The 72,089-nt window shown below is 36.5% G+C and overlaps 2 protein-coding genes across 6 annotated transcripts; one reads left to right on the top strand and one right to left on the bottom strand.

Annotated features, from left to right (window-relative positions):
* Positions 1-20,141: 20,141 nt before the first annotated feature.
* On the bottom strand, positions 20,142-59,115 carry LOC131045782 (uncharacterized). 5 transcript variants are annotated; one of them, XM_059221427.1, is made up of 10 exons: positions 58,810-59,115; positions 56,327-56,383; positions 56,078-56,167; positions 54,430-54,821; positions 54,213-54,340; positions 52,961-53,009; positions 34,147-34,759; positions 21,770-21,912; positions 20,780-21,128; positions 20,142-20,666 (listed from the first exon to the last, which is right to left on the bottom strand). In XM_059221427.1, the coding sequence occupies exons 7-10, from the start codon at positions 34,699-34,701 to the stop codon at positions 20,574-20,576; spliced, it is 1,140 nt and encodes a 379-aa protein (XP_059077410.1). In that variant the 5' UTR covers positions 34,702-34,759; positions 52,961-53,009; positions 54,213-54,340; positions 54,430-54,821; positions 56,078-56,167; positions 56,327-56,383; positions 58,810-59,115; the 3' UTR covers positions 20,142-20,573. The 5 variants fall into 5 exon arrangements, with proteins under 5 accessions (XP_059077410.1, XP_059077411.1, XP_057835362.1 ...); XM_059221428.1 differs by having other exon boundaries at positions 34,147-34,695; positions 54,213-54,821; XM_057979379.2 differs by lacking the exons at positions 54,213-54,340; positions 54,430-54,821.
* On the top strand, positions 43,589-58,500 carry LOC131875883 (secreted RxLR effector protein 161-like). The gene is made up of 2 exons (XM_059220591.1): positions 43,589-44,062; positions 58,381-58,500. Exons 1-2 carry the CDS (start codon positions 43,589-43,591, stop codon positions 58,498-58,500), a joined length of 594 nt encoding a protein of 197 aa, XP_059076574.1.
* Positions 59,116-72,089: the final 12,974 nt, after the last annotated feature.

Raw genomic sequence — 72,089 nt, 5'->3', positions numbered from 1 at the left:
GTATGGTTAATATCATTACTGAAGAATTTCTTTTTACTTTGCAATTGAATCAAGTGATCTATGATGAAACAAATGTGGTTGTGAAACTATTTGATGCATTTTCTTCTCCTGCAATTGGTTCTATTACATTACCTATTGAGGTCCATAACAAATCCCTTGATGTGGACTTTGCTATTATTCCATCATCCAAACAATTTCGTGTGAAGCTAGGCTATCCATGGCTATCTTCCATGAAAGCTATTGCTTCTCCTATTCACAAGTGTTTAAAATTTCCCCATAATGGTGAAGTTGTTACTGTCAATCATAGCCTCTTTAAACCTGCTGAAAGAACTTCTAGCGTTCCTATCGATTACTTTTGGCCTAAACAATTCCAATCTCTTCCTCCGCAAAGTGATCATCTTTTCAAATCTTATCAAAGGTGGAAAAAAGATATGACCCTATCTCTAAGTGAACCTAGAACACCCAAACTTGATATTCCTATCATTCTTGAGAAGGAAGTTCTTCCTTTGAAAGATAAAACTAATGTCTTTCCTCAAGAAGATTCCCAACCCATCCCTATGGATGTGACTATGCCTATATCTAACAAACTTCCTAGAAATAGACCTATACCTCCTCGTCATGATGGGCTTGGTCTCCTTCCTAAACTGAATATTCCTTCCTTATATGGAGCAGTTCCTCCTTCCTCTTATGGAGAGAAGAGACTTTCCTCTTCTCCTATTATTCAACCTAAGAGACCACAACCTAAACACCCAAGTGATAAGGATGAGAACATTCCTCCTCCTCAATCTTCGCAACTTCCTACTAAGACTAGACGAAATCTTTCTGCACGTGAACGCCGACGAAAGTGTCGTCTTAGAGCTCAGGCAGCTGCTTTTCAAACTTTGCAATCCCCAAGAACACCTTTAGCCAGTATTATTCCATTTTCTCCTTAGCCGATGATTGAGCCGAAATATCCTAAACATAAGATGCATGATGGTCTTGATCCTGTGCGAGTTAAAGATCCTATTTTTATAAATCTTGATGATGATGAAAATGTTATTCATGATGAAAATGTTATTCATGATGAAAATGTTACTCCTGTTCATTCTGATAGTGAATATGAATATGTTGATGTTGATAACCATTTATCTAACGAATTTTCTAAAGCACTTATCCTAGCTCCTAGACAAGAACAACGTGGCTCGGAACATGAACATAGCCCTTGTTTGGATCTTGTGATAGCTCCATCTGCTGTGTTGGATGTTCCTCCTCTAGCGTGTTTCCTGCCTTCCCGAAATATTGATCAGCAAGATCGGGGGGTAGATGACGTGCTAGACTAGTTCATTAGCATAGCAGACTCTCTCCTCCTCTCTTGATCTCTTTTGTTACTTCTTCTATGTGTTATTCTCATTCTTCTATTTTGTTGTCCTTAGTGTTGTCTACTTGTGGATGACGCAAAACATTGAGATCTCTTTTGGTCTCTCTCATGTTGACTCAAAAGACACATGTGTTCCCTTCTTCTAGGTGACCTTCCTTGATTGGGGAATGAAGAACAATTATGCATACATACATATGATATACATGAATTATCATACAGCATACTGACTCCGAGGAAAGCGAAGTCACCTTGTGCTTTGTGTTTTGTGTCTATTATCCTTGGGCTTATCTCACACTTGGGGGCTAAATCCTTGTGATAACGTGCTCCTTTCTCATTTCTTATATGTATCACTACCTTAAATCAATCACCCCCGGTGAGGTGTGTGCGATCGCTTTAACGTAGGGGGGCATACATCCCGTTCATATCTTTTCAAGATACTTGAAAATTTCTTGACAAATTTAGCTTTGCCTTGAAAATTTTTGATATCTTTCTTGCATGACTCATAGTGAGGGAACCTTACTACTAACAGTCATGGTTCTCCCTCGTGATCTTGCCTTTTACTTTGTCAATCGAAGTCGTAAGATCCTTAGTCCACTGGGGGCTTGGTGTATCTTGCCTCCTTGACGTGGTGAAAGTTTTTCAATGTTCTTTCCTTGTACTTTATCGGAAGTATGAGCGTACGCTTATACTCCCGCTAAAGTGGGGGCTAAATGTAGCATCCTAAAATTGCGACACTTGCAATTTCGACTACATTTGGGTCTTCACGATGGCAGCGCAACACTAAACCTGAATGGAGACCCCGAAACTTGCTTATGACACCAAAAACTACATTTTTCAGCACCCTGGCCTAATCCTCCTTGCACCCTGTTGTCCCGGGAGGTGTGACCATGGCGCCCAGCGCCCTGGTCCCTGGCCCTATTTTGGGCCTGGTCTCTTATGGGGCTTCGGGTCTTTAAGTTTGCAAATTGGAAAATAATGTTTCCTGGTCGGCCTAAGGTCAGGAAAATCAGTCTATCAGCCCTAATTGACAAGTATATAAACTACATTTCCTCTCCCATTTTGAGGAGGTCGAAAAAGAGGAAAGGGGCAAGAACAAGACACGAAAGCGATATTCAAACATTCAAACATTCAAGCATTCAAGCATTCCTTCAAGCAATTGAGCATTCTAAGTCTCCATTCAAGGCTAGGTGTTGCATTCAAGACAAGGATTCAACCATTGAAGAGGAGATCACATACAACATACAACATACTACATACATTACACCTTCGCATGTAAGAATACAAACATTCTTACAATAAGGTATCAGTACTTGTTTACATTACAAACATTTACACTTACAGCATTCTCATTTCTTGGTTAATTCCAAAACTAGGGTTTGACCTAAAGGCAAACCCCTAATCCCTAACCCCCCAATCGTCCTCTCTTTTCTGTGTGTAGGTTGCAGGTACGCGGCTGTAATTGAAGATCCGGAATCCTTGTGCAGAGACGAACAGATCCCCCTTCGTTTTGCGGATTTTTCGGAGGACCGTGTGCACGCCGGGCGCCATCATCCCGTCAACTTTCACTCAAATTTGCAGGACAGCACCGTCTCGACATTTTACTGCTAATTCCAGGTCCGCAGCTTCATCCCATATCTCTATCTCTGTTTATAAGCGAATCTTTCCTACTTTACATGCATTCCTAGTTCAATCTTTCTATCAACATTCTTTACAAAAGAGGGTATCCTTGCTATCACAACCCTTGAAACTCATTTAGAATCCAATCTTGCATTGTGTGGGATTGGATCTTGTGGGTTTCAACCCCTCTTTTGAATGTAAAGTCTCTCCTAAGTGAAAACCATCAACCCTAGTGACTCTCCCTTCTCTCTCCTTGGAGTTGGGGAGGGGAGAACAACTAGGGTTCGATTTTTCCGCTTTACAAGAAGGATTGGTGATTCAATTCTCTTTGAATGTAATCACAAATATTGAATGTAATGGTATGACAAGAAAATGAAATGAAAAAACCTAATCGAATACACATGCTTGCATGAATATTGATGCAACTTTGCTCCATAATGCTTGAAGGATAAAATACAGTCTTTGATGTTTGAAAATTCTTGATGATGAATGTTTCACGAATGCACAAATGATAGTGTATGTGATGGATATCAAAATGAGTTGATAGGATGTCTTTATATAGGGATCCCTAGGTAAATTACCTTATTAGGCTAACCTCCAACTGTCAAGTGTAGCCATGAGGATTGGAATCCATGAGGGAGATAAAGGGTTTACCCTATTTCAAATTGGGGCATGTTTAAGGGAGACCAGAGCATTTTAGGGCACCCTAGTCTAGGACCATGGTGCTCCATGTCCTTGTCCTCCAACAAACAGGACCTACCAATCAACAAATAAGGAAGGGACCTTCAAGATGGGGACCACTTAGTAGTGTTCATGACATCAAAGTTCGAGAAGGGGGTAAAAACAAACCTAGAGAGGGGATGGAGATAGGACACGCTAAAGTAGGAGCACAAACATGAGATGTGAATTGTACCAATTACAATTTACAATGCTACATGTCTGCAGTTCCCCAATTGTGTGATGTGAGATATGTTGAACTTATGTGGAGATATTTGTATACATGGCAATAAGGGCATTTGAACTAGAATCTAGGTCATCAATATTTCCTTGCTTGTTGAGATTAGGGGAACAAATCAATATAAAACTTTAGTTGGTGGATTGCCTATGCTAATAACTTTAAATAAACCTTTGGTTGTTCTTAGAATCAATGGTTGTGTGTATGAATACATATATCATTGTATAAATCATTGTAGTAGTATGAAAATTAATGTGGTGTTATTTGAATCAACCAATCTCTACCTAATATACCCAAATATATTCTTAGTTAAGGTTTTTAAAAGGGTTGTTAGCTTAGAGTGTGTTTGGTATATAAGATTCCTGATATGCATGCCTCATTATAAATAGTATATCAATGTACATTATTTCATAACTCTATTTATGAAATACTCTACCTTCCTTTGGTCACATTATCCAATCTCTAAGTTATTAAGAGATAATTTTATGGCAATAACCAATAACTTAATAAATAGATCTTATAAACGTTCAATGGCTTCTTTTGGTGAGGGTCCATATAACATTACAGGATCTTATAATATACTTTAAGGTATGTGGAAGATTAAGTTTATATACAAATTTTGTATAAGGGTTAGGTATTCGAGTTGAAGCACTCCTCACTTCACTAAGCTCCTTATGGGAAATCAAGCTCAACCAAAAATTACGATAGTATTTTGAGGATATTTTGAAACCCCTAGCATTTTCTATTCAATATTAAGATATATGGACAACTCATCAATATAAAATATAAAATACTACACTATTATATAGAGAGAATACACAAAGAACACATTATTTAAATAGAAAAAAAAATTGGTAAAACCTCATAATGTGTCATCCATTAATGAGGAAATTTACAATATGTCTACAAAATATAGATACGACAAGTACTTTCTTGTTATTCATTTCTTCCCTTCTTTCCATAATGGAATCACATGCATATACAATACATGGGGTAAGTGCACAAAGATGGTGGTCAAAAAGGGGGTATAACTGGACACTTTTTTTCTGAAATCAGGTGAACCTGAACTTGAGGCAAAATTTGAAAGTCATCCACTCAAGATATGAAGATAATAAAAGAACAAATATTGTATTAATATGAATCTAGTTTCTAAAATACTAAACTTTTTTAAAATTGGATAAGATTAAGGGGGTCAAATCCTTCGCGCACGAAAAACAGACCCTGATTTTTTCATAAAAACATAACATAGTGTCTGACGTGCGCATCAAAAAAATCATATTTAGATTTAGTATTTTGACAAATCCTTTGGCAGAAAGATAGTTAAGAGTGAGCACTATAAGATGTGTATTTTTTGTTGAGTATTTTTATTTTTATGATTTTTTCGATCGAGCACATCCTGAAAATTAGGTACATGTTTGTGCGTGAAGCATAAGTTGCACTAAAAAAATCGAAAATGCAATTTTATTTTTTTAAAATTGTAAAGAATCAAGTTCACTACAATAATATATAATTTTTTTAAAATTTGGATAATTATATCAAAAGTTATTAAAAAAATGGTGCACATATGTCTGTGAGAACTATGGAGACACTGGTAAAAGAAATTCAATAATAATATGTTATTGTTGTTCAAATTTAAAAAAAATTATATGGTTAGAAATCTCAGAAGATGGGTGAAAATATGGTGGAAATTTTAGAAATATCCACTTGATGATGTGTAAACCTGATGATGACAAAGTCGAGAAACCAAATTGATAAAATAAAACACGCCAAAAAGGAGGGAAATGGAGGGAAATCAAACTTCCAAACCATAGCTTTGTCATCCAGGCCTATTTCCAAGCCTAAATAGACAAAAGTGTGTACGGGGTACCTATGGTATAAAAAGCACGTACGAGGTACTTATGGTGTAATAAGCGCGTGTGTTCTATCTTAAAAGCGCGTACGCGCTATTTTTACTATAAAAAGAGTGTATGCACTATTTGTACTATAAATAGCGCATACGAGCTAAGTTTGTTTAAATTTTGGGAGTGTGTATAATATGCTATTGTATATATATAGTATTAAAAATAAAAAAAATATAATATATTAAATATATATAACATTTGTGTGTATGTATGTGTATTGTCTCCCTCTCTCCCCCTCTCAAGCGCGTACAAGGTCCCTCTCTCTCTCTCTCTCTCTCTCTCTCTCTCTCTCTCTCTCTCTCTCTCTCTCTCTCTCTCTCTCTCTCTCTCTCTCTCTCTCTCTTCCTCTCCCTCTCTCCCTCCCTCCATCCCATCTCTCTTCCTCTCCCTCCAATATATATTCTTTTTGTTTGCATATATATAAGGTGATAAGAAGATTGACAAGGTGGTCGGTTTTTGTTTTTTTTTTTAAAGAAGATAGGATATAAAGTAGAACATTTGAAGAAAATGAACGTATTGGTTTCTTTGGATCATGTGGATGTATTGGTTGGATAATATTTATGGGTCGTATGGTGTACTAAGGGGTCATATGGTGAATTATGACCCCTTAGGTGTCCTAACGGGTCATATGGTGTTTTATGATCCCTTAGGACACCATATGATCCCTTAGGACTCCATATGGTGTCATTATGGGTTGTATGGGGTCCTAAAGGGTCATATGGTATTCTATGACCTCCTAGGACACCATATGATCCCTTAGGTGTCATTAGAGGTCATATTGTTTTCTAAGAGGTCATATGGTGTCCTATGACCCCTTAGGACACCATATGACCCCTTAAGATACCATAGGACCCATAACGACATCATATGGTGTCCTAAGGGGTCATAGGATGCCATATGACACCTCGGGATACCATACGACTCATAACACCACCATATGGTGCCCAAAAGGGTCATATGGTGTTCTATGACCCCTTAGGACACTATTTGGCATCATTATAGGTCTTATGGTATTCTAAGGGATCATATATTGTCCTATGACTCCTTAGATGTTGTTAGGGGTCGTATTGTGTTCTAAGGGTCATATGGTGTCCAATGACCCATTGGACACCATATGGTATCGTTATGTGTCTTATGGTGTCGTATGACCCCTAGGACACCCTATGACCACTTAGGACACCATATGGTGTCATTAGGGGTCATATGGTGTCCTAAGGGGTCATATGGTCTCCTACAACCCCTTAGGACACTATTTGACCCCTTAGGACTCCATATGGTGTCGTTATCGGTCGTATGGTGTCCTAAGAGGTCATATAGTGTTTTATGACCCCTTAGAATACCATTTGGTGTCATTATGGGTTGTATGGTGTGCTAAGGGATCATATGGTGTCTTATGGCCCCTTAGGACTCCATATGACCTCTTATGTGTCGTTAGGGGTCATATGGTGTCCTATGACCACTTATGACACATGCATGGATCCCTAGGATACCATATGACCCCTAAGAATACCTTTTGACCCTAGAGAGGGAGAGAGGGCGAGAAGAGGGAGGCAATGGGAGAGAGATACACCTAAGAGAGGAGGAGAGTGAGAGGGAGAGATAAGAGATAAATGAGAGAGAGAGAGAGAGAGATCTAAGAGGTGGATAGAGGGATTGGGAGAGAAAGAGAGACCTAAGAGGTGAAGGGAGGAAAGGTGAGAGAGAGAGAAAGAGAGGGTGAGAGATAGAGAGAGTCTAAGTAAGAGGGAGGAAGGGGTGGAAGGATATTACAAGAGACTAGAGAGAGAGAGATGCGAAGAGAGGGAGAGAGGGAGAGAGTGAGAAAGAGAGGTAATGAGAAAGGGAGAGAGGGAGGGAGAGGGGAGAGGGAGAGAATGAGAGAGAGACACCTGAGAGAAGGAGAGAGTGAGATAGAGAGAAAGAGGATGAGAGGGAGAGACTTCAGAGAGAGAGAGAGAGAGAGAGAGGTGGGGAGGTAGGGAGAGAATGGGAAAGAGATAGAGGCACAGAGAGAGAGAGAGAGGGGGGGGGGTTGATAGCCATAGATGTGATAGAGAGAAGGAGAGAGACTTGAGAGAAAGAGAAATGGAGCAAGAGGGGGAGAGAGAAAGAGAGTTAGAGGGAAAGAAATACTTGACAAAGGAAGAGAAAGGGAGGGGGAGGGAGAGGGAGAGAGAGAGAGAGAGAGAGAGAGAGAGAGAGAGAGAGAGAGAGAGAGAGAGAGAGAGAGAGAGAGAGAGGGGGGGGGGGGGGAGAGAGTGAGAGATAGAGATATTTGAGAGAGGGAGAGAAAGAGAGGGATATATGAAAGAGAGAAAGAGGGTGAGGGAGATGAGAAAGAGACGGAGAGATACCCGAGAGAGGGAAGAAAGTAGAGAGGGAGATGCCTAAGAGACAAAAAGGTAGGGGTTAAGGAAGAGAGAGGGGGAATGTAGGAAAGAGATGACAGACATAATGTTGATATGAGCATGCTGATTACTGAAATTTGGCTGTCTGAAATTTATAAGAATACTCAAAAAACTAGAATCTGCATTATAACTCTTAGAGATCTAGAACCACTATCAAACATCCTGACAATATATACATAAAATAAAACTTAAAGTATAAGTGACATTTCTCTTCACTTATACTTAAATGTTATATTTTATGTATATATCCTACTGAAAAACCTAATGGAATGTAAGTGAATTGCATTTTATTGACAGACAGAACCGCGTACGCGGTTTTAGTTTTTAAACCGTGTACGCGGTTAGTATTCTTTAAACTGTGTACACAGTTAGTATGTTTCAAACCGCACATGCGGTTTAGCTTTGGTTAGGCTTGGCAAAACGAGCCTAAACGCATACGGGGTTCTTTAAATTTGAAATACCCCGTGCGCGTTTTGGTGTTTTTCATGTTTTTTTTGGTGTGTCCACTTTTCTGACCACCATCTTTGTGCACTTACCCCATGATTATATCTCTCATGTAGTCTTGCCTCTCACACATAGTAATGCATGTTTAAGTCATTTGTTAAATACTGTATGTTTCTCATATTTAAGGAAAACCTCAAATATATTGGTTGATATATTTCTCAACCATTCATGTAGGAGTTGGTGAATTTTCACTAAATACCCAATTAAGGTTAATTAAGATGATTAATAAAGTAATTTAAAATATTTCAAAAAGTGATGCTTTATAAATTACCACTAACTTTTTATTATGAGGTTAAACCTCATAAGTTAGAGCCCTATAAATTCTATTCAAGATCACCACCATTAAGTGTGATCTCATAATAAACGTTATGTTTTAACAAATCCCCATAATATTTATAGAGGGTATATGTTGTCAATTTCTTTAAAAAGATAAGACAAAGTTCCTCAATAACATGGTATGTTTGTGGCAGGCATAGCACAAAGATAAAACAAATGCCAAGATGATCATATATTTTAGACTACATGATAAGACTATTGTCATAATTTAAATTCTAGTTTTGTAAAACTGATGCAAAAAGAGGTTTTATAAATTCTTTTATGGGAACCCAAACCTCCTCAAAATGACCCCCAAAGTTATTGGACAATATATAATGCCCATAGGTCTTATATATAATTATTTTTAAAATGGAAGGAGATAAAAGGAATATATGCATAATACTCATAATCTTGCATCTAATTTATTCAAAATGTTTATAGGTCTTACAAACAATACGTATAGATATCAAATGTGTCTTTATGTCTTATCCAATGCATGTAGATATTTTAAATGGTCTTAGTTCTTACATATAAAGTATGCCACTAGAATGTGTCATTTTCATGAACACTCCTCAATCATAACTCCTTGGTGTTAAGCATTGTGATAGAGACACTACGTAGAGGTTTTATTTGGTGACTACTTGGATTGAGCCTAGGTCTTTATGATCACAATATATCTACCACCTAATCACTAGTCTAATGAAATTAGAGATTAATTTCATCATTGAGAACTTTTTCATGAATGGTTCATCAAATTAAATGTTCTTATTTCTTAGAAGTTGAATAGGATTATTTGACAAGAGCAATGTAGTTTTGGCTATCATATTAATAGTGATATTTACAATAGTACCTGTGTGAAGATTATCTAATAATGTCATAATTTTCACTAATTCCTTTATTGATTCTATTGAACTTCTATATCAACCTTTATATATGAACGATCCACTATAGGTTTGTTTTTAAGTACTACTCCATCCATGTGATAACACCATATTTTGAAGACACGCATTGAGGAGTTTATTATATCAATAAGATAACTAATATAGCCAGTACCATAATAACTAAATACATTTTTAGTCTTGGTGCAAGAATAATAAAAAACATAATTAGTTATATCTTTAATATACTTCTAATGCTCTTCTTTCCTATTATGGTCTATAAAAATATCCTACATAGATCTAAATGTAATACTTATTTAATAGATGATAATAAACATATAAATAGTAAGGGAAATCAAAACTTACTAGTTATTTATATAAATTATAATTTGTATTTTCTCAAGACAGCTTAGGATCCAATTTGATTCCTACTTCAGTAAATTAATTAATAGATTAACAATTGAATTTTAAGAAGAAAAAAAATTATATATCACTTGAGATACCATAGAGTAGTGAGAATCATAGAATATAGACATTTCCAAAAATGATGAAGGCCTTAGTACAATCCTTTAAAATATTTATAATAATTAATGCATGATATTTCTGATTATCAATAAAGTTTTTACCCTTTTATTCAAAAAAAAGTAATGCATGATATTTTTTCATAAACATATATAATTAAAGAGTCATTTTGAAAAAAAATCTTAGTAATGAGTGAATTATCATTTTCATGATAGTTCTTAAGGTAAAACCCACTCAATAAAAATAGGTGAACTATACCAAGAAGTTTAGAGGGTTTAATTGACAAATAAAGCTCATAAATATGTCCAATGCATGCTAAAGCAACTATTTTGGTGGGTATAAAATATTTCATAAGTTTTTTGTTTTTTTTTGTTTATGGCAATCATAAAATTCCTTCCCTCTAGGCTTATAATTAGAATTGTGATGGCTTGAGTGTTGTGGTTGTAAAGTAGACATGCATACAATAAATTAAGCAAATAACCAAAAACAATGAGAAGAGGGAACTAATAAGTGGAATTTACCTTTCACGGTCTAATGTAGTAATGCAGTGGAAGAGAGTGAATGTGACTCAAATGTTTCGATATGTATTTTATGTTGGATGATTTATTCTAAGCTTATCAAATAATTTAAGTTATTTGGCTTCTTAAGCGTTGCAATTTTATAGTTATTTATTCCTTACCATGACATATTGAATGTCTAAATATTATTTTATATTTCATGTCCTTTTATAAATTCTTTTAGACACAAAGTACTCATGAAATATATGCATGTGATTTACAAAAACTTCAAAATGTGATGCACAATTTAGAAAATTGAGAATTCACTAACAATGAGAATTCACTAACAATTTACCAAGATATATAATGTATGCTATTATTGAACCTTAAATAAATAAGGTGTCTAAAGATCCAAAAACTATATTTGATAAAATTTGTGTATTGTGTACCTCTATTCATAGAAGTATACCAAATGCATTGGCAACACAATTGAAAAGTAGATTGCAAAAAATCATCTATTTGAGCAATCAAATATCCTGAGAAGATTGGGAGCTCAAGTCCCACAAACACTATATATAAATTCTAGTCTCATATACTTTGTTCAAGAAATAGTCACTTGTAAATTACTTGTCTATATCAAAAGAAATAATATCTCTAATTTCTAAAGCATTCCTTAATGTGTCCATAAATGTGCTTGGTTCCAAAACAACCTACACATACAAATATAATATTATCTCATCCTTAGACAAATAAAAGATTTAGCACTCCTTTAAGTTTTGGAACCATGTGATCTCTATGTAAAAATTCTTTGTAGCTATCACATATCAAAATATCCTATGCCCTCTATAGAGAGACAGAGGGAGAGACCTATTTTGATTTTCCTATAGGTTAATATTCCACACGATACCACATTTAATATCCTCATAGAAAGAGACAAATAGTGGCTAATGAAAGTGTAGATGGGCTACTATCATTTAACTCTATCTTGACCATATAGGCCTTATCTTCCAAAGTATTTATCAATTTCCTTTTAGGATGACATATAAACTCCTAGAAAGTTAGATTGTACTCCAATAGCAACCTTTTTTCATTTTTCAATCATAACAACATACATTTTTATCAATATATTACCATTTTAAAACAAGATATTACTTGCACCTCAAACTAGTGATATGCAACTAATTTCCAATCTAACTACTCATAAAATCTCAATGGTGAAGAAACATCAATATAAATTTAAACATCAATTAACTCATCTATATTTCATATTGATTGATTATTGAAAAGTTTAATTCTCTTCAATAATAATAATAAACTATCATGTTTCTTAGGTTTATGGACTTAGTTAAATATCTAAAATTATAAGAATTGAAAAATTTCATTCTTTACCCCTATACTTTAAGTAAGACAAATAACTTTGGATTAAGAGCTTAGAAACAAACTTAATTTTGGATTTACCCCCATGATTTCCATTGTAATGGTGATCTAGATGATTGTATTGTATGGATTATTGTTTGTCGTCAAAGGAAACATTGTTCTTCCTTCTCTTCCCAAACTCTTCCTCATGTCGTCAATGAAAACTTTACTCAATCTTGATGTGGATTTCTTAATGTATAGCCAATATGTTGTAGTGGTTTGTTATGACAGGTGTTTTGATGTTAGTAGTTTGTTCATGAACTGCTATAAAGTGATCTTTTTTTAGCCTATGTTTCTTTGCCCTTAGAGATTTTGGTTGTTTGGGGTCAACACCCTTTTTTTTATCTGCTATATTTTGTTGTTCTCTTGTATTAGGTTCAGGGCCCTTCCCTACTTAATTAATCAAAAACAAACTAAACATTGTCAATACAGCAACAACCTCATAAATATTTTAACTTACCTGATAAAATTCATGTTAAGATTGAAAACTTTTTCCATGAACATGAACAAAAGAAAGGAGTACTTTGAGATGTGTTTCTATGACTTTTGAATACCACCTTATAACCTTTTGGAATAGGTCCAATGAGATTTTAACATATATGTAGTTTGTAAGCATTACTCAAGTTGTTGTACTCGTCCACTTTTAAAATAAAATGTTTCTTTCAGTGTCTCAATAAAAGTCACTTATGCAAGTTAGTCATTTAAAGCTTTTATTGAATCAACTCATCAACCTAATGCACAAGTCAAGATGTATGTTATTTGAAGTATTTGACAATTGCAAATAACTTCACACATATTTAATCCACAGTTTTTTTTTTGTTTTTTGTTTTTTTTATTAAGGAAAAAGTAGGTTTTGAAGGGGCCCTGAAACCCTTTACAAGTAGAACTTAAATAGCAAAGCTACAAGAAACAGAAAAGAACAGAAACCACAAAAAACCAGCGAAAAACCGAAGAAAACCCAAAAAAGCCCCAAAAAGCCAACAGGCCTTCGAGCATTCAGATTTTTTCCAAGGCTTTAGCCAGGGTGTTGCTGATATCATACAACTCTTTGATGTTGTCTTTGAAGTTAGGGGGATCCTTTGCTGAAGTAGCCACAGCTTTCTTGATACTAGCCCTGGTTCTCTTCGCAGTACCGCCCACCAAATTAGCATCACCACTTCCAGTCTAGATGGTCTCTTCCTCCAGGTCAAAATCCACGACCGGTTTAGGAGTGCAGGTATGATCAACGACCTTGGCGATGTCCTCCAGGTTTTTAATGACAGCAAAGAGGATACTTGGGATAACTCCCATCAGATTTTTCATCGCTTCTTTTCCCTCTTCTAGCGATTTTACCTTATTCTCCATTTCCTGCTTCCAATTAATTTGTTCTCTGTTTTCATCCTCCCTCTTTTCATCTGTTTTAATCCCTTTCTTATCCAAGTTTTTCAAGGTCTCGTAGGTCCATCTATCGAAATCCATTCTAGCCTCAAAGAGCTTCTTGAGGTTATCCAGGATAATCCCTTTACTAGCACTTTCCTTGTCCTCGCTATCCCTATCCTTAGTCAGGTCCTTCTCAGAGTCTTTGTTCATTTCCTTCTCAGAATTCACTCTGGTTTCCTCGTTATCCTTAGGATTCGCTTCTTCCATCTGATGGTTGTTGTCCTTACCAGGGTATTCGCTGAGGGTAGGGCTTTCTTGACCAAGATCATTGTTGTCGCTTTCTTCCTTGTTACCCAGCTCCTCGTCTTTCCAGCTATCTTCACCGTTGGAGTCGTCCGTCTCCATTCCGCTGCTTTCCTTAACAATGTCCTATGTTTCCAACCCAGGGACGCTTTTCCTTTTTTTGCTGGAGGACGCCTTCTCCTTGCTGGATGTTTAATCCACAGTTATTGTGTCTGACAATAGCCACTTTCTTGAGTATTCATTTGAAGAATTAAAAATTATTGGATTACAATGGATCGCTAGAGGGAGGCATTATACATTTTGCTAACTACCAAAAAATGAAAGCATTTAAAAAAGTAAGCAAACCCACACTCGCTTCAATGATGGTAAATTCAACTTGTCTACAAACAAGCTTTTTTTAAAATCATTTATAACAATTTACAAGGTGCAAAAGCCTAGTAGATGCTTGCATGGCTTTTGTCCTCATGACTAAACCAAAATTGTTCTTGTGTAATATGAGAACTACTATACAAGGCATAGACTTCATCAAGTGGTATTGTGATGTCATTTAGTAAAATTAGCAAACAACTTGCCTAACTCAATCAATTCATATTTATCATTTTTCTTATATAAAGTCGGATGTGAGGATTAATGAAGTCAAGAAAATATCAACATTTTTTAATATCATGTTAAAAATTAAGATCTTTAGAAAACTAATCATAAAAAATATGAATAAAAATAATCTAGAAGTATATAGATAGAATACACAAAGAACACATTAATTACATGGGTTAAACATTAAAAAACAATCCATGAACCATCATTCGTTAATGATGGAACTAAAAATAGGTTTGTACAAATACAAACATAACAAGAACTTGTTTGAATTAGTATCTTTTTCCCTTTTTCCATAATGATCTTAGATACATATAAAATGCATAAATATACTTCACATACGGTCTCACCTACACACATACTAATGAAAGTGCAAATTAGTTATTGAAAACAATGTTTTCCTATCTTATTGAAGAAACACACCAAATAGGTCGGTTAATACATATCTCAAACATTCACATGGGAGTTGATGATTTTATGTTCAAGGGGTTGAGTTAAATTTGTTAAAAATTGGTTTCTCTCTATAAAGACCCAAGTTCAAACCCTCAAAAGGACGTCTAATGTGAAATTCTAAGTTGAGACTTTTGGTCTTCTATTGTTAGCTTTAAGTATGCCTATATAATTTAGTATCTAATGCTAGTGCTTGAAAGGAGCTAAATATTGCTCTAATTAGTGCTCAAAAGGAGCTTACTATCAATAAGATTAAGCTCACATTGAGCTAAGTATTAGTATCATTTCTAAGTAGTTGCTTGTATGTGATATATTTGTAAACATCTTCAGTATGAAAGAAGAAAAGAAAAAGAAAAGAAAAAACAAAACAAAACAAACAAACACTAAAAATTGTCCCTAACTTTAAAATATAAGACTAAATCTTATAAGTTAAAACTAAATGCTACTTAGGACTACCAGAATTAAATGTGATCTGATGATAAACATTAAAATCTAACAATTTCTAAGCGGCGATAAAAATTTGTTTTATGTGCAAGAAGTCCTAAACTTTTGATACTAATATAGAACATGGCCCTAGGAAGAACTCGCATACCACACGCTATAATTCTCTTACAGTATATTATCACAATATCAAAAATATAGAGAATGAATATGCATTGCAAATAAAATAAAGTGAATAAAATTGTATTAAAACCACAATCACGTTAAAAATTGTCATGGACTTGTTCAAGGGGCAGCCACCCTTGAACAATGCTCAATGCAAAATATTCAATGGATAGCTTATAATCTTGTGTAAGCCCTTTATTTAAACTAATTATATTCGAGAGAACTACCACTTCCCATTCATTTCCCATTCATGTGGGATTATTACAATCAGTTAATGGAATGGCCTGTAAAGCATGTGTACAAACTTTTATTAATAATATATAGTATAGAAGTAAAGAGTTCAAAGGAGGGTGGTTCTAGCAATCATGTTATTTGATTTCCTTAAGGTTGCTTGTGAATTCTCATAGTAGTTTTTACTTAAGATTGTAGTTCTGTTTATTTCAAGGTTCTAAGATTGTAACAAGTTCTGCAATTGTTAGATTTTGGTACTCAAAGGATTTTGTAATTACTTTAGAGTAATTGATTAACTTTTAGCACTTAAGCTAATTTCAGTTTGTTTAGTTTGTGAATGCTTTTGTTTCATGATATTGAGACAAATGTCACAATCTCAACCTCTTATGCCCTTAGAAATATTGGCATATGACTTAAGTTTACAAGTTCTTGTACTTCGGGTAACCCACAATAACCATCGAGTGGCATAGCTTGAGTTACCCATGAATACTATATTAATATAGTGACCCTCAAAATTCTGGATAAATAAGCAAAAAATAATCAAGGTTTTACCTTATTGTCAAGAAAAGCTAATTATTAGCTTAGGCATAACATAACCCATGGTTGCTCAGGATAACTTACACCATTGGACTGACTCCTCAACAAATTTATAGCTTATGATAATATGGATATGGTTCTAAAAGCCCATGCACCTAGGATTCTAGAAAGTGGCATCATTAGAAGGCCTTAGCTTATTATAAGTATAATTGGGTGGGCTTAAGACTTCAAAGCTCCAAGAATTTGAATTGTACTGTGAGAACTAATGTTATACTAATACTTAAAAGCCTTGGACTTGGATGATGTCTTGGGTCTTTAGTAGCTTAGCAAAATTACTTATGATAACCATGGTTAATCACACCCTCAAGCTTTTCAACATTATAGACTTAGGGTTTTGCATCCGTAAATCCCCAAGCAACAAATGTTTGAACTTAGGTTATTCTAACTAATAGTGAAACCTTTGAGTTAGATTTAGAAACATGCGTCAAGCTATCATCATTTAAGAATTGACTAAGATGTTTTCAAGAAAGGATGAAGAGTTAGTTCCCAAAATTGGACAATTGTTACAATCACTACAATCAAGCTCCTGCAACTTTTCTTCACAAAGACTTCAAAATCAATTTCCCCAATATCTCAAGTAGGCTATTGCTTAACTCATATGTTTACCCCAAGGTTTATCTAGGTCATCTTGGTAACTCTAATTTATTGCCCTGTGAGCATTCAAGCTTTAGGAGGGGAAAGTGATTTGAAGCTTAAGTTTCCTATCCAAAAGGGCAACAAAAGACTAGTTAGAATTGTGAAAAGTGTCACAATCGTAGAAATTAAGCTCTCTAAATACTTAGCCTCTTAAGTTTGAGATTTCACTTTCTCATTTTTTTCAAGCCTAGACAAACTTAACCCAAGGATTACCCAAGTTATTCTACAAATTTGTCATATTTTATGAACCTTAAATTTCTTGAGGTTAAGCATTTAAAAGTAAATTGCTTAAATTGTCAAGCCCCACACTTTCAACACATAGCAAATTTGCTTTTCATAATCACAATAGGAGTGAAATATCATTTTCCTCGAGTAAGGATTTTACCCAAATTATTCTACAAATTTATCATATTTAATCAACCTAAAATTTCTTGAGGTTAACAATTTAAAAGTAAAATGCCCCACAACTTCAACACATAGCAGATTGGCTTTTCAAGATCGCAAATGGGGATCAACTCAAATTATTAGCCCAAAGAAATTGGACTTCTTCGAAAGTGGTTGAACAACATTGGAGTTCCAAAACCCAAGGAGCAATGGTGTGATAAAATTAAACTTAATGACCATACGACCAAATATGCATCTTAAATCCAAAAGTTAGATTTGCACTCAACAAGAAAACTATGTTGATGAACGATGGAATGTTGTGCCCGTAGTTACAAACTCTAAAAGGAATTAGAGTAACATAATCTTGCAATAACTTTGATAATCTTGTAACACCACTCTCTATATAGTTTGCAAGTTTTCATTTCTTGCATTTCTCACTGTAATCATATTTCATATTGCATCTATGAATATCACTATTAATGTATCAAATGAATTAATATTATGGATCAGTATCATCATTGGTCCCTGTTCTTTCAATTTGTTTATGTTATGTTATGTTTTAAAATTTTGACATTATTGGTTACTTAGAAAATTTAAATAATAATTTGTATGTATCATTTTTCAATAATCTAGAAATACTTCATGGAGCAGAGCTTACCCTAGAGGGACCTCTGTGATTTATTGCCCAGACTGCCCCAAAATACAACCAATAGTTAAAAAAGAGAATCCTAGACCAATGACACAATAATATCAATTGGTGAGTTAATTTTTATTTAAATAATTTGCCAATGGAATGTAATTTGTTTTTCAATTCGATATGTCTGTTGTCATGTGAGTACCATTTTTTATTAGGAAGGACGGATCAATAAAAGGAATTGTTCACTTCAATTTTGCCCTGACTTGAAAACAAGAGTATAAAATAGATTCAAACATTAATTTACGTAGGGCCTAACTATGCAACTCCTTTTATCAGCATTTCTACAGGCTAAGCTCAAAAATTTAAACCTTGCTCAACCAAATTTAGAAATCAATCTCAAATTCATTCCACTACAATAAGTTTTTTAAATTTTAGCAAATTCAACCTACCGGTATGTTTCAATGCCAGAATCGCTTATTTGAAGTATAATCAAAACTAATTAAAGACATCAAAACTGAAATTCATATACACAATCACATGTAATATTGAACTGCATATATATATGGCTGCCCCTCGTTCCCTTTCTCTAGATTGACACTGATTAATTAAACCGCATGAATTTTAGTCAAACAAGTTGTCCATAACAATAAAATCTCATGCCTGATGTTAGTTCATTATTTGTGTTTCCTTCAATATTTTCAAATACAACATTCAATAGAAAAGTCAAACAAGTTGTCCATTCCATTTAAAAAAAATTCATGCCTGATATTAATTAGTTCATCATTTGTGTTTTTCCTTAGATAGGCCTTCTCACCCCTCCTCTTAACGATTCAGATTTAGATTAACTCTTTTTGGACTGTTGTACAAAAGAGAAGAAAAGTCTTCCCAAGTCGGATTCTCTTTTGCATACCTAGACTTTGGTTGCTTAAGTTGCATTGGGTTGGATCACGCACTGGTTTGGCTTGATTTTCTGCTGTTCAAACTTTTGTAGCAGGGTTTGAACCCTGTCAAAAACCCATCTTATCTTAATCAAAAACATTCAATTGAAAATTTTGTGGCTCAAACTTTTGACTCCCGTTGTATATCTCTAAGTCGTAACCTAACTTTACTTAGTTATTACACATAAAACCAACATATACAAATGATGTTTGTTAAGCAACTTCACATTTCATCCACCATCTAATGATGGTGAGAAATATTTGCATATTGGATGTTTGGACCTTCTCAACTGCGTACAACTTTCCTATTAGAAACACCAAAGCATATTACTTAAAATCAATTTTAAAGGACGCAGGGGCATGGGGACATGGGGACCAAAGGCCTAAATTTGGGGATCACAGGGGTACGGCGGCGGAGCAGCAGTGGGGAGGCTACAATGATATACAAATTGAGATGAATTGAAATCTTCAAGGCAAAATCTGCAATATAACATCTCTGTGAGGTCCCATGAAAGGCAAACTAGATTTCACAAAGTTAAAGGTTGCAATTAGTGTGTAATGGCATGTGCCATATAGCAATCGATCTAGCAGCATCCCCAGCAGAGGTGGCAGAGGTGGTGGTACTGTGGGGGGTACACTCCCCCCAAGTCCACAAGTCCCCAAGTCTTGGAAATGTCCCCCTATCCGGGACACGGGTTTTTTAGGGGTGATGCATCACTGCGGAACACTGGAAAAATCCCATATTTACATACAGATGCAACATGACACAACAAATCAGTCTTCCCATTCTCAAAATAAACAGGCCACAAAACAAAGACAATTTCCAGTACCTGATTCTGTGAAAAAGTATATTTACGGGTCCACAAACAAAGACATTGTAAGTAATAGAGATGCAAAATAGCACGTAATGAACAAAACTATTCACAAAAATACCAAAATTCAAGTGTAAAAGCTTATACATGAAAATTGTTTGTAATAAAAAAATATAAACAAGACACAAACACAACAAAAACAAGATCAAGACCTCAGCCCTCTATGCTAGAACTAATCCAGGTTAGTTAGTTCATGTAAAACTTTTTTCTACACAAGTAACAGCTTACAAAAAGGCTTCCCTTTGAAATCAGAAGCCAGAAGTGATTATGTGACACTAGCCTAAAGTTAACGTTGCCTTTCAAATGAGCAACCAATGCCAATGCCAGTAATTCTCCATGTGTATGGGCAAACATGTTCTCAGCATAGGACCGAGGCAATTGACAACAAAAAAGAATTACACTGTTTCGACTAAATATTCTCATAATCACAGGTAAAATATAACATGAAATGCTCAACCATGAATTTACAGAGCATTGAATTCAAGTTGTATTTTCAAAAATATTCATGAAACTGCCAAAAACAGGGGCCAGTTTCTTGTAGTAATGCAACTTGCCCAGCAGCAATAGAAGCAATAAACTGTAACTACACCATTCTGTTATTTTGAAAGAAAACCCCCTTCAGCAGAAACTAGTCTAGGCTGGAGCTCCTCCCATGTCAATTCCTCAAAATCACCATCCTCGTATCTAATCTGAACCAAATAATGAAATTACCAAAAAATATTATAACCTAGCCTGGTGATGAGAAATCCCGACAGATTCCAATATTGAGCACACGATATCAATAACAGTATTATATACCTACCTTGTATAACAACTCATACCCAACAATTTCTCCATGGTAGATCCTTCCGTCAAAATTTTTCTTGATCTTGCTACCAACCACAACAGTACCCCTACCTGGGATAGAATCTGCAATTCTCATGCCTCCATTTACTCGTTTGGACTCAACTGTTGACAGTTCACCTTTTAGATCAAGACCTGTTTTACGCTTTCTGTGTGTTCTTCCATTCTCAGGAGTAAGAGAAGCTTCCTGCCACATCATCGGTTTCCTTCCCTGAGAAGAACCATACATGCCTCTGTTGATAACTGCCTCAAAGTTATTCCTGCTTGGAGTACTGTCTGAACCAAGTTTCCCAAAGTTCTCTTCAGATCTGTAAACAAATAAGTAACAACAATTTACATATCATCCAGACAATATTAAATTTAAAGATATTACAGAATAAATCCAACTAATGGTCTATGACCATTAAAAATCTGAAAGATTGGACAATGGAACTTTATTCAAGTTTTTATCCTTTTTATAAGTCATCCTCATTCTGCACTACTTTACAAAGCATCCTCACTCAATACTCCTTTATATATATGATATATATAATACATATAATATTTTACCTTTTACAATTAAAAAAGTTCAAGTATGCATGTATCACAAGCCAATGTGGGATTATTATGCATCAATCCTGCAAAATTATATAGCCAATCACAAACCAGTGGGCCAATTGTTCCCAAAGAGTCTCCTCAAACTAGAAATGATTGTTCCTTTTTGGGGGAGTTGGAGCTAGACAAATTGTACTTTTATCATTCACTTCCTCGTAAACATGCAAACATCTGTCTATGAAAGAAGAAATATTGTGATAATAAACTGCATTTATGAAAAAAGAAATAAACTCATCCAAAGAAAAATTTACCCAGAAAATGATTATGTTAAACATAACTTTCTTTTACTTGTTAAACACCTTGTACCATTATTTAGGGTAAAATAAAAATCATTCTTGATAAAAAACTGGTGCACCTTTCAGGTTCCTCGGACATATCATCATACATTGAAAAAGTCCTCCTACATGAGATGGAAGCTTCTGCATTGTTAAGAAGCCAAGGACTATCTGGTTCTACTTTCAGAAGATACTCTTCATCCTCATCTTCATCCTCCAAAACCTGAGGAATAAAAGAAAATGGCAAATTTAGGAATGCAAGCACAAATGATTGAGTGACACACCACATGTGAATAGAAATTTTGCGATAGAATCAACTTTCAGGGAATATAAAATCTTAAAAACACGGGAACAAATCAAGGCATGGAGTGCTTTCCAAAGAGAGTGGCAACATGAAGTTAAAGAATATTTCAGATTGCACAAGAGTTTTTTGTAACACCCAAGCTATATTTGAGATATAATGTTGCTTCAATTCCAGATGATTCTTTGATTTGCATGCTCAACCTTGTGAAATATTCCAAAACCCAAATTGGTAGTAGCATTAAAAAAATTCAAAGTAAAAAGAAAAATAACTTTGCCTGAGTTGATAATATGCATACATCCTAAAGTTGACACAAAAGATAAACATAAAAAATCACCTGCTAAAACAACGTGCCCTATTAAAAACAAGAACAAAACTCCCAAAGAGCAAGGTCCCTGTTAAAAACTTTATAATATTCAAGGAACATTGCATATAATTGTACAGAATATGAACTACAAGTTACAACCAAAAAATTTATATGCAGCTTTAGTTCTCAATTATTAAAGCATGTCACAGCAAAAACAATCAAAACTTGTCCACCATTAAAGGAGTAATCAACAAAACATTGAAGCACAATGCTGCTGCTTGGAAACCTAAAAGAGCAGATATTTTCAAATAAAAATAGCGCAGCTAAAGGTAATCACAGCCCTGTTAATGAAAGGATCGTGGTACAATCTCCATCAAGTTTGTTTATTAGAGGTGGGCCTTTCTTCCTGGGAATGAAGAAGAATAATGAAGCTGAAGCCTTGGCATTATTCAATCCTAAATTGGTTGGTACCTAGAGGTGCAAATTCTTGGAAGTAGGACTCACAGGGAATTATCCAGAGGTGTATCAACAACTTTGAAGGATTGGAATTTGAGAAGTAATATGGAGGAAGTCAAAATAGCAATAAATTTAAGGCTATATCATTTACTCACTGTTACAAAGAATGTAATCATGTAGCTTCAAGGCTTCCCCTTTGGTTAAACCTTTCCCTCCAAACTATTGTTCACTGCTATTTTAATAGAATGGGAACGTCTTGCCTTAATAATGCAGGGCATTATTCAAGGCCACCATTATCTTGTTCAAAAGACACCTTTCGCATGCTGCATTCATGTTGGCATCCTGATGCCCAAGCTAAATTCATACATATCAGCATTTTAACAGCACCTTCACTCTCATTTTCTTTGTTTTTGTTTGCTTTATCTTTGATCTAGTACAGCTGGTCCATAGAAATTTGCAGGATCAGGGGCAAAGATAAAACATGGCTTCTCTCCTCATGACTCACCCTACAGTGGCACACCACTTACTTTGCATTTTGGATTTTGCCACCCTAAATATTGTCAAAGAGATTTTGGGTGCAGATAGCCTCTTCAATTCTGGCATACAGAGGACTAAAGCCTCAATTTCTGAGGATTTTCTCAACAAATTGGAGATTTTCAGTTCTGTCATAAAGGAGTGGATTTCAGTCAAATAATCCCTTTCAATGATGTCTTTCTAGTTGCAGAAAGCTCTGAGGAATGTCTGCAAGACTCACAGGATACAGCAGCTAATCTCATGCAAGGAGAGGAAATGGTGCATCTCAAACACTCCTCTCACACTCTGTCCAAAAGACATGCACACCTGGCACTAATCTGAAGATTTAGCCTTGTAAATTGACAATCTCCAGGTTATTCTCCATGACAGCTATTTGGAAATTTCCAGCCTCTTCATTCTTCCATCTATGTCTAAGCATGGCATCACAAAAGCCACCCAATGGTCTTTTCTTGAACCTGGGATACTGTTTGCTGTCAAGAAAGAGGGGAGTTCTGATCCAGGACCATCAAAGAATTAATTTTGGAAGGGTGATAGTTGTTTTGTATAATTTCGTATGTACCTCTTGTGGGCATGTGTAGTAGTTGGTTTTTCTGCATCGATGATATTATGCTAGAATCATTAAGACTAATTTCAGCTTTCTGGTTTTACTGTATTAAAGTTTGTCATTTTATGGGAGTGGACTGCTGTATAATGCACAATTACCCTATCAGACAAAAGAATACTCGTTAAAACATTCAAATGGTCTCCTATTTTGTGTATAATTCAATTACTACAATATTCATAGGCAATATAAACAATTTTTTCAATGCATCTCAACCTTTAGCACTAAACATTCTCAAATCAAATCAATTGTCAACATTTGGACAAAAATATTAAAGCAGATAATCACAAGAAACCATAATATGTCCAGTGGAAAGTTCAATCCTCACCCTTTCCCATGACATCCTGCACCAAGCCCACATGGTCAAACTCCACCAAACTAATACCAACCAGACCTACTTCTGTAGCTATAGCATCTTCATCAATCTGTGCTCACTCCTCTAGCTCTACATCCCACCATGCTTCAAGACTCTCTTTGTACAAAAGTATCTTGCAATCAATGAGACAAAGCACTATGTACAACCACAAGCTTCTCTACTCTCCTAAGTTTGTTCCTCTTAAGAGAATGGATGAAGCTATAAGTAGACCAATTCCTCTCAATAGTAGATGAACTAGAACTAGAAACCTAAGATAGCAATTGAAGGGCTCGAGTGGTAGTCAAAGAAATTGGTACATGGCAATTCCCCCACAAAATTGGGTCCTCTTGTCCCATAGTTGCCATATCCATCTTGGTTGCCTCAAAATAACCTCTAAGAATGGCAAATTTTGTCCACTCATTACAAATGATGTCAGCCCCTAGAAGATCATACATATTCTGGATGGCCCTAAAGAACCATGCCTTCACCTCAACATCCTATATATGTGTAACTCTAGTAGGTCTTTGCTTGTACCACGTGGGGTTCAATGCATAGGCAACCATGTGCAAGGTACTAATGAACTTCTCCCATATCCGTTGAATGATTGGTTGAATGTGCTCATTGTAGAATGTTAAAGTGGGGTCCTCTCGCACAACAGCCTTCATTTGGTCAAGCATAGTATCAATGCACTTATACACCTCTCCAAGGCTAGGTGCATTGGCATCCCCATATCTAATTACTTAGAAACTGGAGTAATGATGGAGACTATATTTTGCATCACCCCAAAAAACATCTCTTCACTACATCTTTCACCCTCATCCGTTGTTCTATCTTGGGCTGGGACCACCAATTCCATTATGCTGTCATTACCATTAGTTGCAAAGCCTCTTGCAACTCAAGCATTCCCTCCAAAAGAATGAAATAGGATGCATATCTATTTTCAATAGGTTTCAGGAATTCCTTCTTAGAGAAGGTCTTGAAGAGTGCATGTTAGGTGTGTTGGTTGCAAACAAACATCTACACATCTCTAGCATCATTGACCACCGCTTTGATCCAATCAATTTTTCCCATGTCCTTGAGTGCATTATTCATGGCATGTTGTCTATGTAATACAACTAGGGTTTATGATTTGTTTAACCAGCTTAAAAATTATATCAAATTCACAACACAAACAACCTAGTACAACATCAATTAATTTTCAAAACAAAGAATAATCACAAAAATTCAACATGTGATTTTCTCCTTATGAAAAATACCAAATATGAATCTATTACAATTTTTACCAAAGGAATCCTTGAACATCATATCAACATGATTTATTGGTAACACATTACCTATAGCAAAGGCGATTTGATGTATTTTTGTGACATGGAATATTGATCTAAATGATGAATCACCTACAGATGCTCATGATTTGTTGATAACACATTACCTATAGCAAAGGCAATTTGATGTATTTTTGTGACATGGAATATTGATCTGAATGATGAGTCACCTACGGATGCTCAATGTACCCTTAGCAAATGGCAGACCAGAATTTAGACATGCGGCTAGAGAATTAAACCTGGCCACTTTAGCTTGCAATTTGTATGGATATGGATTGAGCCTAGTGTTCTTGAGGCTCCGAACTAAAGTAGATCTGTCTCCTTGACACCTAGACCAAAAGGTAGACATCTTGTTGGCCAATTAGGTGGCCTTCAGCCAATAGCCTTGGGTATGTTGTGTTCTCAAACCCTAGTGCCTGGAAAGTGACAATGCAATGCAAAGGGTTGGCACTCTTCCTTCAGTGAACCTAAGGATGTGTGGAAGCCCCTAAAATATGACATAGATATCGCCTAGGCTAGGGTTTGAGGCGTGTTAACCCTCAAACATTAGCAACTGATGGTATTGTGCCCTTCTAGGTAGACATAGATTCTTGGATTGATAGAGGTATTCTCACCAAAATAATCTCCACCAGTCCTTACTTGAATCGCTATAGGTGACTGTGATAGCTAGTTAGTTGATGGTTCTATTTGCTCAATCTACAACTGACTGCTCGGACTCAGTTATGCCTAGATCTGTAGGTGTGACCAAACCTATGTTAAAAAAACTGAGCATTAAATTAATTTTGTAGACTCTAATTTGGAATAGTGACTGTGAGAGGAGGGGTTTCATCCTCACCTCATAGCGCTCAACCACAAAGGGTTTGTCCCTATGTTACCCCGAGTTTCCAGGACGGGGATGGCGAGACGAGTTTCTGGGACGGCAAAAATTTTTGCCAATTTTGGGGACGGCGGGGGGACGGCAAAGGGGACGGCTATATAAAATATAGGGAAAATTTAAAATATATAGCGAAATTTTAAATGTTCATATGAAAAATAGATAAAGCATGTATATATACATTATATTCATATAAAAACATGGATAAAGCAAGTATATGTACATTATAGAACCTTAACATACCACATTTGTGTTCAGAATTCATTGTCAATATTCAATATGCATTCATAATTGAAAATGCATTGTCAATATGCCAACACTTGTTTGCATGTAGTTCATTGTTTATTTCTGGTTGAAGGATATTTTGATAGTCTTCCATTTCTATTATGACCTACAACCGCTTCTTTATTCACTACAAAGTTTTGGATGTTTGTGAAATTCTATACCAAGCTGTTATTCCTATTTCTGAGTGCTTTTGGCTATGATTCAGACCTGTTTACCTTTCATCATTGTGAAAAGTCCAATATTGCAGACCTACAACCATTTTTTTACGCACTACCGCGTTCTAAGTGTTTGTGAAATTTATTACCAGGCTGCTGCTCAGTATTTCTAAGTGCTTTTGGAAGTGATTCAGACATGTTTACCCATCATATTAATGAAAATCCAATTTTATAGACCTATAATAGAATAAAAAATGTTTTTTTGAGCATTTGAGTCTTTTTTTGTTTTTTAAATGTGCTGGGATAAGGGGGACGACTGGCCGTCCCCAGGACGGTTAGGGAACGGGGGGACATCCCCAAACCATATTGGGGACGTCCCCTTTGAGAGTCACTGCCGTCCCCAAGTTTCCGGGACGTTTCCCACAAATTTTGCAATTTTGGGGACGGCGGGGGGACGTCCCCTAGCCGTCCCCAAGTCCCTGAAATGTCCCTGGTACAGGGACGGGGGATTTTAACCCGGGGACACGTCCCCGGGTTATGTAGGTTTGTCCCTATTTTGATCAGAATTTGCAACAGCAAGTGAACACTTTTCCTAGAGCCTTTCATAATAACCTTGACGTACTTAAATACAAGAATGGACGCCAGGGTGAGACCTATATTTCGTCTAGTTTAAAATTTAAAGTAAGCACCAAAAAAAAGACTTTAATTTACCTTATATAGTTTATTATTATTATATATTATATTATTTTAATATGTACATTGAGGTGGTGCTTAAAAACACTGTTATATAAATTGCTTGAAGCCAACCCAGCTTGGCAGGGACATGCAGTCTATAAGTTGTTTCAACTAATTTCCCTGCAACTTTGCACACATGGGCCGCATGATGCATCTATCACTACTTGGACCATATTTTGTGGCCTAACCTCCTCAATAACATGCTTGAGGATCTAAAACTAAAAATCAGCATCTTTTTTTATGCCTTGAACAATCAACTACCTTAAGAAAACCATGATATTGATGACTGGACGATGCCTAGTGTCTGTCCACCCATCCATGACTATACTACAACCACTTGCCACCCAACATTTCTTCATTATATCCATTAACAAGTTTATCTTGGAATAATTCTTATCCAAGATTGTGGTACTCAATTTTCCCTCCCCTAGTGACACACGTGATGGTCCTATCCTTGCTACCATCACCATCGCCTCCTTATAATACAATATCAAGCCACATAAAATGGAATGCCATTGGCAAATAAGAATTCGCCAATAGAATCATCTGCATCATCTTTCATCTACACATTGAATAACTTAGATATTGGGTTAGGAATATCACTTGTCAACTTGCATTTCCCCCTAGGCTCTACTGCATGGACCTCTAAAGTAGAACCTAGCATACATGCAACTTGCCTTTGCAAAGTATAAGTAGAACCGTGCGGTTAGCTCTAACGACCCATCAGCCTATGAGACAAAGCATATGCAAGTGCAACTACATTGTCATCACCACTGACACCCATAGATTACATATCTCAACTCTCAATTTCAAGTTTGTCAATCTCCCAAAAAACTGAGTTATCGGGTTCTCCTTTGGACCCCCTAGTTTGGGTTCGGGTTCAAACTGGTTCGTGGTTATGGGCCTAGTTCGACTGGGTTCGACCAGGGTTCTTAAAACCCAGAGGTAGTTCATCCTGGGACAAACCTGGGCGAACCCAGGTCAAACCAAAGAGAACCAATTAGAACCCAAAGCGAACCCGAGCGTCTAGGCGGCCCAAAAAGCGATTTTTTATGCCAAATTTACTTTTTTTTTCAATTCCGCCTAGGTGGTTCGTCCTCTTTTTGCAGTGTGTACAAAATTTTCCATTAGTCATGTGTATCTACGCATGGCACACATCCGATAATTCCTCAACTTTCACCAATGGCAGCACCTATTCCATAAACTTAAACCTAGTTATGAACAATCTGTATCTTAAGTAGAAGCAAATAAAACCCTTCACAACCTTTGCCCCAACGACATAGGTGGGAAAATATGGTTGGATACTGTTTCATGCACTATCACAATTCTAATTTCATTTCAAGACTAGATACTAAAAGAATTCTCTTGGTGAACATGATGGATATTACTAAAAGTAGAGATGCTTTTGAGAACACAACCAGCAGCCTTCTGTCAAATCTGTCTGAGAAAGCTTACATCCCTGCAAATAAGCAATTCACTGCTGGAACAGCCAAATATAATGCTAGTGGAACATTATATGGTTTAGTTCAGTGTTGGAGAGATATATCAGTACAAGATTGCAGAACATGTTTGGCTAGAGCAAGAGCAAATATGAACAATTGTTGTTCTACAAAACAAGGAGCCCAGTTTTTGAGTGCGAGCTGCAGGGCAAGATATGAGATATACCCAATTGAAACCTACTATTGAGATAGGGATACTTGAATAATTTGTCATTTTGATATTAAACTTGATGTATATGATGCTATTATGGTATGATCATATGCAATGATTACAAGCTTATGTTTGTTTTGTTGTTTATATGATGCCATGTGACATGGTAATCGTAATTCATGCTTATAGGCTGCACAAATATTAATATATATATATATATATATATATATATATATATATATATATATTACATGTTTCTGTACTAACGAACCCAAACCCCTTTTCAAAATTTTGCCGTACCGGCATACTGGTTCTTCGAACCTGAACCGGTGCCCAAACCCGAACCAGCAAGCTAGCCAAAAAACTTACATGCTTCCACACCTTTTCCTCAGATTTAAAGGAGGTGGGGATTAACTTTTGTAATGCTGCCCTAAAATTCAAGGCCACAAAATGGCACTTCCACAACCTTGTGCCCTTAGATTTCCCAAGCTTGCTCTGTAATTTTGTTGCAAATAGTTTCGAAGGAGACTTACAATCGAAAGGACCCTTAGCAAAATCTACAACTAATGTGGAGGAACAATTCATGGAATTGATAGTTTGGATTTTCACTGCACAAAGGAATTTCGCTTGGCTTGAAAAAACTAACTTAACCATTTTGTAATATGCTGACTCTCTTACAAAAAGAAAAGTTTTATTTCAAGTGATAAGATTCATTGGAAATTGTGTGGCATGTAACAAAATGTAGATATAATCATTGATCATTCTAATGCCTGAAATAAATTAATACATATGATTCAACCAATCTATATTGTCATATGCACCCAGTTGGCCTCTTGTTTGTGAAAACATACAGATTGGTGATTTACATGAAAAACAAGTTATATAATACTCAGTTCCACATCTCAGAAATATATTAACAGAAATGAGGTTCAAGGCATGCATTACCAAGAGGATAATTCTACATTTAGTAAGCAGTAGGATAGGAAAGACAAACCATCTTGCACTTCCAGCTTGAAATTGCATATAGAATTCTCATACTACAACCTCATAAAAAAGAGCTTAAGACATTGTAATTTCCCGAAATGAACTTTGCAATTTTTTACAAGCTTTAAGAATGAATTATTATTAATTTATATTTATAAATTCATAATTCTGTGATACCGGTTCGGGTTCAGGTTCGGGTTAGAGAAACCAGTTCGCCGGTTAGGCTAAATTTTTTTGGGGGGTTTGGATTTGTTTGGGTTAGTCCACACAAAAACATGTAAAAGTTAGAATTATATACATATTTTTAATACATAATATAATATAATAACAAAATAATAGAGAAAGTTAATATTAATGTAAAATAAATATTAAAATATATTATTTATTATTAAAATAAATTAATATCTATAAATTTAATATATTATTTATTATTAAAACTAAATTAATATCCATACCTATAATTTAAATTTTTAATTAATAGTAATACTAATAACTTGCTAAAAATAGCTACATAATTTATTATAAATTTAATTTAAATATTGTAAATATTAAATATGTTCAATTTAACATATTGAATATATTAATAAATAATAATTAATAATCTAAATTAAATATTTTAAAACATTAATTTTAATATACTACAAATTGAAAAAAATAGTGTTATATTTTTAAAAAACACAAACTTTTATCATTGATATATAAATAAGTATATCAATGAATTATAAATTTATAAAATAACTTAAAAGTTTAAAATTAATAAATGGACTGCTCACTTTAATTTATTATTAATAAACTTTAAAATATATGCTATTGTTTCCCACGCCTGTGCGAAACTCCCCCTTTGACCTGTGGGGAACTCCTGTGTGATCTGGAACCCACAAGCCTTGACTGGCACATGATTGCAAATGCCTTGACTGCCACCGTGTTGTTGACTGCTCACTTGAACCTGCAGCAAACCCAGACGTGGACACAGCTTGAACCCAGACCCACATCCAAGCTGCGGGTGCAGAACCTGGTAACTTAGCTTCCAAATGCTACATAAGTAATAATATAGTTACAAAAAGTGTAGTGCAGAATCAAAGTTCAGTAAAATGATTACATTAATCACTGAATGTACAAATGGCTTGTCTCACAAAGTATTTCTAAGAAAAAAAGTAGTAAAACATCTACTTACTATAAAACTCAATCTTACCCAATAAAGACCATTGATAAGAACAGTTAAAATCTACATTACAATGCATTTGTTAAATCTACATTAGGTTCGCATTTGTCCAAGGATTAGGTTCGCATATACTGGCATATAAAATACTCACATTAATACATATGGCTTAGCATTAGTGGTCTATAATTTTTTTACAATTAAACTGGCATACTAAACATCATTAAAAGAGCTCTAAACACCGCCATTTGCCAACATGAACTTTTTTCTTCCAAACCTTCCAAATGCTACATAGAGGTCATAATATAGTTACAAAAAGTGTGGTGCAGAATCCTAATTTAGTAAAATGATTCTATTATTTATTGAGTTTAAGATAGGCTAAACTCCAAAAAAAGTATTTGAAACGAAAAAGTTTTACTGTCTGCATAATATTGCACTGGACCTTCCACAACAAAGGCAATTGATAAAAACAATCAAATCCTACATTTTTAATGCATTTGGCTTCACACAAGAAGAATATAAAATCAGTTCACCTATTCAGTATTCACTGTTAGACTCTCTGACTCCCTCAATCCAAATGGAAGAAGCAAAATGTATGCATAGCTTATACTTACTAAGGGTCAAAAAATATAACATTCTTACATGCTGACATTATATTCTGAGGATCATAAATCATGAAATTTGATATATTCCACAGATCATTGCAAATTTCAATTTTGTCAAATCAACACAAAATCTTACGCATAACCCTTTTGTTTCTCTCCATCACAAAGTACACCAATTTTACTAATAAAAAAATTTAAACTTGGACCATTTTAAAGTCAGCAGGGCCCCATCCATAAAGGAAAATGAATTAAAATATTGGTTGTTATATCCAGGGTATACTTTAAAAATGACTGCTTGAAATTTTAATAAAAACCCTGGCAAATCCACTACAAAGAAGCATAATATCCTAGGCAATTTTTTTCAAATTGGAAATCAAATTTTAGAGTGGATGGTAACATACTTGTACCATTGTTTTGCAATTTAGTAACTAAAATTTTCTATTATTATTTAACTTTTAATGGTAATTCAATGTCTAAATTTCCTATCAATAGAGAATTGTTAAACAAAGATGCTGGAATCGGGCATGTATTTAAAAAAAAAGCTCCTAATAAACTAGAGAAATTAATGCCAAAATTTCTATACACAATACAGTGTGATATATGTCCATTTTATAGAATTAAAGTTTGTAACTTGAGGCAATTTTGTTTCACGATTAGGGAAAATTTATCAATTATGGACAAATTAGACACTTCTAAATAGCCTAAAAATAACCCAATTTGGGAGGTAGAAATGAAAAAAATGGCCAAATGCAACTTATAGCCACTAAAAAATTCCTTGGTTTATCCTCAATCCAATAATATTATAAAAATACAACAATAAATATAACACAATACCTACTCACTGAAATCAATCTATCACTCATGATTTTTGTGCTAGCATTTATTTTGCAGTAAGCTTTAATTCTTGTTAGCCACAAGATTTGCAATGCTTTGCTGTTCACATAAATGTAGTGAAAAAAAAACAAAAAGAAGGGCACAACTTTTAGTTTCAACTTGTTTCATGATCTAGCAAATCAAATTTCTAGGCAGCAGAAAGACTAATTAGAGCAATGAGATTTTGATATAACTTCAAAAGCATTAGAATTAGAGCTATATAAAAATTTAGATGATGTTAAATTACATACCAGCCCAAACTTCAGACTAGTTCAGAGAAGAATAAAAGTTCCCATTTTAATAAAAATCAAAGAGTGAAAACACAATAAATAAGCAACAAGAAGATAAGAAAACAAGAATTATGCATTTAGAGAAGGAAGGGAGAAGAGAGAGCAGAAAACAGAAAAGAAGAATAAACTTCAAAATGCATAGTAAATGCAAAAACATTTAAAAGCAGTATTCAATAAAAGAGATGTTCGACTTAGAGGTCATTTCCCTTGTGACCATTTTTCTCTCTACCACATGTTTGAAAAAGCATGATATCCATAAAAACAGCAGAATTTAGAACATAGCCTTAAAGCTTCTAGGATGACCCAGAACAAAAAATCTGAAGGCAAAGACCATAGTTACCAAATCCGGCCAGATTTGATTTAAATCCACTTCAATTAGGTTTTGTGGGACTGGCTAGAATTGTCATATTCAATCAAGGCAGCTAGATCCAGAATCAACTGAATTTAAGAAAAAATCAAAATCAAAATTCTGGATTTCTGAAGCTTTTAAAGCTTCCAAGCCAATTGAATTTTTCAGACCTGGTAACAATGGCTAAAAGAAGTTTTTATTTTATAAAAACTTACCTGGAAAACACTAAAATTTTAATGCAGTATCCATATAAAAAGGGAAAAGACGAGATATCTCATTGTAACTCTTTTTCTCTCTATCATGTTATACAAAAAGCATAACATAGCCTTGAAGCTCGTAAGATAACCCAGAACAATAAAGATGAAGCCAAACGAGGGTTTTATTTTATGAAAATTTACCATTCCCTGTCATTTTCATATTTCCATTTACCATAGCCACAAAAAATTGAACATTCCTTAGTCTATTCTTATTCAGGTGATTGAATATAGAAACCATGAAATTGGAGGTTTTAAATTTTATAAAACCTATAACTCAGTTACAAATTAACTATGATATTAGGCAAGAAATTTTTCACTATCTAAGCTACAAAAATTGACCTTAAATAAATCGGATTGATCACCTTGGGGGATTCGCTTGTGCTTCCCAGATTCTTAACATTCTCCACAATTTCCTCAGGGTACCGACAGTCTGCTTCTAGAGCCAAATTCTCTTTCATCTGAATCCTGGCTAATGTAGCACGTTCTCTCTCCTCACGCCTACTTTTGTAGTTATCCAAGGCTACTTCAATGTTTCTTTGGGCTTCTTCAGTCAGCTCACCCTGATGAAAGACACCCTCTGTAGCCATAGCCTCTTTAATCAATCTATGTTTATAGGTAGTCTCCTGCTTATCACACTTTTTTTTTACATCTAACCTCTCCCTCCTCAAAGCATTTTCATTAGCTCTTTTTGACCTTTGAGGCCACTTGCCAGACCGTTGCTTGCCTCTCAAACGCCCGGAAACAGGACCTGCATCATGATATCTTTCCCTGTGCCTGTTTAACTCAAAAAGACTCCATTTTGATGTCCTTCCAAGACACGGATGAAGACAACAGACATATTTGTCCCTGACTCCACTCTCTTTCTTGATCCCATATCCTTCATGTGCCATGGCTATAGGAACGAGCATTTTCTGCATCAAAAAACATGAAAAAGTTGAAGCAGGAGATGCATAACCAGATGTGGTACATTTGACCCTGCACATAAATTGACATATACTGATTGAGATATTAAGCACATGCTCAGTTCCAGATAAAGATCTCTAATGTTTTAAAATCATGCAGGTGAATATGAATTGGAGATTGTAATGAACTCTGAATTCCTCATAGAATTTATTTATCTCAAAAAGTTTTCACTAAAAGATTCCCTCTACGATTAGTCTTCCAATTGAACATAAATTTATTGCAAGAAATGTGTTAACAGCTTTTTTCAATCTGCATCCACCTGCAAGAATTTAACTTACATTAACAGTCTTCAATATGCACATATATATTTGCTAGTAAATATTGAATAAAACAATCTCTTCCAAAGAGTTTGAATTTTTTTAAACTTCCAATTAAAGATTGGCAGGGAATGAGCCTGTATCTAGACTCTATGTGCAAGAGAAGAAGCCTACAGTAACTCACAGGTGACAGAAACTGTTTCACAAAAAATACATGCTGGGTAAAATGCATGATGATACATTCCCTAGCAGGTTAATGATGGACAGAATCTAATGTAATGCAGATCTAAACTAGCTTATAACTTCTGTATATCAAGAACAATGTTGGGATCCCTTACCAATCTTAACCAGTCCAGATATAACATTTTGAATGAAGGAAATGCTAGGAAGAACCAATGAAGTTACACGTCTTCACATTGAAACTTCCCTCTAAACAAGTATCAAATCTGCATACATGTGCGATCTCCATGGAATGTGTTCTACCAATTATTAGATAAAAAGAAGAAATCACCGGGTAGCATCAATGGTTGCCAAGTGTCTAATGCAATGATTGCCAAATGATTAAACATCTGTGTTTACATATGATGCACAATATGTTTGATTTAAGGTGTTGAAGAAAAATCATTTGAAAATGAAGATGTAATTGTATATGCTATTCCTTACAGATCTGTGCAAATAAAAAGTATTACAGTAAAAGTAAATAACCGCAGATTTAATTTTACTGTAAAAACTCAGGTTCGAAAATTTTTCAAAAAATTCTGTTAAGTATAATATTTTTGGAATTTTTCAAAAACCCATCTAGGGTTTTTTGTGCCTGCTTCCTGTGCTAGGGTTCGTGTGTCTGTTTTAACCCTACAACTCGTGCAACTGGTAATTTAAAAAAAAAGAACCTACAACCCACGATTTTTCTGGTCAGGTTTTTCTTACTCTCTGTTTTTTTTCTTTTATTTTCCCGGGCGTCGACTTTTTGGGGCGTTTTTTTTCCTGCCTGCACGCAATTTCCGATTTTTCTGGTATTTTCACAACCTGTAAATCTCATTTTCACGATTTTTCTGGTATTTTATGTGCGATTTTTCTCAGGAAAAAGCAATTTTTACCTCGCGACCTGCAGCAAATACTCGCACGATTTTCGGCCACCCTGCCTAGGGTTTTACCGCTGTGTCCGTAAAGTGTGATTTTTTTGCTGCCTAGGGTTTCAAAAAATCCGTCTAGGGTTTTAACCCTCTGTTTCAACTCGGAAAAAAAAATTCGATTTCAGATTCTTCGTGGGTTTTTCAAGATATGAACTGGGTTGTCAACGGATTTTTCTGGGCCTTCAGAAAATTTTACCTCGAAAACTGTACTAGGGTTTTGTAATTATCTCCTTTGGTTCCAATCAGAAAAAAATTCTGATTACAGATTCCTTGTGGGTTTTTTGAGTGCTCTTCTGGGTCTGTCTATTTTTTGGGGGTCCTTTTTTTTCGCGGCTAGGGTTTCTGCACATTCACCTAGGGCTTTGACCCTCTATTTCAAAGCGGAATTTTATTCTGATTGCAGACTCTTGGTGGTCTTTTGAAACCTCAACTGGGTCGCTGTCAAAATTTTTTGGGTCCTCCGAAATTTTTTCGCCTCGAAAACCATGCCAAGGTTTCAATTTCTACCTGAGAATCCAACTTGCGGAATTTTTTACAAAACCCTTTGTTTTCATCTACTAGTTTTCGTCTCTTGGAATTCGTGTCTTCACCAATTCAACCTCGGGGTACGTGATGGCATCTCTGACAAATATAATGCTCGAAAGCAACCAGAAATTCACTGGCTGCAACTACAACGCTTGGAAGCAGCGTATGCTGACCATTTTTTAGTACCAATGTCTTGATGCAGTTGTTTTGGGCACATCTCAACATCCAACCACTGTCAGAAAAGATCAGGACAAATGGGATGAGCGCAACCGAGAAGCTATCATGCTCATTAAACTCTCAGTCACCGATGAGCAGCTACGTCAGGTACCGTCCGGAAAAACTACGAAGAAGATATGGGATCATTTGAAGAGTCTCCATGAAACCTCTGACAAGAGCAGAGCATTCTTTATGAAGAACATGCTCTTTTCGATTATGATGGACGAAAGGACACCTCTGCAGAATCACCTGACAAAGATCAAGGACATTCGTGACCAACTTGAGGCGATTGGTCGCACAATGGAAGAAGAGGGCATGGTCATCAGCACTCTGAAGAGTTTGCCCAAATCTTATGAGCATTTCATCGAAACGCTCAATATCACTTCCACTGACATCGATTTGAAGTTTTCCGATCTTTGTAACAAGCTTTTACAGCAAGATCGGTGGCGCCAGCAATTCGGAAGCAGTACCAGTTCCTCCTCCACAAAGCAAGCATTCTCTGCCAAATCTTCTGCTAAGAACAAAGGGAAGGCTCAATCTTCTCAGTCGAAATGCTCTGGTTCTTCTCAGGACAGCAAGAAGAAGAAGAAAGTTCAATGCAATTATTGTCATAAGTTTGGTCACATGAAGGCCGAGTGTCGAATTCAATTGGCTTCTGAACAAAAGAAGCAAGGAGGGTCTCAACAAAAGGCAAACGTCACAGAGCACTCTGAGCAGAAAGAATCTACATTTTATGCTTTTATGGCCAAGAGAACAGCAGATCCAATACACTCTTCTGCATGGTATATTGATTCAGGGGATTCACAGCATTTTACTCATCATCGGGATTGGTTCACGAAATTTGAACCATTCTCAGATTCAGTCATCTTCGGAGGAGAAGAGTACACAATTGTTGGTAAGGGCACTGTCCAGATTCACTCAGGAGGTAGAAATTTAATTTTTCTTTATGTCTACTATGTTCCAAGCATGGAACATAATCTCCTCTTCGCAAGTCATGTCATGAGGCATTCTCTTCAATTAGATGTTGTATTCAGTTCGTCCATCTGCAACATTGTTGATAGGGAGACTCATACTACAATCGCTATGGGACTTGAGGATCATGGTTTGTATAGACTTGTTGATTCCGGTGATTCTCAGAAACACACTCTGGTTGCTAGGAGTACATCCATCAAAACACTTTGGTATCAACGTTATGGGCACTTAAACGTGCACTATCTCTCTTAATTATATCGGGACGGTTTGGTAACTAGTCTACCTCAGATCCAACCTCAAAATCATGGAGTTTGTGGAGCCTGTCAAGCTAGGAAGCAGCATCGGACACCATTCTCGGATGGTGATTCTTGGCGAGCCTCCAGGGTCCTTCAATTGGTTCACGTTGATGTATGTGGGCCAATGAACACTCCATCTGTTACTGGTTGTAGGTACTTCTTATTATTTGTTGACGATTTCAGTCATAAAATGTGGGTGTATTTTTTGAAAAATAAATCAGATGTGTTCAATACATTTCAGCAGTTTAAGGCCTTAGTTGAAAAAAATCCAGTTCTCAGATTGTCACTCTAAGGTCAAATAATGGGGGGAGTTTTGTTCCAATGACTTCTCTACATTTTGTGCTACACATGGCATTAAACGCCAACTCACCACACCATACACCATGTTGATGTGTTTTTTAGGCACATGCGAACACAGAATAAAATACCTTAAGTATCTTATCCTCCCTTGAACAAAATCTCTCAGATGTTGAAGATTAGCTTAAGGATCATTTGAGACAACTCCAAAGTTCATGAATGTAAGGTCACTACGTGTGGATAAGCTCTGTTGGTTGATGTGATTATGCTGGAATCACAAGGCGACTTACATTTGAATGCCTGAATGCTTGATTTGCTGGAACTCAATCATCTGATGTTGCTATATGATGATGCTCTTTGTCCTAAACTAGCTTGATTTTTTTTTAAATGGCAAAAGGAAAGGGTTGAGAAGGTCTATTCTAAGGCCTAGAATGTAAGAACATGGATGAATGACTATATGGAACCCTACCAAGCGAGGTCTCACCATCAACTTGAACAATTTGACACAACCTCAGTGCAATCTTCTAAGGATATTTCAAAGATATTCAAATCATTACCATCAACATTGATCACTATTCAAGTCAATGCATAAGCAATGGACGTATAATGATTCGAAGTTAAGCTCATATCACTCCAGTTGACCACACAAGGTGCACTTACAAGCAGCAAGAGGCTAGTTGTATGGATTAGGCAGATTCCACATGAATACATTCAACAAATTCCTCCACTCAATCTAATTACATGAAAGCAAATTGAGGAGCAAAGACCGTGCGAGTTGTTGAAGTAACAAATCAAATTCACCATAACTTCAATGAAATCAATTGTTCTTTACAACCATGTTTAGCAACAATCTTTGCCTTCTCCTACTCTAACTTCTATTCTAATTGCTATTCTATTCACTAACTATCTATTCCTCTATCCTCTATTCACTATTAACCTTTACAAAAAGGAGAGTTTTACCTTTATATAGAGAGCTCCTTTACATTAAGGGCCAAGATTGATTCTCCATCAATGGCCAAGATTTTACAATGAAACCCTAATTAGGGTTTGTTACAACAAACACTCTTTAGCCAATGAGAAAATTACATTCAATGAGCGTGGACCAATAGATGTCAAGGGTAGGTACATCAGAGTTTGTGCCTTCATATATGAGCTTGATTCATTGAACTTGGACATGTTGAAGTGGAACCTTTCTGATTGGTGGAGGTAGTGACTGGGACGATGACTAGGATTCCGCCTTTATCTTGCACTTCATAGATAGGTTACCTTCCACCTTTGCTTGCTTACCTTGGAGTGATTGTATGACTTCTCCTTAACACTCCTTTGATCTCTTCATGCCTCCAAGGTGTGGTGAGAATCTTTGAATATCTTGAGATCTTCTCCTCCTTGATGTTTTTGTATTTGCTGATGAAGCTTCTTGAAGGCATCTTCATTGTATCTTGTTCTTGATGCTGAAATTTTATCCTTGAGATCCTTGTTCCGATCTTCCTTCAACCTGGCCCCTTTGATCTCTCTCCTTGCCTCCGGCAAAATAAACAATTGGGCATCAAACATACATGGTATATAACTCTTACATACTATCATTCTGACTTAATTCCTCATTCTGATTTTATGTAATTTTCTCTATATCTGATCAAAAGAGTATTGATAATAATCAGGGAACTCGTTGTAGCTGAAGGGATTTCGCCTTGTGGAAGATGAATTTGCTGCTCTTTAGATGAATTTGGACTGCTCAATAGTGAAATTCGCTTCCCTTTTGATAAATTCGCTCCTCCTAAACATCAGATCCACATCTTCAATGCTCGAATCTGTCTTCCTTGATCATCAGGTCTGCACCTTCAATGTCTAATTTCACCCTTGTGCTGCAGCAACTCACCTATGTTCTGATAAAATTTGCTTATGTGCAGACAAAATTTGATGTCTAGCTGGAGAAAATCACTGTCTTGCTGGTCAGATTCAGTAGGTCTGCTCTCAAATTCGCACTTGGAGAGAAGAATATGTTTGAGTTGATGGTTAAAATGAATGTTTTAACTTCTCCTTTATAGGCGCTTAGGGTAAAGATCATGTCTTTTAGGTATAAGGCTAACTTGCTAAAACAATAAATGGCCTTCCTCATGCTGACCAACTCAACACAAACTCTCTTCATCTCCTTTGCAATTCGAATTTTGAATGAGTTTAGGCGTCAAAAAATGCTTGTCTTATTGAATTTCGCTTTAGGTCCCTTGCAAGGTACATACAATTCGCTCAAGAACCTTAAGAAGGACAAGGTCAAAGTGATAATTTCACTCTATGTCCTTTCTAAGGACAGACCCTAAGACAACATTTCGCCCTCTATCCTTCGAAAGGACGGGACCTATATGATAATTTTCGCTCTATGTCCTTGACAAGGACAAGACTTATAATGAAGTTCACCCTCTCTCCTTCGGAAGGACAGGACCTATATGATAATTTTCACTCTGTCCTTGACAAGGACAAGACTTATATGGCAATTTTCGCTCCAAGACCCTTCTAAGGACAGCTTCAAATTATAAAGTTCACTCTTTGACCACAGCAAAGTACGCTCATGACTCTAAACAAAGTTCGCCCTAAGACTTCTCCACAATACATACTCAAGTTCGCTCTGGACCCTCAGCAAGGACAAGACATGTAGTTCACTTTGGACCCTCAGCAAGGACAAGGCAAGTTGATAATTTCACTCCACGCCCTTTGGAAGGACGGGACCTATATGTCATTTTTCACTCCAAGACCCTTCTAAGGACAACTTAAAATGGAATTCACTCTATGTCCCTTAAAAGGACAGACCCTATAACAAAAAATTTGCTTGATGACCTCTGGGAGGTACGCCATCTTCACATTAGTTCGCTTTATGTCCTTTGTAAGGACAAGTTCAAGGTAGGCATTTCACTCTACGTCCTTGAAAAGAATTTCACTCTATGACCTTAAGAGGGACAAGACTCAAAATGAGGTTCGCTCTAGGACCTTAGGAAGGACAAGACTCTCCAAATTCGCTCTTGACCCTTGGCAAGGTACGAGAACTAAATGCAAAATTTTACCCTAAGTCCTTAGAGAGGTAAAAGATCTCAAACAACCTTAAATTCAATCCTTCACTTTCCTTCACTCTACTAGATCATATCCCAAATCTTCACGAAACATGTTAACTTTTACCCTTCAAGAACGCTCAAGGAAGGAATTCACTCTAATCTTGAGGCAAAGGACGGGTCTAAGGCAAGATTGCTCCAGCAAGGGACATGACCCTATGTAGACACTTCGTTCAATCTCTCCCCTTGCCTATACTTTATTCATCCAAACTTCCAATTCTTAAGTTACTTCATTGTCGATGTCAAATTAATCTTCAAAAGTTACCCTAGGGAAGACTCCTCATTCAATCCCTTTCCACTTGAATTGATGAATCCTCTAGCTACTCAAGAAATTCTATCCCTTCAATGCAAAGATTAATAGCAAGGACTCTAAGACAACCTAGGACTAAGCAAAAAGGACTAAGCCTAGAAAGCGAAAAGTCAGGGTCCCCATTTGCAATGGGGCGATGTGTGAATACCTCACAACACACCCCTCAGCAGAATGGTGTCATTGAATGTAGGAATCGCACCATTACTAAAATGGCTTGTTCTATGATAGAGCATCGCAATGTTCCTAAGAAATACTGGGCTGAAGCAATTTACACTGCAATCTACCTTCTAAATCGGTCACCTACACATGTCGTCAAGAAGATGACTCCTGAAGAAGCCTGGTCAGGACGCAAGCCTAAAGTGGGCCATTTGAAAGTCTTTGGTTCTACCGCTCATGTCTGGATTCCAAACGCCAAGCGTGATAAGCTGGATTCAAAGAGCCAAACACTTATGTTTATTGGTATAATGACAACCACAAGGCCTACATGTTGTTTGATGTGGAGACAAATCGTCTCATTTTCAGTCGTGATGTTGTGGTTGATGAGAAGACTGATCCATTTATGCCTTCTACTGCTCCTAGTCCTGCGACTCAGACTATGAAGACTCCTGATGTTGGTGTTCGTCTTCCTCTTGGTTTCCATGATGCGAGGGCTTCAGAGCATTCTGACTCTGAAGATGAGGAATCTACTGATCCAGCACCACCTGATTTTTCATAGGCTTCGCATCCAAATGACTTTGTTCTGGCAACTCCAAGGGATGTTGTTCCTCCAATGCCAGATGTTGGTACTTCTACCCTCAAGCCTAAATGGTGGGCCAAGACTATAGGAGATCTTCGTGATGATGAGCTTCTTGAGGATAGATCAGTTCGCCGCAAGAGAAAGCAGCAAAATACAATCAACCTTGCACTTATGGCCAACATCCACAGCATCCATGAGCCCCAAACGTATTCCGAGGCTAAAGGCATTCCTCAGTGGGAAAAGGCTATGGAGACAGAATACCATAGTCTTCTGAAGAATAACACTTGGGTTCTTTATGATTTGCCTCCTGGGAAGAAACCTATCAGCTATAAATGGGTTTACAAAGTCAAGTATCATGCAAATGGTACTTTTGATAAGTACAAGGCCAAATTGGTTGCTCAGGGTTTTACACAGCGAGAGGGCATTGACTACGAGGAGACTTTTGCTCCTACTGCCAAGATGAGCACTATTCGTCTTCTTCTCGCCATTGCAACTCAATTTGGATGGAAACTTCACCAGATGGACGTTAAGAGTGCATTCCTCAATGGTGAGTTGCAAGATGTTTATATGACTCAACCTCCTGGCTTCAAGGTTCCTAGTAAGGAACATCAGGTTTGTAGATTGGTAAAAGCCCTTTATGGCCTGAAGCAAGCCCCTCGGGCTTGGTACTTCAAGATTGATCAATATTTGGTTCAACATGGTTTTCAGCGCAATCCCTCTGACACTAATCTGTATGTCAAACTATCTGGTGATGATATATCCTTTTTCTTGTTGTCTATGTGGATGACTTGATCATTACTAGCAATTCAACACATTTGATTACAGCCATCAAACAGGACTTGTGCCAAGCTTTTGACATGACAGATTTGAGGCTTCTCCATTATTGCTTAGGTGTCGAAGTGTGGCAAACAGATGACAGTATCTTTATCTCACAGTCCAAGTATGCCCACAATTTGCTTGACAAGTTTCGAATGCAAGATTGTAAACCTGCTTCCACACCTATGGAGAAAGGGCTGAAGTTATCAGCCAAGGCTGATTCGCTTGCAGTAGATGAAATTGAATTCAGGCAACTAGTAGGCAGCCTCATCTACCTCACTGCCACTAGACCTGACATCTGTTTTGCTGTCAGCTACATCTCTCGCTTCATGACAGCCCCAAAAGCTGATCATTGGATTGCAGCGAAGCCAGTGTTGAGATATGTGAAAGGCACTTCAGACTATGGCATTTTGTATGGCAGGTGCAACGATCCAAAGCTGATTGGTTATACTGACTTAGATTGGGCCGGATCAGTGGATGACAGAAAATCCACTTCTTGGTACGTATTCCGTTTGGGTACTAGTGTCGTCACTTGGAGCAGCAAGAAGCAACGGATTGTGGCTCTTTCCTCGACCGAAGCTGAATACCGAGGAACAGTCAAGGCCGCATGTGAGACAGTTTGGCTCCGAAGGATGCTTTCTGACATGCAGATGCCGCAAGTAGGTCCTTCTCCCTTGTATACTGAAATCAAGGGGTGCTCAAACTGGCCAAAAATCCAGTCTTCCATGAACGTACCAAGCATGTCGAGCTTCATTATCACTACATCCGCCAACTAATAAAAGACGGATCACTTTAGTTGCAGTATGTTCCGACAGCGGATCAGACTACGAATAGTCTCACCAAGTCTTTAAGCCCAGATAAGTTTGTAAAATTCAACGGACAACTTGGTCTTTTTGATAGATTGACCATTAAGGGAGGGTGTTAGAATAATATTTAATAATATTACTGTTAATGGTCAATAATGTAACTGGCTGTTGGACATCTTAAATGTCTACAGTAACAAGTAGTTAGAAGTAGGTAGTTAATTAATCGCTACAGTATTTTGTAACTTCTATATAATGTAATCCTTCCTCAGCTAAGATGAATGAAGCATTTTACCAGTGAATCTGATTTTCACACATTCCATACAAATTTCCGGGTGATTTACAGTGAATTTTTAGGTGTTCTTTAAAATCTGCCAAATTTCAAACTTCACAGCCAAAATTTGGTGAAACCTGTGATCTCAGCTTCCATCTACCTCTCTGACCAAAAGCAAAGGGCAACCCTACTCATTTTAATTTTCCTTCACAATCAAGGATGATCATTCAGTTCTCCATAACAATATCAGATTAAAAGTAAAACCCACATAGCTCCACTATCGAAGAGATTTTAAAGTGTGTATGATAAATTGTTTGCATGACTTGATATGAACAGTTGATCTTTCTGTTATTCATAACAATATCAGCTTGAAACCTGCATAGCTCCACTATGTAAAAAGATTTCAAAATTTGTACAATAAATTGTTTGCATAACTTGCATGACTCCATACGCAGGAAAAAATGCATTAAGGAAGGAAGAATATTTTGTATAAACCACATCCCCAAAAGGACAGATGACAAATATTACTACAGATACTCATAGAAAGCTAGTTATATCTAAAACTCGTAGCACCCACTAAGTGTATCTTATGAGTCTATGACACTAACTAAAGAAAAACAAATAAGCAGACCTCATAGAGAATCTAATAACACCATAATTTCAAGTTTTAAAATAAATAAAACATAAACATCTCTACAGTTAAGAAACTAAATGTCAGAGACTCAAGCTTGTGCAGTCAATTAAAACTTTACATATACTTATAAGAAATACTTAATAGTAATGTATTACAACATCAATATTTCAGGTCAGACTCCCTGATCCATCATTAAGATGAATGATGTATATAGGATAAGAGCTTGGAGCTCCTTATATTAATAACTTTCCTATGAGCACAGAAAAATATAACTTGTGAAAATCATAAATTAATTATTTCGCAACCTGGGTCAGTTTCTATGTTATTGTACAATGAAATATTAAATTTATTTTCCAAAATAGATCTAAGCCCATTCCTCAGATTCTGGATTACAGATCTCCAAGAATGGCTTAATTCCAAAAGGTCATCCCTATTCAAACAGTAAGAAGTTTTATATTTACAGGTAATGGTCCTTGTTAGTGATTGATCACTTTTAAATTTTCAATACAAATCCAAAGGGCAGCAGAATCCTGACTGTTCTGCAAAAGCCAATCTGTCCGTGCAATACTGGCAGACATCCACACTATGCTGGAAAACTGTCACAAGGTTTGTGTTCGAGTTTGAGTTTCGCAAAAATGAAATTTGGATTAAGTTTGATAATGAATTTTTTTGGAAAAAACATTGTGATTAAATTAACCTAATATAAATTTGAATTTGGTAATAAATCCATAAAATTGTTCAACATCTAAAAAAAACTAAATATAATATATTTTATATATAAAATTTGGCACCATTCATGGCATGCATAGTGATGGTTAAATCATGGCATTGTTGATGTAGCCACCAAAGTTCAAACATCCGCTGTTCCATTGTGATCATGGGTCTCGCTGATACGATGTGCTTGTAGGGTTGAACCTTCTTGTTGAAGCGGTTGGTGTACATGCCCTTGTCTTTGTGTTCCAAACCCTTGGTGGGCTGGCGTGGTCACGGGTTCTATGCCCCTATTGGGCTAATGGGTTTGCAGGTTTGGATTGTTTACATTAATGCAATGCATTCATGCTGGATGAGGTCCCCCATTTCTGGCCACACCTAGCTCAAGCCAAGCTAAAAGTTCCTGAGGTTATATATATGGACGACTTGAACTCAGCATCATCTAGGTGCCTACAACATAAACTTTGCCATTAAACCAAGTGCCCTTTGGCATCTATCAAACATATATATATATATATATATATAGCCCCCATTTCTGGCCACACCTAGCTCAAGCCAAGCTAAAAGTTCCTGAGGTTATATATATGGACGACTTGAACTCAGCATCATCTAGGTGCCTACAACATAAACTTTGCCATTAAACCAAGTGCCCTTTGGCATCTATCAAACATATATATATATATATATAGATTCCGCCAAAAGGCCAATTCATGCTCATATATATATATATATATATATATATATATATATTCCGCCAAAAGGCCAATTCATGCTCAATTTTGACAGTGCATCCAAGGGTAATCCTGGACTATTGGGGGCTGGCTTTATAATAAAAAACAAAAGAGAAGAATTGATATGGGGAGGATCAGTCAAACTCCCCGATGGCACGAATAACAATGCTGAGTATGCATCTCTTCTTGGCAGCCTGAAACTACGTACAGAAAGGAACCTTTGACATATTGCTATCGAAGGTGACTCTCTTAATGTGATCCGAGCAGTATTTTCAAATAAAGCTTCAAGCTGAAAATCAACAATGTGGTTAAGCAAGATTTGAGAGTGTAATGTCCCCATCCTAGTCAGGGATAGTGGTTTGAGGAGTTAGCCTATTTTTGGACCCTTGTAGGCTAACAGGGTATGGATAAGGGGGTCAGTGATGCAGTATCTTGAGGAGTGGTCTGTCTATTTGTTCTAGTTCAGTGTTGAGTTCAGTTCTGGTCTTCGTTTCATCAATTTCTGACATTATATGAGGATTTCCTAATTTTTAGGGAAAAACTACATGGTCCTATTTTCATTGGCATGGCGAACAGTGGCCCCAGCTTCTGACAGATTCAGTTTTTGAGCAATAATGAGGGAGATATGAATTAAGTGATTCCCACAAGCAATTAATGTTTTAATGAAATATTAAAATAAAACCACAAAGTGCATCACTTAAATTTATTTAAGTGAAAATTTAATATCTCCTAAGTTGGGAGTTGCTTTTAGGGTTAAGTTGGGAACCCTAAAAGCAAGTTATGATTTTTAAAAACCCGATTGCCAAAAATCGTACTTTTTGGGTATTTAGGCAGCCAAGATGTAATTAAACCTCATTCATTGATATTGAGCATTTGACATTTCTTCTGAGCACTTGGCTATGGCGGCTAGGGTTTGGACCTATTTTGGAAAGCATGCAATCTTCAGAATTCAGTAGCTTTGAGATTGTGAAAGATCAATCGAATTGTTGCAGCTTGGTTGGCTTCATTCAGAAGTCAAATTGAATTAAATTGGGACAGATTTGGCTTCTTACAAGGCAGATTTGTTGTAGGTTTCCTATTTACTATTTTGCTATTAATTTTTCTGTGGTTTGGAGGTTTCTTTTCCCAAACACACAGCTTGCTCATTTATTGGCACCATCTTCCACTGTTTGGGTGCCTTAGTATTAAATAAGAGCATATCTGAATTGTTTCAGAATAAAAAATCAGAACTTTGTAAGTTGCTGATTGAATTCTTTTAATTCAATAAATTGGCTAAGGACCTACGGGTATGCTTCTAAATTCTCCAGTTTATTGCTTTAGTTGATTAATTTCATGTATTCTTTCAATATGTGTTGAGAATTAACGAAACCCTTCTGCACCTTCTGTCTATTTCTGAAAGACCATCTCCAATATTTAAAACACAAAAAAAAAGAATAATAAATTACAGCAGGTTGAAGGATTGAACCAGCAAGGGTTCACCATAGAGAGTTGCTAAATGGAATGGACTTTTCAATAAAGCATATGTATCAGAAGGCAAATAAGGAGGCAGATTATCTATCAAATCATGCCATTGATCAAGATTGTGAGTCCATCATTTCGGATAACTCAACAACTTGGATCGAACTCACTCTCTCTCCCAGCATCCTGCAGATTTCAAATGCATCAAAGCAATGTGACCCCTTCTCAGAAGGCTTGACACAGCAAGATATGGTAATCCACATGGTGATCGTATAAAATAGAAACCATTTTCTTCGGGATATGGAGATGAGATGACTTATCGACGGCCATTGCAATGCCCCTATCTTTAAAGAGCGATATTGAACCGAAAACATCCATAGTTTATTTAGTATGGTGGGTTCTTCTACATCAAGTTAGAAGGAGGTGGAGTTCGTTTCCATCCTGGAATGTGAATGCCACTATCAACAGTAGTCGGTTGATGCATAGCTTAAGGAGATCTTTGATTACAGTGGAGACATTGAAGAAGATGTCATCCAGAAGATCATTGAAAGGAGTGCTTGATGGCCCCCATATACATAATGCCAAATTGTTCGAACGATTTATGTATAAAATTGCAAGGACCACCGGTGACCATGACATGACGAAGAGGGTCGTCCACCGCCTAGTAGCATTGGCTATGCAAGAACTGCCTGTGAGAGCTCTGAGGAAGCTGAAGACGAAATCTTTCAAACACTAGGTGGAAAATGCCATCAGCATTGAAATGGCCATTGAAAATGGGGACATGGCAGACACTGTGGCCGTAATGTGAGACTGTCTAAGGAGAAACAACATGGAAACATATGAATATATGATTAGTGAAAATGAGAATTTGTTCTCCCTAGAGCAACTAGAGAGATCCTAGGAGCTCATTGAGGCCATTAGGGTCTTGGCCTTCTCCCTCTGCTAAAACCTTTGTATCTTTTTCTCTTTGTTTTGCAAGGTCAACCCCAAGTCCAAGTTTGTTTCCCTGTAGACCCATAGCCTGTGGGTTCGGCCATGCAAACCCAAGATGAACCTGTGAAGAATTTCAGTGCCTTACAAGGGACCTGGTTAGAATTTGACTGAAATGTTATTTTTTTTTTTTTTTAAAAGTTTTTTGTTTGCCAAAATGGCAAACCCGGCCCTTGCAACCCTAATTTGACCTCTTAAAACACCAAGGTAAAACCTATTTCATTTTTGCACAATAGAATGAAAAACAAAACTTCTTTGCTCCATTGTTGAACTTTGTTTTTTGCTTGTCATTTCTCAAGGAGAGTTGACGATTGATTGTTGATTGTTCCTAGCTGGTTATTGTGCTACTCCAACATGGTTGCAAGTGTAAATTTGTTCTCAAAGACATTGAAGAGGAAGATTTCAACAAAAGAGGTAGGTTTTTGTTGTTTTTTGTTTTTTGTATTTTTTTAAATTTTTCTTTGCATTTCTTTTAAAGTTGAAATGAACTCTCTAGGTTTGTTTTAGTTTTTTTCATTTTGGTTTGTAGAATGGCGGAACAAATCCTGCATTAAAACAGACCCAAACTCTACCCTTTGGAAATATGTGGAAATGGTAGAACAACTTCCAGGTGGAGGAGGTCTTCTTTGGATTTGTTCTCATTGCAACGAACCATATAAGAGCTCATACAATCGAGTGAAAGCACATTTGTGCTCTATCCCTCAAAAAGGCATCAAAAATTGTCCAAGAAAGCTAAAACGTAAAGACCTCCTTGCAGAGGTGCAAGTATTGGCATATATTGAAGAGCACGCAAAAGCAGATGAAGCAGTTGGGAACCAATCTTCTCATCCTTTGGCAAAGAGTAAGAGAAAGGATCGATGGCCTCTCCATCACCTTCCAATCTTGAACCTACATAGGGCTATCCATCTTGTCTATGACTCAATAACAACATGTGTCACATAGGAGAGCAAAGGGACTGTTTGAAACATCATTTAACAATGAGGGCAGACAAATTTGTCAAGCAAGACATAGCTAGATGACTCTATTCTAATAGATTAGCAAATAAAGTTGTTCCCTCACCTTATTGGCAAAAAATGGTGAGATCAATTAACAAGGCTCCAAAGGGGTTAAAGGGCCCAGGTTATGAGAAGGTGTGTACTTCCATATTGGACAAAGAGCTGAAATATGTAAAGGACCCCTTGAAGCCCATAAAGGATTCATGGATCAAAACAGGGGTGTACATAATATCTGATGGATGGAAAGATACAAGAATTTGCCCATTGATCAAAGTTACTGCAGTGTCCCCTAAAAGAGAAATTATCCAAACACATACTATATTGCCTATCAACTAGGATTTTAGATAAGTACTGTAGAGGAAAGGACAATGGTGATACTTAGGAGAACAAATTTCAAACTTCAAGTATTAAATTCAGCAAACCCTATGAAACAGTGACCATGTACAGAAAGTTGGTATCCTGAGGATTCTTTACACCACAGCCTTCAAAATTACAAATAATAAGCATACCAAACAAGAAAAGCAACAACTTACTAGTGCTTTCTAGAGAATGGCTGAAAGTAAATTTAAATAGAAAGGGCATCAAGGAAGGCAAGAAGGGCACCACAAACCACAGAAAAGCTTTAACTTAACCATAGGCATTTTTTACAAATAAAGAGGGGGTTTCAAATAAAATCACAAATATTCAATAAGAGATGAATATCAAGTCGACATCCACGTGACACATCAAGGATCCCTTATTGATGCAGTTGTACGGCACTGAAAAACTTGCGGAACCATCCTATATAAGACTTGCAAAAATGGTGTGGTTATGTGCTACAACCAGATAGAAAAAATCACTTCTTGCAGAACATTCAAAATATAATGCAAATCAAATTCCTATTGGATAAACAGGAGTCATCGCTCTAGAGGAACATTATTTGAAGAGGCAACTAAAGGAATATGTTGAAATTGTAAAGTTTCCCAACAATTTAAATAAATAAGACCTTGGACTTGAGCCACTCATGGATCTCTAATTCATAAACTTAGGAGTACACCCAAACCTAGATTGGGAAATAACTGATTTACTATTACTCTATTTCTAAACTCACCGTAATGGAAAAATAATGGAAAAATCATTAAAATTTGGAAATAATAAAAAATAATGAAAAAATCATTAAAATTGGAAATAATGGAAAAATCATCAAAATTGGAGGGCCTGGGGGTGAACTAAATGCTGATTTTCTATCCAGCACAGCATACAAAAGTTTTATTTTTTTCACTTTGTAAAACCAGACTAAAGGTCTGAGGTTGGTAGCCCCCAGCTAGGTTGAAGCCGTGCAGACCAACAGGGAACATGCAATTGTTCATAGTTTTAGTGTTCCTAACATGCAATTGTTCATAGAATTTTATTTTATGCAACACACCATAATATGGCCTATCTGATTGAGAATGAAATGGATATTTGCTGAAGAATGAGTGCCCTCAGGTGTGCCCTAATCAATCCTATGTTTGGTTGACTCTGTAAAATCCAAATCTACTCTGGAAAAATCCAAATCTGCACTTTAAAAATGAGGTTCAGACTGAAAAACCAAGTCTTTTATAGGCAAATCGACAGTAGCAATTTAATCACCTCAAAATTGACAGCAGTGATCAGAATTGGGAATTCCATAATGCACACGTTAAAAGCAGCATACTTGATCTCCAATTTGGTTCCTGCAACTGTGGACTACTAAATACAGCTTAAATCTTCTCATGCTGGAACATTGTTGTGGTATGTTCTAGCTTAGAAGGTTGAGATCCAATCTTCTGATCATTTCTGTCATTACTGGTTGAATTCCAGCCTTTTGTTTGTCATTGTTAGAACTAACCTTATGAAAGGATGAAATTTCATGGTAGCAGAGATCACTAGTATGACAAACAAAAGAATGAAATCAACCACTAATGGCATGAATGGGCCTTCAACCTTCCAAGCTAGAAAGTACCAAACAAAGTTCCAGCATAAAGAAAATTTAAGCAGCATATTGCTACTCTACAATTGCAGAAACCGAATTGGAGACCAAATATGAAGATGATAAGCACAACACAGTCCATTCCAAATTGAGCAAAAATCAATAATCACTACAACCAAAAAGAATAAAGGAAAAACATCCAAAGTGCTGTGGGACACAGCTAAATGGGGAACACTGACGCGAAGGTAGCACAAGTTCAGATCCTCACACTGCAATAAAGCAGCCTACAGCTCAGATAACACACTCAAAGCACATGGACAATAATGCCTACACATGCCAGGCCATTCGGAGGGACCACCTATGTCCCTGATCAATCTGGGCCTGGTAATATCCCAGGCACCCTAAGTTAATAAAGGAATGAAGGAAAGCAGTGATATTAATGACTATGAATTAATTTGGTTCTTCAACGTAGCAGCAATGGTTGCCAGAAAAAGAACAAACTCGTAGTCAAAGACAAACATAAAAGGCTGGAAAACGTAAAAGTACAATGCCGAACTAATAAAACTTTGTTAAAAAATTCCACCTTGCTTTTTTTGGAATTGAGGAGGTCATTTGTTACCCTAATCAATCTGAGCCAAGTAACATCCAAGGTAAGTTAAGCAGAAAACTGAAATCATGGGAAAAAACACATTAATATCAATAAACAACAAAAGGCAAAAAGCAAGATCAATGAATACGAATTAATTAGGTTCTCTAGCATTGTAGTGTAGTAATGCACAAAGGAACAAAATTACAGTCAAAAACAGAAACATAAAAGAGTAGGAAACTTAAAAGAAGCCTTTAATAGAATTTCATTGAAAATATCAATTTCCTTTTTTTTTAAACAATTTGCAAATTTAAGGATAGCAGTTAACATACTTGGAGCAACAATTCACTGTTCATGAAAGATGAGTAATTAAGAGTGACATAATATTTACATATTTAGAATAAGAATCTCAAAACAAATACATCTGGAGAAAAGAAAAGCTTACCTGACATTATTATGGGGATTGATGGCCAGTTGCAAATAGCACCCTTCAGCTGCAATAAAAGAACCATACAATTGCCTTATTATGGTGTGTTGCATAAAATAAGCAATTATTAAGAGTCCTAGAACAAACAGAACAATAAAAGGGCAATAATAACATTTAGAACAGATGATTCCACCACTACAATCTATACAACAGAGAATGTCTTCCAGTATGGAAATGTCAAAACAAAAAATGGTTCCAAATGATGAAAAGAACTGGATAAATTGTTTGTAAAAATTTGACAATATTTATGGATATCTTATCCATCACACCAATATGGCATCCATACAAACAATGTTTAATGACGAAAAAACTTGCAATCTTTAAATGTATATTTCCATGCATCAGCATAACATATTAGCCTACAAATGGTTTTTACCTTTTTTATCAAAAAGATAGAGTCTACCCAAAAGGCAGAACAAGTTACCCTTGCAAGCCAAAGTCAACAACCTATATGCTAAATCCTAATGAGAACCTTTAACATAGATACCATGAAAGTAAAGAACTCTACCCCCTTTCTTTTAACCCTCTTATTTGGCATAAAAGTACTTTGGTAAAGACAAATATAGCCAAAGTCTTCAAGACCTCTGTGCAGGACAACTTGAATTTATCATTTATAATTTCAATGGACAGATATCCTATTCTGATTAAAAACCTTTTAAACAGGTAGCTAGGTAAAAATACTTTTATAAGCAAGCTGTCACCAATGAGATTGAAGATGACAGCTTTTGCAAACACAAAAGATCTGTTGATAGGGCTGGACAAATTCATTTGAAAGGCTTGACCATTTCTTACAAAAATGTCTAATCAAAGCATACATTACAATTCTGAGGTAAAATTGCCATATTAATATTACAATGCATGCACTTGTGATGTTTGGATACATTGAAGTAAGATAGTACCTATCCATAATTGGTGCTGCTATTAATCTGATCCATAATTAATGTGTATATTCCACTACACAATTCACCAAACAAATCGTATTCATCCTTAAATGTATAATAACTGCATGACTTAAGGTTCTCTGAGCAGATATATGGGGAAAAAAAAGTCCCTATGTATGCATTCTAGAGTTGATAAGAATAACAAACCATAAAAAGAAACTAGTATCCACAAGTGAATACATGAAACAGCAACAAAAATAAAAGATAACAGCAACATATCCTAGACAAATCAAACAATGGAGAAAAACACAAGGGTAAGGGGTCTCTACCTTAAGCAACTATTTCATGAGCTCTTACAATGGTTAGGTGAATAGCCCCTCATAGACTTCTTTTACACTAAACAGCAATGTCCTCATACCATACAAGCTCTCGAATGCTCTCACACTTCCCCAGAACCCTGCTACAGCTCCACTGAGACTCAGTTGCTGAAACAATGTAACAATCACAACCACATTGCTTTCAAAATATTAAGGAATGATCACTTACAATCAGTTCTCTTGGAGGCTTTAACAAGAAAGAATTACAAGAGTCAACAAGGAAACCCAAGTGCCCTCGTAACAAGAAATGAACCTTTAGGCACATCCTAAATCTTCCACATCCCACCGACTCTGACTCTCATCAATTTATGTAACGGCTTTAGCTTCAATCAGAACCATCCTGCATTCCTGGCTATATCAGAGACAAGTATAGTTGAAGTCGAACTAGTGAGTCGAACTAGTGACACATGTTCAACCCCAAACAAACTCAACAACAGTGTCTGATATATGTCAGTTCTAGTCGCTTCTGAATTTCAGGTCCTTCAATGCATCTCTTACTCTTCTTTCTCCAACTGTAATCTTCTGAAACTTAGTCTAGGTGTCTCACTTGCAAGAATCCGCCTTTGAAATTGTTTAGCATAGGAAAGTTAGCTTCGATGAGAACAATAAGTGACTAAATTAGATAACTTAAATGATCCTATTTCAGATCAAGTAAAGCTCATGCTAGTCATCTAAGTTCCCTATAGATTTAATTTGTGTTACTGTATACAAGATTCGTATTATGACCCCTGCATGGACACTTCTAATATGCTGATTGAATTTTAAAAAGATCCTCTTCTACTGTTCATGATCCTATTCTTTCTCAGTCTTCAATATGTATGTATGTCTCTTGTTCTCCCTGCTTCCCCAAGGCAATGTTTCTTTCTTAGCAATCAGTAGTACCAACAGGAATCATATATTGCTTGGTAACAAAAAATATCCAGTTATGAAATCACGGGTGAGCCTTGTACCCTTGAACATGTAGCCTAATATTTAAAATGTTTAGGGAAGCTTAGTAGTGTAAAGCATGCTTTAGGTGTTTAATGGTGTGTATGTAGTTACAGACTTACATACTGTAATCAATAAGCAAATAGGAATCAAAACAGGCAAAATAAAGCAATATGAAGTAGCAGTATAAAATAATGAGGTATAAAGTATGGGGAGTAGTCCTGTGTCTTAACCAACAGTCACAGGAAAAGTATATTTTTCTCTATATTTGTTGAAATTTCCAAATTTAGCTTCCTCTTTCACTGCTGAAGCTTATCTTGCACACATATAAAAGGAAAATCAAAACATTAGAGCTGTCCATCTGAGATGCTGACTAACTTCCAAAAGACAGTAATTGGTGATAGGCAAAGCTACAAGCTGCACTGAACATGGCAACAAAAAGCCATTAATTACTTTAGGGAACTCATTCCAAGGTGTTTTATGACAATAAAACTGAGCTGAACAAAAGCCATGATTGCACCAGACAGTGAATTCTTCATTTGTGAGACAGGTAAAAACTGTTTGACAAATAAATTCTGCTAGGTAAAATTGCATTTTATCACATAATATAATTTCACAATTTCAAATTCTGATGCTTAACATTATAATATGATATCATGTCACATATGTGACATATTACTTTTAAGGATTCAATTGTTGTTTGAAACTCATATCATGAGTTAAAAGTCATATAGCTACCATTTCCTGCATTAACTTATACATTATTACACACGTAAGAAATTGCATTTATATTTTATAACAATCACCTACAATGTTCATTTACCTACTGCAAAATAAGCAGAGAATTGAAACAGAAAAAAAAGTTTGGTGGTTGGAAAGGCAGTACATACCTTCAGACAACAAACAGTTGTCACAAAACCTCTACATCTGAAAATGTCACAGAGAGGCGGCAAAGCACTTTCATTTCCAGAAGTAACTTCCTAAAAATCTCACAAACGCTCAATTAGGTGAATTAACTCTTGAATCAGACCATAAAATTGATTTCACTTTAATAGGATAACAAGAATTCTGCCAATGTTGCAAAAGACTTGTCATTACAAGTGATTTCAAGATACCGAGTTCAGCATCAACTTATATACCTTAGCTTTTTATATGTAAAACTTCAGCACGAGATCAATCAGCAATTTATAATAGTCCTGAAACATGCCAGTCTAGAAATTAATACAAGTGTTGGTCATATGAAAAATGTTTTCAAAAGAAACATTGCTCATGCTAAGCATATTAAGGAAGAGCCAAATTAAAATTATATATATATATATAACATGCTTTATGAATTCCTTGACATATTTGCTATTAACACATTGTTGAACATGAGTAAAATTAAGGTGAGCAAATATGCCCATTTCCCAAACTTTCAGGTGTACTGACAGATGGTTAATACTATAAAGAGCTAGCAGATATTGTGGTGCATACCACACAAAGCAAATGGGGTAGCATCAAAACAAAAACCCATCCAGTGATACATTGAGATGTTAAATCCTTTGGCCTGCTATAATATATAAAGTTAAACACAATTACGATTGAGCCAGTGCAACAATGCAGACATCCCAATAATTATATCGAATAACTGGCAAGTGTCAAATTGAAGGTGCTAATTTTGAGCATATTCTGGAAACATTGAATTAAAAAGTATATCCTACGCTCCATTCCTCAGCATGTCATCTTAGTTGAAATTCTGCCTCGGTGATGGTAACAAAGGATTCTGAAATTTTGGGTGTACTGATGAGGGGATTAATTGCATGTAAAAAGCTATAAGGCATTGCATCATGGTTGCTAGTTTAGGCATTGCAGGAAAAAACTGAATTAAAAAAATATATAATCTATCGTTCCATTTATTGTGAGAAGCTTGATCACCATAGCTATATGAGTGTTAACCTGTACAGCTAAATTGGACATGTAAAACTAAAAGCTAGAGTAGTAGGAGATACCAAAGAAAAGTCAGGTCATGTACCATTACAGCAGACATACTGAGAAAGAGCAACCTAACCTCAAGGCTACATTTTAGAGAAAGGTAATGAAAGGAGACAATGGCATGGCAAGAAGAGGAAAGATTGATGGTCAATAAAGATTAAAATAGTTGTAAACTAAAATTATTTATCTTAACATGAAGATCGACAATAATATAGTGATTTTACTCTTAACATAAAGACTATGTTACAGGGTTCTGCAGTATTGCCCCCCATACCATCTCAGGTTTGGTATGGCCAAAGGTTCCCCCAGGGTTCAGTCCAAGCACCCCAGGTACCCTGCGGGGTGCCTGGACCAAACCCTGGGTGAACCCAAATAAAGGTTCATGCATCAATAACTATTTTGTTGAATTGATCTGAAGATATCATTATTTATCCCTGTTTTTTAATATTTACTAAACTGCCCTATGTTATCCCATATGAGTAGTTGTGATTCTGGGTCATATTTGAAGGTGAGATAATATTTTTGTTTCTTTCTGTATTACTTTCTAAAAGAGTAAACCATCTAATATTTGAGCAAGATTTTCTTATTTCAATCTACATTTATTTGGAAATGCGCAGACCACTGCATTACAAGATGACTAGTGTTTTCACTTTTCTACTCTCATCTTTACTCTGCATTCCTACTATGAATTAATGCCAATACTCTTCATTTCAAACTAAAAATAAAGTGTACAGGTGATTTTACTCTAACACTGTGCGCTCCCACTACTCCATCCACTACATAAAGGCTTGCAAAGTTTGTCCTGATTCATCAATTCATGTGACCAACTGGCCTAGTAAGAAGTATATTCTGGATTTGACACAATCATACATATTTTTATGTTGTCCAATTAGTACGAGGCTACCCCAAAAATTCTAAATACAATAAGTGATGAACTCACTGAATAGGGTACAGTTTATTTGGTTGAGATACCTAGATTAAGTTCACAGCTGATGGAAAGGAAAATAACGGGTCTACGTCCACATTCAACAAGAAAAAAAAACCCTAAATCGTAAAAACCTAGCAGAAACCTTATAAACACTTGATAATGCTTTCCGAGAAAACTGAACCTAGCATAATTCTGCATTCCGCAAGAGAGAACCACGAAATCTTGTGACGAGTAAAAAAAATTTAAAGAGTGGTAGAATTTTTAAATAAAGTTGAAAATTCATACAATTGGCAGGCAAAATCCTCGCTGAAAAGAGGTGCTAAATATTTCAAACTGCGCGGCGTTACATACATAAAGTCAGGCAGATCACAAAAAGCAGAAGAAATTTCGCGTAATGGAGGTCGACGAAATTGAAATTAATATTTAATTTGTAATGTGGCATGCAAATTCAATTAGGGTTTTACTTATCAGCCCAAATGGCAGGTACAAATTCAAGCACAGACAAAATGCCGGCAAAACATTCCTGGAACGCTCTCCAGCAAAGAAAAATAAAAAGAACACAATTGTAAGACTTCAGCATCCTGAGAGATTCGAACCGCGACATATTGCATCCCATAATTCAAAACCCCAACAGGAAAGTTCAAAAAGAGTTGAAACAAATAATATTAAACCAAATAAAATCAACGGTACAAGATTTAAATTTCTCAGATAATAAATACTCACAGTGAGGCCATGGAACTACGAGATTGCTTCACCAGTTCTCTGCATTGTCTTTAATTTTGGAGCGTTCGCCTCAAAATCCAATATATTTACCAAATTTTCTAAAAGGAACAAAAGGTTAAAATGTTACAGTGCAAAATTTGCTAAGAAAAGGGCAAACTAAAGAGGGGAGTAATAGAAGGCCTTAAAATTCAATGTGGAATGTGACGGCGACCTGCGATTATCGTTAACAATTGGGGGCGCGGGTACATTTTAATTTTGTTATTCGAAGGTGATTTTCTAATTTTATTTTTCTTCATATTTATTAGAGCGTCAGACAGCGTGGAGTTGCTTTTTACTTTTTATCCTGGAAATTCCGCTGACTTGTATGCAAAAATTCCCTAAAACTGCCTATACAAGTCCACCAAAGTCTACACCGGTAAAAAAATCGTACCGCAGTTATGTTTAGTGAAAAAACGGTTAAAAAACGAAGGCATTGTACACAGAAGGTGGTATTGTCCTTGTGTTGATTAAAAATGGTATTGCTTTATAATACTAAGCTGGTTATTAAAAAAAAAAATGGGCAATGAAATTAAGAATTTTAAGATTAAAGGATTTAACTTCTTAAATGTTTGTTGAAATTTAATGTTTTCATGTGGTGTGCAGTTTTATTTTTTTTTTTTTAATTATATTGAATTTGAGAAATGTGAAGTTAATGGATTGAATAAATGTATCATTTGTTTTCATAATGAAAATAATGGAAAAGTCATCTTTTTTTATGTTCCTTCAACTGCAACCTTTTTTAAAACTAAAAACCCTTAATTTGTGGCATTATATTGGTCCTAGTATGATATGTTAAAATATATTGTGGGAATTAAATAAGAGAATTTTCAATGGTATTCTTAGGCATATCAATCAACCTTGGGGTATAATTATGGCTAATCTAAAAGAAGCCTATTGACTTTGGGTTCGGGATTATTAAGTGAATTATTGGTCGAAATTTAGAGCTCTAACAAGAGTCGTTATTTTTTGTGGTTTCTCCACCTTCTATCTCTTCCAATAATAACCTTCATGAAGATCAATTTACTAAATGGGATCGTCCTCCTCTGAGTCTGGTTAAAATTAATGTTGATGGAGCTTAAAAAGATAGTCCTAGAAATGTTGGCATGGGAGGTGTTTTTTGTGACTATAAGAGCACAATCTTTGTTGTTACTAAAAGAGTGGGGTTAAGTTCTAGTTTGTTGATAGTCTTAGTGTTGACTCTAACAATTTTGTTGAGGTTGTGATCATTCGCCAGGTTATTGTTGAAGTAAAGCTAAAATGTGATATTGATATTATTTTAGAATCTATCTCTAAAGTTTTAATTAATCACTTTGAAAGGCAATCTTCTTCTCACAACAGTGGTAGTCAAATGAATGTAATAAAGAAAAACATCATCTTTTTGGGTTTCAATGTTAACAAGTGGAACCATACTAGACAACAAGAAAATCAAGTTGTCAATTTGTTAGAATCTACAAAATAGATGATCACCCAAGATCTAGTGCAAGGAATAAAAACCATGAAACGATAAATAGAATGATCAAAAATGATGAGCAATATGAAGTTTCAATCTAATGAGAGAAATACAAATGCTTCAAAAAGAAAAATAGCATCAAGAGAGTTCACAAAGCGCGATTCTACGTGAATGAACATATAAGCTCTCTCTGTGTGTGTGTGTGTGTGTGTGTGTGTGTGTGTGTGTGTGTGTGTGTGTGTGCGTGTGTGTGTGTGTGTGTGTGAGAGAGAGAGAGAGGGATAGACTAGCAAATATGACCTCGTGTGTGTGTGTGTGTGTGTGTGTGTGAGAGAGAGAGAGAGAGAGGGATAGACTAGCAAATATGACCAACGAGGATAAAATGGCATGAGTATTTGAAAATAGGAAAATGTAAGTCCCATTGAATATTACATTAATACCTAGTTTATTAACCTAAGTAGTCATAATTGAAGTGTAGGAAAAAATATATATATATAAGAAAAATAAACACACTAACACTCCCCTTAAGCAAAGCTTACGTGGTTAAAAAGATGAGTCCCAAAAAATGAAGCCTAATGAGGTATCCATGTACATAGAAATTTCTCTAGAGAGAAAAGCCCACATAAAAAAAAAAGATAGCAATGCATCAAATAGAGAGAGAGAAAATACCCCCTTTTAAGTAGAGAGAGAAGGAAGGACTAAGAAGCCCCCTAGAAGGTGAAGTCTCCCAACCCCCAAAAAAATCACGTAGATGAAGACATATGCTTTCCATGAAGGGTTTGGAAAAAATATTAACAACCTACTCAAGAGTTGGACAATAGTGAAGGTTAGTGACCTATCTATAGATAAGCTCCCATATAGTGCATGTGAACATCTATGTGCTTGATTTGCCAATCATGGATAATGTTCCATGAAATTTGGATAGCACTCTAGTTATTATAAGATATGAATAATGACTATCAGAATTGGATACCAAACTTAGTGAGAGCATGTTAAAGTTGAATAGCCTCGGTAGTGGCATTCATGATCCCCATTACTCAACCTCAATTGAGTATACAACAATTATAGACATAAGGTTTCCACAATCCATGAGATATCAAATAGTTACATATTACCTCTTGCTTGACCAACAAATAGTACATAAACCAAGAGAGAAGTTAAAATCCAAACTAAACTTGTGACCCTCAAAATCACTTGCCCAATCTAAATTTATGTAGCACATCAACTCAAAACCAATGCCCATTACACAGTGTATCCCAAAATTGTGAGTATCATAAGTATAATGAAGAACTTGTTTGGATGCCTTATAGTCCAACTCATAGAGTTTATAGGTAAATTGAAAGAATATGTCCATGAAATTGTTGGTTGAAAATTTTGTAAACTAGGTGAATTTACAAAATTGTAGTTTCAAGCACAACAAATGAGATTTAATCTCTCATGTTCTTCTAAGGGGAGGCTCCCCCTTTAACTTACTATTCTATGTTACTAAAATAAGATACAACTTTCAATTTTTAATTTAAGCCTGGGTGGTGCATCATCCTATCCTCTTTTTCAAGATAGATGTTATTCTTTTCATCTTACTTCGGGAAAGAATTTACAATATAGAGTAGTGGTGAATCTTACAATTTCAATGTTATAAATTAACTCAAAATGCAAGAATGAGTAAAATATAGATGATAAAAGAAGCAAAGATTCTATAAAGGCCCAAAGTCCTTTGTTGCTTCTCTAGGACGAGAAAGAGTGCTTAAGCTCAAAGTCTTAAAAATGTTTCTCTCCTATCAACCTTTCCTCAAATCACTTCTTTTGTAACCCAGAGTGTTGATCCAGAAAACCAAAATAAAGCACAAAGTCTTTAGCTTGATTCCTACTTATAACTCTTAATAATATTTTTCCGAAAATAATGAAAAGAGCTCAAAATATTCAAATCACAATTTTCCTTTTCCAAGATGACACAATAGAATGCAAAGTCTTCAAAGTATTACCTTATTATATCTCAACTATTTTTTATCTTAAAAATATCAATATAAAGCACAAAGTCTTCAAGATGATATCACACTCACCAATTCCTAATTCTTTTAACAATAGTCAAAATATGACACAAAGTTCACAAATTAACATTTGCCTCTATACTTTCACAATATTCTCTCAACCCGCCTTTACTTGATCAATACAAGAATTTATAATGAAAATGGCATAAGAACACTCTCACCAGAAACCACTAATGAATCCAACACAAAGTTTGGATACCAAAGCTTTCTTCTTATTTTATCAAGTTTGTAAAATCACAAAAGGAACACAAAGTTTCACTTTTTTGCTCTTCACTTCAGCAGAGTTTTGGCATATAAATTAAAGATCATCCCTCTAATTACAATAAGCTACCTCGTATATATAGGAGAGGTGTGCTAAGAAAATTTAGGAAAAAATATGACTAATTCAAAAAATAATCCTAATTGACTTCAGACTCGTGCATTGCCTAAGTGCAAAAACTAAATACAAAATGACACTTGAGGTGTCAAAGTCTTATTCAAAAATACATCTACTATGAAAAATACTAAGTGTCACCAGACTCTCCATTTCGATCCCGCTTCATGAACTCCTCGAACTTTTGTAGAACTACTTTCATCTGTTCTTGATCAGGTCCGTTAGTGTGACTTGTGATGACCTTAACCCAGGTGATAGAATCTTGAAGGCTCATGTAGCATTTCTTATTTTTCATAAGATAGGCTAGATCATCCAAATTTACTTGGATATCTATCAACTTGTCAATTAAGGTCAATGAGAAAGCTTGTTTGTCAATCTCTTCACTAATTAGCACACTGAATTCTTTGACAATAGTATCCACATGAAGGGGCTTCTGGTTCTCATTGAGGAAAGTGCAAGATAGGGTTGATATCTTCTCGATGATGTCTTTCCCTTTATCATTGCATTTTTTTTATGTTTTCCTCAAATTTTTTATAAGTGCCTCAATTGTGTTCATTTGATGTTCTAATATTTCTCTTTGCTCAATGTGCATATCCCTTGAAGGGATCACTCCATTATCTACTAGAACATCCAACTGGAAATCCTCTAACTTCAACTATGAGTCGAAGTCCTTCTTATGTGTCTCCAATTCATTTGAAAATAAATTTAAAGTTTTATCAATTTCAATTCTTACCTCCTCCAAGTTGTTTACAAGAGTAACTATCAAACATAGGAGATGAGTTCCATGGTTCAACAATCTATCCATCCATTCACCAACTATTCTCCCACGAGAATTTACCTATTCAGCTTGTTTAACAATTTTCTCATCCACTAAAGAAGTGACCGACTCAACTACCTTTGATGATTTGGTAATCTTGATCAAGACCTCTGTGAGTTGATCAACCTATTTCTTTAACTTATCTTTCTTGACCTTCTCTTCATTGAACGTTGCCACAAGATGATGGAAAGAAGTTTGAGCATCCTCAACTACACCTTCATGTGTTTGTTTGCCCAAAAAAATTCTATTAATGACATAATCAGTAGCCTACACTTTATCTAGGTCTGTGCCATTTCCATGTACTTGTTCTTTGATTGATTTATTCTCAATCTGGACAAAGTTTTGGCCTTCTTTGTTACCTTGGGTTTGACATGTACCAATTAGCTGAAATGAAAGTCATCTCAAGAGATGGCTTGCTTCTTTCTCTTAGGACTGTTAGACACTAACCAAGGTGGCAAAGGCGTGTCATCGTCCACTCCAGTAGTCAACACTTGTGTTTCCAACTCCTTAGACTAAATACTTGTGGTAACAATGGGTGAAGTTGAGGTAACAATGGCGATTGGCTTTGAAGTAGTAGAAACCTGTGGAGAAAATTGGGTTCCTGGCATGAAATTATCAAAATCTTCCAACATGGAAAAAGTAATCTCAAACAAATTGGGAAGGAAAACAGTATCAACGTTGTCATGAGGTGTATTAAGGGAAAATTCACTTGTGGAAGTGTTAGGAATGACATGAATTTCAAGAGTGTGAAGAAAATGACACAGTAGAACCTAAAGGAATTGTATGAGTAATCGAGACTGAAGTAGTACCTATTATATCACATGATGTAGGAGGGATACCTTCTTTCATCTATTGAGACTGAGAAGTGCTTGGAATTTCAGGTAATCCTTCCTCATCAAATTCTCCTTCCTCTTGTTCCTGTTCCTTTTCAGGATCATCTTCTTGTTGTTGTTCATCTTCATTTTGTTCTTCTTCACTTTCATCAGTCTCTTCATGAGATTGAGTCTCTTGAGTAGAAGATTCACCTTGGCTCTTACCTTTTCTGAAATTGAATTTGAATTTTGGGCCTTTAGGAATAATAGGATCTTGTATGTTCTTGGTCCTTAACTCATAAGTCTTTCCTTTAGGCCCTGCAACATCATCTTCAAATGATTCGGTCTGGAAAGGCTTCAGTTGAACTATTGGCAAGAGACACTATACAAGTCATCCAGTGTTTTCATTGATGGCAACCCAAGTCAATTATTCCATCCACGATGTGTGATATGATCCTACCGGAAGTCATAATGAAGATTTGGTTAAGTTCGATGAGTTAGAATAGTGTATCCAGCAAAATGTAGTATTTTGGTCAACATATCATTTCAGTTGAATATTTTGTGTTGCGGAGCTAGAGGAAGATAGTTGGATGTTTGGAGTACCTTATTCTAGAATCTTAGCCTCTAGTGATCATTGTCATATGAGTTAGAAGATCTGGCATACATGTTTTTGGGTTGAACAGTGTGGTATGACCATCTTGGATAGTTGGTCATTATGCGGAATTGATGGAGTAATTTTGGTGATTGTTTTTGTGATTGAGTATTTTTATTTGACATTCGAGAAGCATGTGGAAAATTCTTTTTGGTTTGCATATGCTTTGGAGTTTGGATTGAACCGACTATGTATGCATGTTTCATTATTTGTGTAGTGTTCTTGAAGACAACATGTAGAAGACCTAATTTCATGTTGTGAATATATAAGAATGATGGATATGATCATTTTGGATATCGATGGTTAGGTGTGAGATGTTCATGATCGATTGTGCGCAGTTGCACGTGCACAAATAGAAGATTTGTGCTATGGATTACAACAGAGTAGTATGAGTTGAAGTGTGTGTAGTATGTATAATGAGCTTAACCGGAACTATAATTTGGCATTGGGAGATGCTATTCATTAGTTCATTTCACTCTTGTGATCTTTGTAATGGTTTGTAAGGTAGTGAGCCTTCTCAAGGGTTGTATCCCTCCTTGCTTTGTAAATTGAGTAGTGAGCTTTGGGCAATGTGCCCGAATGCATGTGCACTCCCTTGTAATACTTTTAACAGAGTATAATTATCTTGTGGGTTCATCCCCACCATGGTTTTTCCCTTAACTGGGTTTCCACGTATAAAAATCCTTGTGTTATCATGTTGTTGTTGATTACTTTGTGATTTTGTATCTTTCTTTTGTTCATTTGCATTAAGTGGTTGAAAGAACAAGTTAACGAAGTTAAAAATTGCAGAACATTGATTCACCCCCCCTCTCAATGTTCCTTGATTCCAACACTGAACACCATGCAGATTTAACCAAGCACCAGTATTATCAAGAATCTTCTTGAACCTAGCCCTTATTCAAGTATTTTCCTTTTGAGACCATTAGGTAACATGCAGAGGTAATCCAACAACTTTATTTCTATCATACACAAGATCTAAGATGTCTCCATCCTCTTCAAGGTCTTTGGGAACCTCAACAAAATCAAGATTCTCAATTTTCTCTACTATCAGACGATAGTAGTCCAATCTTTGGATGTCCTCTTCAGTTCTACAATCTACCCATACATCCTCAATCCAATGGATATGAGTGTAGTTCTTCTTGATCTTATTCTTCATGCCCCTATACTCGAAAAACTTCTTGGCTTTGAAGAATCTCATGGTCACTCTCTTCATCAGTTCCTCCATGGCACGAGCCTTATAGATGTAATTGATGGAGTATCTCCATGACACGATCCTTGTAGATGGAATTGATGGAGTATCTCCCTGTGATGATGGAGAACTTAAGACATGTCTTATGAGCTCTAGATTGTCACTCATGGATAAATATTATTTGACGAGCCATCTCCATAAGAAGGATCTTATTTGATGGGTACCTTGGAATCATGAAGGGTTCTCCATCAAACCATCCAACCTTAATATACGTAAATGTGGGAAATTGCAGGAAAATGCAACCATATTCACTCGCCACTGTAAAGTGGAAAATTGAACCCTAGTGATTCCCCACCTAGGAGAGAGAAAGGAAATCACTAGGATGGTTTTCACTAGGGAGATACTTTACATTCAAAAGAGGGGTTGAATCCACTAGATCCAAATCCAAGGGAAACAAGGATGTGAATTCTAAGTGGATTGCAAGGGTTGGAATGTAATTTTCCCTCTTTTCTAAGTAGAAAAGTTGACTTATTGACTATGCAGAAAATGAAGAGTGTAGGATTTTGCCAAGATCAAGGGCACAATGAAAAGCATAAAAGAGACAATAGAATGACAAGAACAAATCGTATTCTCATCAATATGCAAATGATCAACTAGATTAACCAATACAATGAATAGAGGCCTACTTATATAGGCAAGGCCATATGGATGTATGAGCACACAAATATGACATGTGGCTCAATGAGAAACAAGGGTAGGTAAGAAATACTAAGGGTAGGTAGGAGAAATAATATAATATTCCACAAGAGGTGGATGACCCACCGAATGTGGAGTGTAACAGCAAAATAAGACCACAAAAGGTGGAATTTCTCCTACAAGCTCTATCCCTATGTGCACACTTCCCTAAGTGTCTCAAATCCAAACTACGAAGAGATGCAGTATCCTAAGTTAACTTAAGTAAGTGTAATAATATCCAAAATGAATATTTATTTACACCAACACCCCCCCTTAAGTGCAACTTAGGGGAATGAAGACTCAAGTCAACAATGCAAGATGGGTCCCAGCTACTAGGCCATGATAGGTACCCATGTACAATATACAAATGCAAGCAAAACTATGCAATGCAATCTCTCACAAACGAAGAAAGGGAGAAAACCCAGTGGGAAAAAACTCCCCCCCAAAAGAGAGATGAATGTACAAAAGACTCTCAAAGAAGAAGGACAAAACCTCAAAGAGGAAAAAGTCCCCCCCATAAGAGAGGAAGGAGAAGTCAGCTGACCCCCCCCTAATGACACATCCCGCACCCCCAAGAGAGCTCGCAACTGTTGGAACTTACTCTCGGTGAAAGGTTTGGTGAATATGTCAGCAACCTGCTCTGCTATAGGACAATACTGCAAATCAATGACCTGCTCCTGGATGAGCTCTCAGATATAGTGCATATGAATCTCGATGTGTTTGGTCTGCTGGTGCTGGACCGGGTTCTTCGAGATCGCAATAGCACTCTGATTGTCACAATGTAGAACTGTCGGCCGTGGAGTGGTGAAACCAAACTCTGTGAGAATCTGCTGGAGCCAAATGGTCTTAGTTGTTGCGTTAATAGTGCCTCGATACTCAGCCTTAGTCGAAGAGAGAGCAATAGCATGTTGCTTCTTGCTCTGCCAACAAATGGGGCCCGAACCAAGGTGAAAACTGTAACTAGAAGTAGACTTACGATCAACTAGATCACCAGCCCAATCGGAGTCTGTGTAACCAACCAAGCGAAGTCCCGTGCCTGTTGCATAGTGAATCCCATAGTGATGTGTACCCTGGATGTAATGAAGGATGCGTTTGGTGGCTTTCAAATGAAGTTCATGCGGTTCCTGCATGAAGCGGGAAACCATGCCAACTACAAATGAAATATCAGGGTGTGTATGAGTCAAGTAGATGAGACTACCCACAAGCTGACGATACAAAGTGGCATCAACGGGTGGAGAAGAACACTGAGCCTCAAGCTTGACTCCTTGCATTTCTGCGGAGGAATGCGAGCCCATGCTGGACACCCAAAGATTCTGAAATGTCTCACAATCGGTTTCCTACCAGCCCAAGCTTCAAAAGGAGTAATACCTTGCAAAACTTTGTGAGGAACCCGATTCTGGATGTGTGTGGCACAACTGATAGCCTTTGCCCAAAAGGCAGGATCAAGAGAACGTGCATGTATCATACAACTAGCCATTTCTTTGAGAGTTCTATTCTTGCGTTCTGCAACCCCGTTCTGCTATGGAGTGTATGCTACAGAATGCTGAAGATCAATCCCCTCAAATGTACAAAAATCCTCAAGTCTCTTGTTCACATATTCCCTTCCATTATCTGTGCGAAGAATCTTGACCACTTTCCCTGATTGCTTCTCCACACAAGTCTTGAAGTCCTGAAATCCGTCAAATACTTCACTCTTATGAATGAGAAAGTAGACCCAAGTGAAGCGGGAGTAGTCATCAATGAAGGTGAGAACATAGTGGGCCTTACTAAATGAAGGTGCTGGAAATGGACCTGCTACATCGCTGTGAACAAGTTGAAAAACTTCCAAAGCTCTCCAAGCTTTCCCTTTATCAAACTTCTCTTCGGGATGCTTGCCCATGGAACAACCTGAACATACACCCTCTGAAAAACTGATTCGAGGTAGACCTGTGACCATGTCTTTAGTGCTGAGCTGCTGAAGATAGCGGTAGTTGAGGTGACCAAACCGCTCATGCCATAACTTACTTTCTGAATTTGAATGAGTAAGCAAAGCCCTAGAAGGTGAACTTGGCACAAAGTGGGAGAATGAATAAAGCCTTGAGTTGTCATTGACTTGTCCCACTGCTACCAAGGCATCATCATCAAGTTCCTTTACCACAACTAAATCTGGTGTAAACTCAACCTTTTTCCCATTCCCATAGTGAGTGATTTGGTAGATGGAGAGAAGGTTGGTAAACAAGTTAGGAACATAGAGAACATTCTCAAATGTTCCATCATCCATGTCAATTGAACCTTTCCCTTCAACCTCTACTTGTGTGTCATCACCTATGTAAATGTGAGGTACCTTAGATGGCTCCAATGAAGAAAACTGCTCCTTCGTAGAACCCATGTGATATGAGGCACCTGAGTCAAGTATCCATTGCTGTGAAGAACCTGTTGTAGCCACAAATGCTTGCCCTTTTCCCTTAGACTGTGAGGAAGTGGAAGGAGATGAATCCTTCTTTGTGTAGGCGGATGGCAAGTTGATGTTGTTTTTCTTAAGAAGATTGGTTAACTCATCAACTTGCTTTGCATGGCATCCATGCTCATCATGACCATACTTCTTGCAATATGCACAAGTTGGTTTATCCTTCTTAGGTGGTGCCCCCTTCTTGGAAGAGGATGAAAAATCGCCTTGTGATGGAGAGGATGATTGTCCTTTTTCCTGGTGTGGCTTAGACTTGGATTGCTTCTTCTTCTTGTTGGAATCTTTGCCTTGACTTCCTTGATTCCCTTGATTAGCCACCAAAGCCTTGGACTTTGAGGACTTGAGAAACCCCATGTTCAACAACTTAGATTGTTCCAATATTAACATTTCTGTGAAAGCATCAAATGAAGGCATAACATAAGAACTCCCCACTGTCAAACGATGAGTTTGGAAGCTAGACGCAAATGCTGCATATTCTGGTGCAAGCTTATCCAACAAGTTGAATATCAACTGAGCATCCTTTTTGTCAATTCCACAATCCTTAACCTTTGCTCTTAGCTCATTTGCTTTGGTGACATAATCTTGGATTGTATCAAAACTCTTGGGATCTAAGTTGGTGAGCTCATTGTCAATCTGATAGCCTCTAATTTCATTAACTTGTCCATACAATTTCTGAAACATATCCCAAGCCTCTTTGATTATTTTACACTTCTCAATGTGAAATATGAGGTCATCTGATACATACTTGCGTAAGGTTCCAAGAGCCATGCAATTCTATGTGAGCCATTCTAATTGAGCAATTGGATCAGCCTTAGGATCAGGTGGTGTTGTTATTGTTCCATCTATGTAGTGTGTGAGACCCTTTTCCATTAATTTACTCCATACTTTAATTTTCCATGATGCATAATTATGTGGAGTTAAAGGTGGAAATTTATTAGGACTCATTGCAACAATAATGGAAAGAGCACAAAGAGAGGCACAATCACACAAGAAACCCCCCCAAATTCACTCAATCAAAGAACCCCCCCAAATGTGATGATTTGGCACTTTATAAGTAGTGCGTATACAATGGGCCACTTGCAAAAAATGGCAAAGTGGACTTCTGATTACAATTTTACAACTGCCTTAATAAGGCCAAAAGAGTCTCAAACTGATAATGCAAGAGATCTAACTAAGATCCAAGCAATTTACAAGTACCTAAGAGGCCAAATAAGACCAATATCTGAAAGTACAATTTCCACTCAAAATCCCCGAAATCTGATCATAGATTATGAAAGTAGACGAAAAAATAAGCACTTTCAAAAAAAATGGCACCTGAAAAGGAGGTTGTATGAGCTCAAACGAGGCCTTTGAAGTTGCAGAATTGAGGATTGGACAGGTACAGCTGAGAGAATCCAAAAATTTCAAAAAACCTGTGCACCAAAATTAGAAAATAACCACACCACTGCGAAGATCATGAAATTTTAACCCATTTCAAAAAAAATTGCACCAAAAAAGGAGCAAAAATGAGCAAGATATGGCCTTCCAAAGTTGGACTGCAAAACTGAAAAACCTAATGGAGAGGGGTCAAAAAATTTCCAAAAAGTGTTGATGTGGTGTTGATGTCAGCAAGTCATTGTGTTAAATTTGATGACTGTATGACCATCACAAAAACTTTGCCTCCCTGCTGACTGGGCGTCCGTACTGTACGGACTGCTGACTATGCAGATGACTGTGCAGTACGGATGATGGCATGGCACTGTACGAACGAACTGCATGGCGCAGTGACTATGTGTACGGTTTAGCCCCCGCGGGCCAGTGGCCGCCTGCCACGTGGTGGACGCGGGGCCACCTGTGTTGGTGGTCGCCGGTGGAGGGAGCGACAGGAGCCGAGGGGCTGGCGGGGAGAGCGAGACTGCCGGTGGCGACGTCGGAGCCGGGAGGACGGGAGCGATCGGGGCTGAGAACGCCGAAGGTGGCGACAGTCGTGAGCAGAGACCGGCAGGGACCGACGCTGGTGGCGGCGGCACGGGGAACTTTGCGGCAGGTGACGTGACTCGGCGGGTACCGGCCTGGGTCTCGGCAGTCTGCGGCGGCGTCAGTAGCAGGTACAAACCTGCAACACCTGCGATACGCAAGTACGAACTGCACTGGGGGGGTCTTCGGACCCCCCAAAAACCAGCAAAAACTTTTTTTATTTTTATTTTTTTTTATTTTCAATTTTTCAAAATTTTTGAAAAATATATATATTTTTTTTTTTGAAAAAAAATTTCGAAATCCGTACGATAATAGCCAAAATGGGGAAAATAAAAATTTATCACCAAAATAGGTCAACTTTATAGTCGAAATTTATGGAAACGGCCTCCCGGATTCAACGGTGATGTCCAAATCGCTGTATGACGCCCCCAAAAAATGAAGATCCCCAAATCCGAAATAGAAGCCTTCCACGATGTCTCCAAAAACCGATCAATGAAGCCCCAATAGCTCTGATACCATGTAGGATTTTGCCAAGATCAAGGGCACAATGAAAAGCATAAAAGAGATAATAGAATGACAAGAACAAACTGTATTCTCATCAATATGCAAATGATCAACTGGATTAACCAATACAATGAATAGAGGCCTACTTATATAGGCAAGGCCATATGGATGTATGAGCACACAAATATGACATGTGGCTCAATGAGAAACAAGGGTAGGTAAGAAATACTAAGGGTAGGTAGGAAAAATAATATAATAT

This window comes from Cryptomeria japonica, chromosome 5 (genome assembly GCF_030272615.1).
Source record: "Cryptomeria japonica chromosome 5, Sugi_1.0, whole genome shotgun sequence".
Classification (NCBI taxonomy): Eukaryota; Viridiplantae; Streptophyta; class Pinopsida; order Cupressales; family Cupressaceae; genus Cryptomeria; species Cryptomeria japonica.
Note: the sequence above shows the minus strand (reverse complement) of the source record. Positions and strands in the feature narration are given on the sequence as shown.

Coding starts and splice junctions, on each gene's coding strand:
- LOC131045782 (XM_059221427.1), bottom strand. CDS start 34,701: ATGCAGAAAATGCTCGTTCCTATAGCCATGGCACATGAAGGATATGGG. Junction 21,913..34,146: donor GCACAAGCGAATCCCCCAAG/GTGATCAATCCG, acceptor TTTATTCCTCAG/GTTTTGGAGGATGAAGATGA. Junction 21,129..21,769: donor ATGTCCGAGGAACCTGAAAG/GTGCACCAGTTT, acceptor ATTTGTTTACAG/ATCTGAAGAGAACTTTGGGA.
- LOC131875883 (XM_059220591.1), top strand. CDS start 43,589: ATGGAGAAAGGGCTGAAGTTATCAGCCAAGGCTGATTCGCTTGCAGTA. Junction 44,063..58,380: donor CTGACATGCAGATGCCGCAA/GTAGGTCCTTCT, acceptor TACAATTGGCAG/GCAAAATCCTCGCTGAAAAG.